The 72,089-nt window shown below is 37.0% G+C and overlaps 1 pseudogene; it reads left to right on the forward strand.

Annotated features, from left to right (window-relative positions):
- The first annotated feature begins 13,209 nt into the window (after nucleotides 1-13,209).
- On the forward strand, nucleotides 13,210-52,258 carry LOC122755039 (annotated as a pseudogene).
- The last annotated feature ends 19,831 nt before the right edge of the window (nucleotides 52,259-72,089 follow it).

Genomic DNA, 72,089 nt, shown 5'->3' on the forward strand with positions numbered 1-72,089 from the left:
ATCACCAAATATCAAGACTCTTATCACTTTCTTCAGGAGGTTTTTTTTTTCCTTCAAATTTTATCACTCCACTAGTCAAGAATTTCTTCTTTAATACCACCTCAAAGCTCTCCTGTTTTAAATCAAGATTATTCTTCCCTGAGAGTAGGAATTATTTCATTCTTTGTGTTTGTGTTCTCAGTGCCTAGAACAGTGTCTGGCATATACTAGGCTATTAATAAATGGTTGCTGATTAGTTTCTCTTTATCAGTATTCCATGAGTTGATAACACGGCCATTAAGAATATTCATGTCTTTAAAGATGGTAGTCAAACTCTGCTTCATCTCTTACTCCCTTTTCTGTACTTCAATACTTAAATGGATTCATTAACTCATTGATATAAATTTATACATTGTGACACATCTATCCCATCTCATCTGGTGGGATGCTTGTCCAAAAATCCTCCAAAGAGGTTCTTCCTATGACACTGAAGTTTTTTCCCTAGGTTTCCCAAATCAATTCAATTCAATAAACTTTATCAAGGGCCTACTATGTGAAAAAAAAAAGCAACACTGTGAAAAGTGTTGAAAATTCAAGAAATAGCCCTTCCTCTCAAAGAAATAGTCCCTGCCCATAAGAAGTCTATACTTTCTGGAGGTTTGCAGCATGTGTAGAAATAAATAAATACAAAGTTATAATTTATGGCAAGAAATAGCATTAATGGGGTGGGGGTTGGTGGGTGTCAGGGCTCAGGAATGACATCCCAGAGGATATAGCCATGAGTCTTAAAGGAAAACTTCTAAAGTTTATGAGAGACTCTAAAAGGGAGTATGTGACAACATCACACAAGTACTAGGAAAGCTCTTGTTCATCTATTGGTTATTCTTTAGTCTCACTACATGATCAACCCATCTTCTTTTCCAATCATATACTTTGTAGATGATATCTGTTATACGAAATTATTTTTTGCATTCAAGGCATTGTTGGGAATATACTCCAGATTACTTATATCCACTCACTATACATCTCTCCATTGGTCTTTGTCTCACCCACAATTTCAGTCCTTTGGGGAATGTAGTGTTTCATTACTCACAGACATATAGCATGATCTCTTGGGAAAAGGAAATTTAAAAGGCTTCAGAGAAAGAATAAGTTGTGTTTTGTGGTTTAAAACTACGTAAGATTCTCAAAGGATGGGGAGGGGACATGAGAAAGGGAGATAACTGAAAACTCAAAATCTTAAAAAATAAATGTTAAAAATGTTCAATATAATTGGGGGGGGGGTGCAGCTAGGTGGTGCAGTGGATAAAAGCACCGGCCCTGGATTCAGGGGGACCTGAGTTCAAATCCAGCCTCATATACTTGACACTTAGTAGCTGTGTGACCCTGGGCAAGTCACTTAACCCTCATTGCCGTGTCCCCCCAAATATATGTGTGTGTGTGTGTGTGTGTGTGCATGTGTGTGGGTACAATTAGGAAATATTTAATGAAATAAAATATATTAAAGATCAAAATATTATAGAGGGGAAGTCAGTGCTATGGGGATAGACGGTTTTCAGGAATGAGATACAAAGAGGAACAATTTTGAAGAGGAAGAAAAGGAGTTATCTGAAGCAATCAATGTTAATACATAAGGAACTTGTGAACCAACTTAGATTTTTAAAAGGTATGTAAAAAAAAATGGAAGCATGGATAGATAACAAAGTATGAACAGAAAAAGTATGGTCCTGTAAAAACTGGATGAGAAGCACTAAAGCTCAAAAGGAAAGTAGTTTTGTAAAAGATGGAAGAGAAGAGCATGAGAGAAGGAATAGGATCTCTGCTCAAGGTGGATGAAATGATAATAATGGATTATGATGAGAAGGCAGAAGTAATCAGCTTTTAATTGCTGCCATTTTGAACTAGAAAGGACAGAACAAAATGACCAATAGGGAATTGAAATGAAAGGTTAAGTAGAGGCATAGTAAGAGAACCCCTACTTTTCAGTGCCATACCAATCAGACTACCTAAAAATTATTTTATAGAGCTAGAAAAAATAATAACAAAATTCATCTGGGAAAACAAAAGGTCAAGAATATCAAGGGAACTAATGGGAAAAAAAAGCACAGGAAGGTGGTCTAGCTGTACTAAATCTGAAGCTTTACTATAAAGCATCAGTCATCAAAACTATTTGGTACTGGCTTAAGACATAGAGTGGAGGATCAGCGGAATAGGTTAGGCACAGGAGACACAGTAGTAAATGACATTAATAATGTACTGTTTGATAAACCCAAAGACTCCAGATTTTGGGATAGTTATTCAGTATTTGACAAAACCTGCTGGGAAAACTGGAAGATAGTTTGGCAGAAATTAGGCATAGACCAACATCTTACACCTTATACTAAAATAAGGTCAAAATGGGTACATGGTTTAGACATAAGAGATGATGCCATAGGTAAATTAGGAGAGGAAAGAATAGTCTACCTTTCAGATTTTTGGAAAGGAGAACAGCTTATGACCAACCAAGAGATAAAGAATATTATGAAATACAAAATGGATGATTTTGATTATGTTAAATTAAAAAGGTTTTGTACAAACAGAAGCAATGCGTCCAAAATTAGAAGGGATGCAGGAAGATGGGAAACAATTTTTATAACCAGTACTTCTGATAAAGGCCTTATTTCTAAAATATATCAAGAACTAAATAAAATTTATAAGAATCCAAGTCATTCCCCAATTGAGAAATGATCAAAGGATGTGAACAGGCAGTTTTCTGATGAAGAAATCAAAGCTATCTATTGCCATATGAAAAAATGCTCTAGGGGCGGCTAGGTGGTACAGTGGATAAAGCACCAGCCCTGGATTCAGGAGTACTTCAATTCAAATCCAGCCTCAGACACTTGACACTTACTTGCTGTGTGACCCTGGGCAAGTCACTTAACCCCCCATTGCCCTGTCCAAAACAAAAAAAATGCTCCAAATCACTATTCATTAGAGAGATGCAAATTAAAACAACTCTGGGGTACTACCTGACACCTATCAGATTGGCTAATATGACAAAAAAGGAAAATAATAAATTTTGGGGAAGCTGTGGGAAAATTGGAACACTAATGCATTGTTGGTGAAGCTGTGAACTGATCCAACCATTCTGGAGAGCAATCTGGAACTATTCCCAAAGGGCTATAAAGCTGTGCATACCCTTTGACCCAGCAATACCACTTTTGGGTCTTTTTCCCAAAGAGATCATAAAAAAGGGAAAAGGACCCATATGTACAAAAATATTTATAGCTGCTCTTTTTGTGGTGGCAAGGAATTGGAAATTGAGGGGTTGCCCATCAATTGGGGAATGGCTGAACAAGTTGTGGTATATGAATGTAATGGAATTTTATTGTTCTGTAAGAAATGATGAGCAGGCAGATTTCAGAGAAACCTGGAAGGACTTGCATGAACTGATGATGAGAGAGATGAGCAGAAAAAGAAAGACATTGTACATAGTATCCTAAACATTATGTGTTGATCAACTGTGATAGACTTGATTCTTCTCAGCAACACAATGGTACAAGACAGTTACAAAGGACTCATCATGGAAAATGCTCTCCAAATCCAGGAAAAAAACAAGAAAAAAACAAAGGAACTGTGGAATATGGATGCATATTGAGCCATACTATTTCTTTTGTTTTTGGTGCTGTTGTTTTTCTTTTTTGAGGTTTTTCCTTTTTACTCTGGTTTTTTCACAGCAAGACTAATGTAGGACTATGTTTAATGTGATTGTGCATATATAACCTATATCAGATTGCTTCCTGTCTTGAAGAGTGGGGAGGGAGGGGAAGGAGGGAGTAAAATTTTAAGCTAGAAATCTTATAAAAACAAATATTGAAAACTATCTCTACATGTAACTGGAAAATAATAAAATACTTTAATAATTTAAAAAAAAAGAGAACCCCTACCTGCCCTTTATAAGTGCACATCACAAGGTCCAAATGCATTTCATCCTTAATGGGTTCTTATTAGTCCTAATGTTATTTTTTTGTTTGTTTGTTTGTTTTACCTATGTGCTGTAGTTAATCCTGTTTACTACTTCCCCTGAAGACTCTCTTCTTTCTGGGTATTCATGCTACTACTCTCTTGAGGTTCTCCTCCTACTATTTAACCTCTCCTTTTCAGTCTTCTTTACTGGGTCTTCAACCATATCATACCACACCCTTCCCTTCTCCCCCTAAACTCTCTCTGTACTCTCTCAGTAACCTCATCTGCTCCCATGGGTTTAACTATAATTTCTGTGCAAATGTCTCAGATGTATACACACATATATATGTATATACATGCATATTATAGATATATAGGGATATATATGTATACATGTATACACGCACACGCACACACACACACACACACACACACACACACATTCTGCCCCAACCTCTCCCCTCAGTTTCAGTTCTACATTACCAGATGTCCCAGAGATAGTTCAAATGTTCAAAACTGAACTCAATATCTTTACCTCAAAATAGTTCCCTTTCCCAAACTTCTCTATTTCTTTAGAAACAGCATTCTTCCATACTCTCAACTTCTTAACCTTGGTATTATCCTAACTTTCCTTCACCCCAAATATCCAATAAGTTGCCAAATCATGCCATTTGCAATTTTTTAATATCTTTTGCATCCAACCTCTTTTATTCACTCATAGTTAACACACCCACAGTTTGGGTCCTCATTACCTCTTAGTTTCCTAGCCTCGTTTCTTACCATTCCAATTCATCCTACACACTACTGCCAAAGTAATTTTCCTTATTCAAATATTTTACTGTGTCACTTCCCTACTCAATCACTTCTAATGACTCCCTATTGCCATTAGAATAAAAGCTACATTTTTGTTTAGTTTTTTTTTTCTTTTTTTTTTTGGTGAGGCAATTGGGGTTGTGACTTGACCAGAGTCACACAGCTAGTAAGTGTCAAGTGTCTGAGGTTGGATTTCAACTCAGGTCCTCCTGAATCCAGGTCCAGTGCTTTTATCCACTGCACCACCTAGCTGCCCCCACTGTTTAGTTTTTAACACCTTATATAACCTAGCTCCAAACTACCTTTACATCTTAAATGGGCTTTGCTCTCCAGTCTTGTTGCTGTTCTTCACAGAGGACACTGGTTTCTGTGCCTTTGCATTGGCCATTCCCCATACCTAGAATGCTCTCCTTCCTTATCTATGTTTCCTGGAATTTCTCTCTTCCTTTAAGATGTAGTTTAAGCACTATCTTGAATGAAACCTTTCCTGATGACCTCAAGTGCTAGTGTCTTTACCCCAAAACTGTCTTATAATTAACTACTTTGTGTATGTATATATTTGCATTCACTGACCTCATATTTATCATATTTCTACTCTCTATATATACTTGTTGCCTCCTTCATTAGGATATAAGCTACTTGTAAATAGGTATTGTTTCAATCCTTATAATCATATCCCAGCACTTAGTACAATGCTACAGATCTAGCAGGTGCTTAATAAATACTTGTCGATTTATCAATTCCAAAGCACTGAATTAGCTGGTGAATGTGATTGCTCAGTTACTCTCAGTGATCTTTGAAAGATCATGAAAAATAAGAGAGGTGCCAAAGAAAAGGTCAAGAGCTGTCCTCATTTTCAATAAAGGGAAGAGAGTGAAGCCTGAAAACTATTGGTTGGTGTGCTTTACTTTTTTTCTGAGCAAATTTCTGGGACATATTGTTCAAGGATCTTTGGTGAACATATAGAAAAGGAAGTGGGGGGGGGGGCGGAGCCAAGATGGCGGAGAGGAAGCAGCAAACTGCCTGAGCTCTCCTTCTGTTCCCTCAAAACGAACATTAAATCAAGCCTCTGGACGGATTCTGAAACTACAGAACCTGCAAAGAGACAGAGAGACACAGTCCTCCAACCAGAGATAATTTATTGAATTTAGCTTTTCTCTTTCGTTGAATGAGGAATTTTCTGGACTGATTCTATATGCAGAGTTCTGCCAAAGCATAGACCAGCGAAAGATTCTCATTCTGCTACCTCTTCTCTGTTCCCTTCCCCCACTCCAGATTTTCTTGAGACATTAGTAAATACACGTTCTTCTAGAGAATGGAAGAGTCATGTGTCAGAAGTTGGTTTCTATCTCTGCTTTTTCTCATTCCTTTGCCCTATTTCCTTTCCTCTTCTCCTCCTCCACCCCAACTTCAGTCTTGAAAAGTCCATTGGTCTTAGGAATGGTATTAATTGTAATTTTCTCTACAGGAATAATTATATGCTTTGTACATTTAAGATTATTGCTAAAGGTTCCATTTTTATTCTATTGGAGGTTATTTTTTTATATAGATAGGTATATCTGATGAGCTAAAATTCCTCCTATAGCTCCTGTTCTTATCATACTCATTAAACTTCTCTGCCTCAAGCAAAACTGGGGAATTATTTTGTGGAGGTTCAGAATTGTAGTTATACTATGATTAACAACTAAGGTTATCATTGGAGTCCTGGCATCCCAACAGATTCTGGGATACAACTGGCATAAATTAGACTTTTCCCTTCTTCCAGAAGGCATGATAACAATGGAGAATATGAAAAGAGTAATAGCCATTGGATTTAGCAATTAAGAGATGGAGAAGACAATGGCAAACCATTCCAGTATCTTTGCCAAGAAAAATCCAAATGAGGTCACAAAGAGTCAGTCACAACAGAAAAATGACAGGACACCAAAATATAAGAAAGAACTAAAAACTAGGGGAGGGATCTAAATCCATGAGAACTGATTAGGTCCCAGAGTGAAGGGGGCTGGCCAGAGGAGAGAATAATTTTCCAACAACTCCACATACTTTCTGCTTGCAGGGTAGTACTATAAGTCTGAATCACTCTGTAAGTCTTCCAGGAGGTAGGGTTTACCAGCAAGGAAAGGAGAGTTAACTAGGCTATTTATTGGACTCAAGTATGTGTTGAGAGAATAGATTCAGAACTGCAGTACACTCAGAAATCTGAATGGTAGAGATCAAAAAGTGAGTGGATGGTAAAGCAATGGGTTCAATGAGAGTAGAGTTATTTCTAGGATCTTGAAAATAAAAGGGATAAGTGATACAGGATGAAACTTTGAGGGCATGGCAAGGCCAAATAAAGTTTCTATTTTTCCCACTCAAAGAATGAGGAGATGGAAGGGTGTACAGGAAGAAAGAAAAAGATTTACTTGAAGAATTCTTAATCTAGGGTCAATGGACCTTAAGAACTCTGCACTAGAAAGATAAAAGGTGAAAGAGAGGGAGGGGATATTTCATGGAGAAAACTTTCAGAGGAGGAAAGCAAACATAGAGAGGTTTACCTTAATAGAGACAAGTTGTACCTCTTCAAAGGCCCCTTCTAGATCTAAATCTGTACTCATGCCTCTTCAATCAGATGATGTCCTTCTCCCAGGCAATTAGTTCTTCTAGAATTCCATTATTTTGGCTTTGTGATATGAAAATAATGCAAAACATGAAGTGATAAAACAGACAATTGTCATAAACAGTAAGAAATGTGTAATTTCCCCACAAGCTGAAACACTCTCACATGTGAAACGATGAAATTCTCACCTGGTCTGAAACATTCTGATTTGCATTTTCTGCTCATCAGCTATACCTGTGAGGCTTCTAGGCATATGTTTAAAAAGTGGTTTTGCTTTTAAAAATAATTTTGAAGAAGAACAGACATTTTGTTCAGTGTGTGAGGACTGTTCAGTCTCAAAAAGGAAGCTCTGGTAGAAAGTGAAATATAAATTAGGAAGTCTATTTGTAGATGAGAAAGAAATTTTACAGCAACAACACTGTTTTGTCAGTGTGGTGATCGCTCTGATGTCAGTGGTCCATGATGAAGCTAGCTATATCTCTCCTTCAGGATTTTATGACACTACCAAAGAGTTTGCTAATGCTATATTATATATTAGCTTGAGCCTCCATTGTGATGTTGCCTCTGCTGTTAAGCACCAAGTGATTAACTATCTGGTTCCATTTAACCAATTAACATTGATTAGCTTTTGCAAATAGAAATCACCATCTTCTCATTCTTCTGCTGCTTCTCCTCCTGCTTCTTCTTTTCCTTCTGATTATCTAGCATTTATACAGAGCTTACAATCTTTCAGGTATTGTGCTAAGCACTTTACAATTACAGGGTGGATCAAAAGTCATGAATAACTTCTTTATTTTTTGTTTTTAATTTACAATACCATAGCATCATATATATTATATATAGGAAATGGATTTATATTACATGTGAAAAATCAAATCTCATAAATGGCAAAAAAATAATGAAAAATAATTTTCAAAAAGTTATTAAAACATCAGATCCCTTTGTGACATTTGGCCCAACCTGTATTATCTCATTTAATCTACAGAACAACCCTGGGATGTAGCTGCTTTTGTACTCCCCAACTAAACCTTCATTTATAAAGAAAACCAGTGAAATAAAACCCAACTAATGGAGCAATTGTGTCTGACAGTGTACACACTATTATAGACCCCTATGTCACCTCCTTTCTGCTAAGAGGTAGAAGGTATGTTTCATCATTGGTGCTTTGGAACAAGAATGTGTCAAATATTTCATCTGAATTCTGATAAAACCTAATTTTTAAGAGAGAAAATTGCTTTGGTACTTTTGTTATTGTCATTGGAGGTGGGGCCATGGGGAAGAATAGGAAGGATGGAAATGGGAATGTGTGATTTTTCTAACTTTTCAGAAAGAAATACAAGTTCCCGGTTCTCTTATTAGTTGCTAACAATAGGCTGTGGGTTTGTTCCTATATGGTGGTACTAGAAACTTAAGGCAGAAAATCAGGACAGAAATGCTCGTAGAAAGGACTGAAAACTCTTGATAGAAGATGGTGATACAGAGCACAGGTCCCTGTAATTATCCAGAGGAATCATCTATTGCAATTCATCATAAATACTCCTTTTGGAGGTGAACCTTAGTAGATCATGCAAAGTTATATCTCTCCTAAGATTCTCTCCCATAGCGAACAAAAAGTGAAGGTTTGTCTTCATTCACAAACACATACCACTCAGAGGGCATTATAATAATATCTCCCTAAGGAAGATATTTCCATGTTGAGTTATAAACGAACCAGTCCCTCTTTTTGGTCTATATGCATACACCTATACAATAAATATATGTGAACATATATGCAAATATATAACATATACGTGAAGAGAGAATAAAACAGAAATGCTGACACAATAGAATTCATGGCTGTTGACCCAAGTGTTCTGAACATAGTTGATGTAACTGGTGCTGACGGAAACATCCTCCTTGAGCATGGTTGTTAGAAATGTTTTTCCTCTTCCAACAGAGTGACTTTTGAGCTTTAATGAATGTTGAGTAAATTTTCACTGAAGTCTTGTGTAGGGTGAGTTTACCAAGGCTTTGTCCCAATATGCTGACACATGGATTGCTTCTTCCTCACAATAACCAAGAGACCACACCACCCTCTGGCCCTGCCCAGGGTTCTGTTGCTGTGGCATCCCTCCCCTGGGGTCTACTTTCCTTCCCAACCCCTGAGATGGAGTCTAGAAGAATGAGTCATCCTTCTCTGGGAGGGGTTGAACTATCTTTATCACTGTCATCCTCCACCCTTCCCCAAATATTTTCATCCCAAGTGAAATAATTTCTAGGTATGTCTATGTTTATTAATCTTAGCCTTTAAATACAATGCATTAATGCAACTTTTCTGGATCCTCTTTCCAACTGTCCTCATGTTCAAAATTCTAAATGAATTTCTGTTTGTTTAGATGAAAAGTATATTGCTTTTTTCTAGAAGTTATTTTTATATATTTCATTTCCCCCAATTACAAGTTAAAAACTATTTTAAACTTTAAAAAAGTTTTGAATTCCAAGTTCTATCCCTCCTTCCCTTTCTCCCCTCCCAACTCTTTGAGATGGCAAGCAACCTGATATATTTTATAGATGTGTAATCATGTAAAACATCTCCATATTATTCATTTTGTACAAGAAGACCTGAATAAAAAAAGAATGAAAGAAAGTGAAAAATAGCATGCTTCAGTCTGTATTCAGATAGTATTAGTTCTTACTCTGGAGGTGGATAGTATGCTTCATCATTAATCCTTTGGAAATATCTTGGATCATTGTATTGCTGAGAATAGCTAAGTCATTCACAGTTCTTCATTATATAATATTAGCATTACTATGTACAAAGTTCCCCTGGTTCTGCTCACTTCACTTTGCTCAGTTCATGTAAGTCTTTCCAGGTTTTTTTAAAAAAATCATCCTTCATAACATTTCTTATAATCCAATAATATTCCACCACAATTATATATCATAGCTTGTTTAGCCATTCCACAATTCATGGGTACCCTCTTGATTTCCAGTTCTTAGCCACCGCAAAGAGAGCTATAAATATGATTGTAGAAATAGGTAATTTTACTTTCTTTGATGTGTTTGGGATATAGAGCTAGCAGTAGTATTGCTAGATCAAAAGGTATCCACAGTCTAGAGGATCATTGTGCAGAACTAAGAATTAAGGTTGTAGTAACCACCATAGGACCATAGAATTTAGAAAGAGGAATGTTCTGGAGCCAGTTTGAACCAACTCTTGGGAGCCAATTGTTAAATTTTCAGTGTAAGCATTTACACTTTGGATATTTGCAAACAAACTAGGGTTTAATTTATTATTTTCTTGATTGTCTAGTCTTAAGAAAGTGATGAAGAAAATGATAAACAAATTACATTTAAATGTGTGTTGTGCATACATTTTTTTTTCTTGGGAGAACTGGTTATACATTTACCAGCACATCTTTGAATGTGAAGATCATCTAGTCCAACCCCCACATTGTATGGATGAGAAAACTGAGGCACCATGCTGTGAAGTGGTTTGTTGAAGGTCACTCAGGTAGGTAAGTATCAACGTCAAATATCAAATATCAGTATTAAAGCCACTTGAAATCCAATGAGCTCACAAAACATGGACTTACTACAAATTGATGTTATCTTATTTTACTTAGGTCTTCATTGCTGCATATTAATTAGAATGTGCGACATCTTTTACTTTATCCTGATCAATGCTTTATCACATTTTTCAAAGTGATTTTTCTAAACCTCCTTTTCTCTTGATATCTATGCTACCATTTCCCCCTCCCTCTCAACAGAGAATCTTGCCTCACTGCCTCAGGCTTCAATAAAAAATATCTAAACCATCCACATTGAACTTCTTCCCTTCACCATCTTTTCACTACTATACCTCAGCATCAGCCCCCATCTTCTATTCTTTTTCTCCAGTCTTAGAGGATGGGTTGGTCCTTTTTGCCAATGGTAATACTTTTATTTGTATCTTTCATATCACCTCATCCCTTCTCTTCTAGGAGCCTTTGAACATTTCCTCTCTTGTCCTAGTTTTCAACCTCTCCTAACAGTCATTTTTTATTCTCCGATGTTTACAAACATGACCAAGTCTCACCCATTATTTAAAAAAAAACACCAAACCCTTCCTCTGACAATATCATCACTGTCTATATTTGTTTCTTCCATTTTTAATCTCCCCCTCAATCTGACTTCATTTCCTGAAATTCTTTTCAATCTACCTTCACTACTGACTGAAATTCATCATCAATAATTTCTTTATCACAAAATCCAATGACCTTTTCTCAGTTCTCAACTATTTTGACTTCTCTATAGCATTTGACACTGTTGGATACTGCCTCCTCCTGAATATCTTCTCTTCCCTGGGTTTTTATGACACTGATCTTTCATTGGTTACTTTCTACTTATTGGATGTACATGTAGGTTATAATCCAGGGTTTTGTCCTGGCTCTTCACATTTTCTCTCTTTGTACTTTCTCTCCTGATGGGCTCATTAGATCCTATTAAATCAACTCTCTTTGCAGAAATCTTCCACATCTATAACACTAACCTTCATCTCTATCCTGAGCTATAGTTCTGAATCTTCAACTACCTGACTGTTATTTCTACCTGGATGTCCAATAATCAGCCCAAATTCAATATCCAAAACAGAACTCATTAAATGCTTGTTGCTTGATTACCCCCTAAACTAACTTATCTTCCAAATTTCCCTATTTTTATCATGAACACTGCCATTCTTTTAGTCACCTAGATTTGCAACCTAGGAGTTCTTCTTGAGTTTTTACTCTATCTTACTCTCCCCCTGACCCCCATCCCAATATCTAATCAGTGACACATCTTGTTGATTCCATTTCCTACACATCTCTTGTGTCCAACTCCTTTTTTCTATTTACATATAGTAAGTAGAAGGGTAGGGATTTGAACCCAAGTCCTCTGGCTATAAATTCATAGTTTCTTGGTATCAGGGTGTTAACAAGTTCAGAAATTCAAGGGGGCTTAGGCAATCCAAAGAAAACTAGTTGCAGAGCTATTAAATTCACATGAGATAATAAGGAAAGATACCAGGAATTCTGGGGAAGCTGACTGTTTCTAACATTTTACTTGAGCTCAGGATGTTGTTGTTTTTTAGTTGTGTTTTCAGTTTTGTCCAACTCTTGGTGACCCCATTTGCAGTTTTCTTGCCAAAGATACTGGAGTGATTTGTTCTTTTCTTCTCCAGCTCATTTTACAGATGAGCAAACTAAGGCAAAAGGGTTAAATGACTTACCCATAGTCACACAAGTAATAAGTATAAGAACTCAGGATGACTGGGATCAAATCTTGCCATATGGATCTGCCTTCAAATGGTGATGTTGGGGATGAAGATAATAATGGAATTGCCAGGGAGTATTTCATGGCAAGCTTTGACTTGACATCCAGGAAGCACTATCATGTTCCATTGTCTCTGTTAGAAGGGTGACATATACTTGTTAGTCATTTAGTTTCAAAGGACAGATATCAAGTCTTTCTGGATGAAGCAAGTCCTCCTCACTGTCTAGAAGAAGACTGTTTTCAAATCTTTGTTATAAGGGGTGACCTTCTGGGAGGGGAGGAGGAATACATGGGGAAATCTAGATGATTTAAAAACAAAAGATAACAATCTTTTTTTTTTAAAGAGTCTATATTCAGTAAGGTAATGGGTTAAATTAGCAGGTAGGCTATCCAACTAAGCAAAACCATGAAGGCTACCTTGTCCTGACCAATAAGGAGAATGTAATAGTAAATGTCCATAAATTATTTTCAGTGGACTGGGAACCCACCAAATGAAAACATCTCGAGGACTCTCTTTTCTCTCTGGATCCAAAGAAAATGACTCCACTGGTTAGTGAAGCCAAGAGTTTGCTGCCTTCCATTTCATAAATACATCTAGTATCATGGCCAAGTCCTCAGGGGGCTGGGATAATTTGTCAGCACAATTTACCAGTCTCTGGAGCCCCCTTCTGGAGGTCCTTCAGTATGATAAGTATTTTGTTCATCAGCTGGAGGTCATTAATTTAAAGAGTCAGATAACTTTGTTTCTTGCACCAACACTACCTCATAGGGGTCAGATGTGCTTGTGGTTAGGAAAGCCTTGGAATAGAAGAAAGACAATTTTTACCAGAGTATAGAGGAAATGAGTTGAAAATAGGGAGTCCTGGTCTTGTTAACTATTCTTCTGATTCAACCTAATGCCCCAAAGTTTTGTTAATTTTATGTCAGTTACTTCTGTTCCCTAATCCTGCCTTGCACTCATGAGTGAACTCCATTTAGACAGAGAATGTTTCCTGAACACTCCACTTCAAGTCAGTCTATGTATTTATATATTGAATATCCCCATAACTCGCTCCGTCTAAGTCATTTTGCAGCAGAGATGTGCTGGGGCCATCTCATCCAGACTCCTGAGAGATGACTGCTGAATTTTCAGTGTAAGCATTTCCACCTCAGAAATCAGCAAATGCTATAACTCAGAGCTTGACTTATTGTTTAATTCATTTCCTAGACTTAAGAAAGTCATGGAGAAAATAATGCAGATTAAAATTGAAAGTGTGTCATACTTATTTTTTAAATAAAAGTATTTTATTTTTCAGTTGCATGTAGAGATAGCTTTCAGCATTTGTTTATATAAGATTTCCAATTTCAAATTTTTCTCCCTCCCTCCCTTCCCTCCCCCCTCCCCTAGACAGCAGGCAATCCGATATAGGTTATATATATATTCTGGGGAAGCTGACTGTATATATATATATATATACACCTACATATACATAACAACATTAAACATATTTCTGCATCAGTCATGCAATAAGAGAAGAATCAGAGCAATAAGGAAAAACCTCAAAATAGAAAAACAACAGCACCAAAAACAAAAGAAATAGTATGGTTCCATCAGCATCCATATTCCAGAGTTGTTTTTTTGTTCTGGATTCAGAGAGCCTTTTCCATCATGAGTCCCCTGGAATTGTCTTGTTCCATGGTATTGGTGAGAAGAATCCAGTCTATCACAGTAAATCAACACAACATGTTGATGATACTGTGTACAATGTTCTTCTGGTTCTGCTCATCTCACTCATCATCAGTTCATGCAAGTCCATCCAGGTTTCTCTGAACTCCTCCTGCTCGTCGTTTCTTACAGCACAATAAAATTCCATTACATTCATATACCACATCTTGTTCAGCCATTCCCCAACTGATGGAAAACCCCTCAATTTTCAATTCCTTGCCACCACAAAAAGAGCAGCTATAAATATTTTTGAACATGTAGGTTCTTTTCCCTTTTCTATGATCTCCTTGGGAAAAAGACCCCAAAGTGGTATTGCTGGGTCAAAGGGTATGCACAGCTTTACAGCCCTTTGGGCATAATTCCAAATTGCTCTCCAGAACGGTTGGATCAGTTCACAGCTCCACCAACAATGCATTAGTGTTCCAATTTTTCCACAGCTTCTCCAACATTTATTATTTTCCTTTTTTGTCATATTAGCCAATCTGATAGGTGTCAGGTGGTACCTCAGAGTTGTTTTAATTTGCATCTCTCTAATCAATAGTGATTTAGACCATTTTTTCATATGGGAATAGATAGCTTTGATTTATTCATCAGAAAACTGCCTGTTCATATCCTTTGACCATTTCTCAATTGGGGAATGACTTGGATTCTTATAAATTTGATTTCATTCTCAATATATTTTAGAAATGAGGCCTTTATCAGAAGTACTGGCCTCAAAAATTGTTTCCCATCTTTCTGCATCCCTTCTAATTTTGGATGCATTGCTTCTGTTTATACAAAACCTTTTTAATTTAATATAATCAAAATCATCCATTTTGCATTTCATAATATTCTCTATCTCTTGGTTGGTCATAAACTGTTCTCCTTTCCAAAAATCTGAAAGGTAGACTATTCTTTCCTCTCCTAATTTACCTATGGCATCATCTCTTATGTCTAAATCATGTACCCATTTTGACCTTATTTTAGTATAAGGTGTAAGATGTTGGTCTATGCCTAATTTCTGCCAAACTATATTCCAGTTTTCCCAGCAGTTTTTGTCAAATACTGAATAACTATCCCAAAAGCTGGAGTCTTTGGGTTTATCAAACAGTACATTATTAATGTCATTTACTACTGTATCTCCTGTGCCTAGCCTATTCCACTGATCCTCCACTCTTTTCTTAGCAAGTACCAGATAGTTTTGATGACTGCCGCTTTATAGTAAAGCTCCAGATTTGGTACTGCTAGCCCACCTTCCTGTGCATTTTTTTTCATTATTTCCCTTGATATTCTTGACTTTTTGTTTTTCCAGATGAATTTTGTTATTTTTTTCTAGCTCTATAAAAGAATGTTTAGGTAGTCTAATTGGTATGGCACTGAATAAGTAAATTAATTTAGGTAGAATTGTCATTTTTACTATATTAGCTCTGCCTATTGGGCAAATGATATCTTTCCAGTTATTTAAATCTGATTTGATTTGTGTGAAAAGTGTTTTGTATTTGTGTTCATATAGTTCCTGGGTTTGTCTTGGAAAGTAGGCTCCCAAGTATTTTATATTGTCTACTGTTAATTTAAATGGAATTTCTCTATCTCTTGCTGCTGGACTTTGTTGGTCATGTATAGAAATGTTGATGATTTATGTGGATTTATTTGATATCCTGCTACTTTGCTAAAGTTGTTAATTGTTTCAAGTAATTTTGGGGTTGATTCTCTAGGATTCTCTAAGTATACCATCATATCATCTGCAAAGAGTGATAGTTTTGTTTCCTCCTTGCCTATTCTAATTCCTTTAATTCCTTTTTCTTCTCTGATTGCTAAAGCTAACATTTCTAGTACAATATTAAATAATAGAGGTGATAATGGACGTCCCTGTTTCACCCCTGATCTTATTGGGAAGGCCTCTAACTTATCTCCATTACATATAATGCTTGCTGATGGCTTTAGGTAGATACTGCTTATTATTTTAAGGAAAACTCCACCTATTCCTAAACTCTCTAGTGTTTTTATTAGGAATGGGTGCTGTATTTTGTCAAAAGCTTTCTCTGCATCTATTGAGATAATCATATGATTTTGGTTAATTTTCTTATTGATGTGGTTGATTATGTTAATAGTTTTCCTAACGTTGAACCAGCCCTGTATTCCTGGTATAAATCCCACCTAGTCATAGTGTATTATCCTGGTGATAACTTGCTGTAATCTCCTTGCTTAGCATCAATATTCATTAGGGAAATTGGTCTATCATTTTCTTTCTCTGTTTTTGTTCTGCCTATGACACCATATTTGTGTCATAAAACGAATTTGGTAGAACTCCATCTTCACCTATTTTTCCAAATAATTTGTATAACATTGTAATTAATTGTTCTTTAAATGTTTGGTAGAATTCACTTGTAAATCCATATGGCCCTGGAGACTTTTTCTTAGGGAGTTCATTAATGAATTGTTCAATTTCTTTTTCTAATATGGGGTTATTTAAGGATTTTACTTCCTCTTCAGTTAACCTGGGCAGTTTGTATTTTTGTAAATATTTATCCATTTCATTTAGATTGTCAAATTTATTGGCATAAAGTTGGGCAAAATAATTCCTAATTATTGATTTAATTTCCACTTCATTGGTGGTAACATCACCCCTTTCATTTTTGATACTGGTAATTTGGTTTTCTTCTTTCTTTTTTGAAATCAAATTAACCAATATTTTATCTATTTTATTGTTTTGTTCATAAAACCAGCTCTTAGTTTTATTGATTAATTCTGTAGTTTTCTTGCTTTCAATTTTATTAATTTCTCCTTTAATTTTCAGGATTTCTAGTTTAGTATCTAATTGGGGATTTCTAATTTGTTCTCTTTGTAGTTTTTTATGTTGCATGCCCAATTAATTGATCTCCTCTTTCTCTTTTTTATTCATATAAGCAGTTAGAGCTATAACTTTTCCCCTAAGCACTGCTTTGGCTGCATCCCATAGATTTTGGTATGTTGTCTCATTATTGTCATTCCCTTGGATAAAGTTATTGATTGTTTCTATGATTTGTTGTTTGACCCATTCATTCTTTAGAATGAAATTATTTCGTTTTCCCAGCTTTTTTGTTTTTTGGTGGGGCAATGAGGGTTAAGTGACTTTCCCAGGGTCACACAGCTAGTAAGTGTCAAGTGTCTGAGGCCAGATATGAACTCAGGTCCTCCTGAATCCAGGGCCAGTGCTCTATCCACTGCACCACCTAGCTGCCCCCTATTTAGTTTTCCAATTGATTTTCAGTCTACTTTTCCATGGCTCTTTCTTACATGTAACTTTTATTGCATCATGATCTGAGAAGGATGCATTTACTATTTTTGCCTTTCTACATTTGACTATGATGTTTTTGTGCCCTAATACATGGTCAATTTTTGAAAATGTGCCATGTACTGCTGAGAAAAAGGTATATTTCTTTCTATCCCTATTCAATTTTCTCCAGTCATCTATCATGTCTAACTTTTCTAGTATTCTATTCACCTCTTTCACTTATTTCTTATTTATTTTGCGGCCAGATTTGTCTAATTCTGAGAGGGGAAGATTCAGATCCCCCACTAGTATGGTATTACTCTCTAATTCCTCTTGTAACTCATTTAACTTCTCTAAGAATTTGGATGCTATGCCACTTGGTGCATACATATTTAATATTGATATTACTTCATTATCTATAGTACCTTTTAGCAAGATGTAGTTTCCCTCCTTATCTCTTTTAATGAAATTTATTTTTGCCTGTGCTTTGTCTGAGATAAGGATTGCTACGCCTGCTTTTTTTACTTAACTGAAGCATAATATGTTCTGCTTCAGCCTTTTACCTTTACGCTGTGTGTATCTCTCTGCTTCATATGTGTTTTTTGGAAACAGCATATTGTAGGATTCTTTTTTTTAATCCACTCTGCAATTTCCTTCCATTTTATAGCAGAGTTTATCCCATTCACATTCACAGTTATTATTACTGTCTATTCCCCTCCATTTTATTTACCCCCTTTTTACTTTTCCCCCTTCTTTCACCCTATTCCTCCTCACCAGCATTTTGCTTCTTACCCCTGCCTCCCCCAATCTGCCCTCCCTTTTTAATCACCCCCCTCCCTTTTCTTTATCCTTTTTCTCCCTTGCTTTTTCCCTCCTTTCTATCAGTCACCCCTTCCCCTTCCCCTTTTACTTCCCTAAAGAATAAGGTAAGTTCCTTTATCCAAATGAAGGTATATGTTATTCCCTCTTTGAATCAAATCTAATGAGAGTAGGGTTGAAACAATGTTCACCCCTCCCTTCTTTCCGTCTATTGTAATAGGTTTTTTTTCACCTCTTCATATCATGTAATTCATCCCATTCCATCTCCCCTTTCCTCTTCTCCGCATAGACTCCCTTTTTAACTCCTTAATTTTCCTTATATCATCACATCAAAGAAAATTTATATTTATACCCTCTGTGTATAATCCTTCTGTCTGCCCAAATACGTATACAGTTCTCAAGAGTTATAAGTATTATCTTCCCATGTAGAGATGTAAACAGTTTAACCTATTTGAGTAACATTTTTTTTCCATTTACCTTTTTATACTTCTCTTGAGTCCTGTGTGTTAAGATCACATTTTCTATTCAGTTCTGGTCTTTTCATCAGGAAACCTTGAAATTCCCCAATGTCATTGAATGTCCACCTTTTCCCCTGAAAGAGAATTCACATTTTTACTGGGTAATAGATTCTTGGCTGTAATCCAAGCTCCTTTGCCTTCTGGAATATCATATTCCAAGCTGTGCAATCCTTTAACATGGAAACTGCCAGGTCCTGAGCAATACTGACCATGGCTCCATGATATTTAAATTGCTTCTTTCTGGCTGCTTGGAGTATTTTCTCCTTCACCTGATAATTCTGGAATTTGGCTACAATATTCCTTGGAGTTTTCCTTTTGGGGTCTCTTTCAGGAGGTGATTGGTGGATTCTTTCAATGACAGTTTTATCCTCTGATTCTATAATATCAGGGCAGTTCTCCTTAATAATTTCCTGGAATATTGTATCTAAACTCTTTTTCTGATCATAGTTTTCAGGCAGTCCAGCAATTTTCAAATTATCTCTCCTGGGTCTGTTTTCTAGGTCAGTTGTCTTTCCAATGTGGTATTTCACATTTTCTTCTATTTTTTTCATTTTTTGATTCTGTTTGACTGATTCTTGGTGTCTCATGGAGACATTATCTTCCAACTATCCAATTTTAATTTTTAAGGCATTGTTTTCTTCAGTGAGATTATGCACCTTTTTTTCCATTTGGCCAGATGACTTTTTTTTTTTTTTTTGCTGGGGAATGAGAGTTAAGTGACTTGCTGAGGGTCACACAGCTAGTAAGTATCAAGTGTCTGAGGTCGGATTTGAACTCAGGTCCTCCTCAATCCAGGGCCAATGTTTTGTCCACTATGCCACCTAGCTGCCCTGACTTTTTTAAGGCATTGTTTTCTTCAGTCAATCTTTGTGCTTCCTTTTCCAAGCTGCTGTTTCTTTTTTTTCATAATTTTCTTGTTTTGCTTTCATTTCTCTCCCCATTTTTTCTTCTACCTCTCTCAATTGACTTTGGAAATCCTTTTTGAGTTCTCTTCCCATTTTTTCTTCTACCTCTCTCAATTGATTTTTAAAATCCTTTTTGAGCTCGTCCAAGAGGGCTTTTTGTTCTTGAGACCAATTCATCTTCCTTCTTGAGGCTTCACATGTAGGCAATTTGAAAGTATTGTTGTCATCTGAGTTTGTGTTTGCCTTTTCCCTGTTGACACAGAAGCTCTCAATGGTGAGAGCTCTTTTTTGTTTCTTACTCATACTGCAGCTCATTTATTTATTTTTTTAACATTGAGGTCTTCTCTGGGGGCACCAGTGTCCCTGTTTCAAGTTTCTTGTGCTGGGGTATAGGGACTGTATCACTGGCTTTCTATACTCAGGCCTCTATGGCTTGTGGGTTTTTCACTGACCTGGACTTCCTGTCAGAGCTCCCTGGGATCAGTAGGCCTGGTCACGCCTGACCTGTGCGTGGCCCTCCAGCTGGCAACCTGCCCTCTAGGCTGGTGCAGGTGAGTTTAACCATTGTTCTGCTGTGCCACCAGCTTGTTGTGCCAGGATCCAGGGGCCTCAGTTGTTCAGCTGTGACTCACAGCTTCCTGCTGACTTGCCCAACCATCTGTGCCTCCCTTTTGCCTGAGTCAGACTGACCTTTCCTGAAATCTTCTAAATTATCTCTGGTTGGAAGACTGTGTCTCTCTGTCTCTTTGCAGGTTCTGTAATTTCAGAATCTGCCCAGAGGCTTAATCAATTAATGTTCTTTTTGAGGGAACAGAGGGAGAGCTCAGGCACCTTGCTGACTCCTCTCCACCATCTTGTGTGTCAAACTTTTTGATGAGCTAGTTGTTAAAAATTTACCAGCACAGGCAGAGCCAAGATGGTGGCAAGAAGTTAGGAAGTTACCTGAGTTCTCCCAAATTTCCTTCAAAAAAAATTAGGGGGAAGCTAGGTGGCATAGTGGATAAAGCACTGGCCCTGGATTCAGGAGGACCTGAGTTCAAATCTGGCCTTAGACACTTGTCACTTACTAGCTGTGTGACACCGGGCAAGTCACTTAAGCCCCAATGCCCCCCCCCAAATAACAACAACATTAAATTAAGCCTCTAAATGGATTCTAGAGCTTCACAACCTATAAAAAGACAGAGTTAAACAATCTTCTGTCTTAAGATAACCTAGAAGGCCTTCTGGAAAGTTCTGTCTCACTTGGGTAAAAGGGGAGCACAGATCAGTACAGAGGGTATCTGTGTAAGCCAGCAGAAGGCTCTTAGCTACACCACAGATCTGTAGATGAGGACCCTTGGTCCTAGCTCAGCAAACTAGCAGCACAGCAGGCCAGTCATGAGGCCCCCAGCTTCAACACAGTAGGAAAGCTGCCAACTGGGTATCTGCTACCCAAGAGGTGCTACTAAGCTGGGCCATTCCAGTACAGTGAGGAAGCTGCAAGTTAATGATGCCTCAGAGCAGAAAGGCAGTGACTGGACTCCTGACCCCCCAGCAAAAGAAGCTTAGGACAGTGCTTGCTGTACCCCAGGAGCAGAACTCAACTTTAAAAGGCATGAAATAGGCTAAATATGAATAATAAACAAAAGAACTGTCACCATAGAAAATTACTATGGTGACAGGGAAGTACAAAACATAAACTAAGACAAGGACAATAATATCAATATGCCTGCATGTAAAGCCTTAAAGGGGAAGAGAATTAGTCTCAGGACCAAAAAACCCTCTTGGAAGAGCTCAGAAAGGATTTTTATAAACCAAATAAGAGTGATAAAAGAAAAAAATGAGAAAAGAAATGAGTTATGAAAGAGCCAATAGCTTGGGAAAAGAAAATAATGCCTTTAAAAATACAGTTCAACAAATGGAAAAGAAGGTGCAAAAGCTGACTGGGGAAAATAATTCCTTAATAATCAGAATTGGGCAGATGGAAGCTAATGACTCAATGAGACAACAGGAAGAAGTAAAGCAGAATTAACAAAATATAAAAGCAGAAGGAAACATAAAGTACCTCTTCAGAAAAACAACAGACCTGGACAATAGATCCAGGAGGAACAAATTAAGAATAATTGGAATACCTAAGGGCCATGATAAAAAAAAGGGCCTGGACAGCATAATCCATGATATTATCAAGGAGAACTGCCCCAATGTCTTAGGGCCAGAGGGAAAAATAGCTACTGAAAGAATTCATAGGTCACCTCCTGTAGGAGAACCCAAAAGGAAAACACCAAGGAATATTGTAGCCAAATTCTAGAATTAACAGGGAAACGAGAAAATATTGCAAGCAGCTAGAAACAATTTAAATATCAAGGAACAACTATCAGGATTACACAGGACCTTGGAAGCCTCAACATTAAAGGATCAGAGGGATTGGAATATGATATTCCAGAGGGCAAAGGAAGTTGGATTACAACTGAGAATGTTGTACTACCCCACAAAAATTGAGCATACTCTTTCAGGGGAAATGATGGAAATTCAACAAAATAAGGGACTTTAAAACTTTCTTAATGAAAAGCCCAGAACTGAACAGAAAATTCAATCTACAAACACAAAACTCAAGAGAAGCATAAAAAGGTAAAATGGGGAAAAAACAAAAACATAATTCAATAGGATTAAAATTTTTACATCCCTACATGGGAAGAAGATACTTATAACTCTTGAGAACTATATCTCTATTAAGACAGATAGGAGGGGACAGCTAGGTGATGCAGTGGATAGAGCACTGGCCCTGGAGTCAGGAGGACCTGAGTCCAAATCCGGCCTCAGACACTTAACACTTACTAGCTGTGTGACCCTGGGCAAGTCACTTAACCCCAACTGCCTCACCAAAAAATAAAATAAAATTAAGACAAATAGGAGGAGTACACATAGACAGAGGAGTTATGAGTTGATTTCAATTTGATGATATGAAAAAAAATATTACCAGCATGTCCCTAACAATCAGTTACCAACTCCAGGCTGATCCTAGTCTAGGGTTTCCCAGAAACTATAAGCACCACATATTGGAGAAAGTAATGAAGTTTGTGTGACTAGCTTAGCCAACTCTATGAGTAGGAAAAAAAATAGAGTTGTCTTTTATAGGTATTGTAGTGGATATAACCTTGATGAGGTGGGGAATGGGGGAGAAGGAAAGATATATATCTTCTCTGAAGGAGATCCCTGGAAGCTCCTCTGATGTAGTTTTGTCTGTCTCTTTCCTCTACAATGCTGACAGAAAAGCAGAGGGAAGTTTATTAGGTCCATATGCCTCTTTATCACTTAGGTAGGAAGCTACCCATAGATCACCAAAGGAAGCAATCTGTGAGGTCACCACCTCCCCACCTAAACCATTTATTTCTGACACTCAAGATTGAACTGCTATGGGGTTCTGGGTACTGAAGCTTACTGCAGTGAAGGTCTTTGCAAACTTTCCCAAGGAGATGAAGTATCCTGGAAATCCTATGTTGACATAGGATAGGCTCTCCTCTAGATTCAATTTGTGGCCATCTAAATTCATGGAATTTACCAGACTTGATCTGATAGCAATAAGCAGGGGTTGCTTAGACACCAGACTAGAGTGGCATGTTGCCTACACACTAAATAGGATTTATTTTAAGTAAGTTCTTACATTTCCACTCCTGCTTATATCTCCCTCCCAGTGGGATTCAATGGAAAGTGTTCTGCCTCTCTTATGATAGTGGGCCATGAGGGCATGTTCAGCTTCTCACATATACATGGAGGGTCAGGACTTTTGGTGGCAATGACAATGACATGATATCAGCTGGTATATCCAGTTTCAGGAAGTTTCTGTTACGGGCTAAGGATGCCATAGGTGTCCAACTAACTGACCACAACTTTGCTTACCATTCTATATCTTTGAGTGGTGGCAATAATGGATTTTATCCCACATCCGTCTCATCTTGGGGTTAGGATGCCATGTGAGTGAATATAGATGCTTTGTCAAAGACAGCTCACTTCATCCTGTATGCCCCTGTTACCTAAGTCTCCCTAAAGTATATTTTCTGACTCCCTCTTATGTAATATTCAATCAGGGCACCCAGTTTATCTCATATTTAGGTACCTTTTCAGTTTGTACAGTGGGCAAAACACACTAATTGGACTACTATCTCTGCTACTGCAGGGCTTACTATCAGGCTGACCAGGCCACCCTACACCCACCATCACATTTTGTTATAATAACGCAGTCTGCTCAAATACCCAGAACATGTTTTTAATCTATGGAATATGGTTTCTAGTCTTCATTTGTCCTAGTACTCACTTCATGAACCATAGTCAATTACTACCTTGGGGAATATAGGCTGTCTAGGATGATCTTGACATGAACCCCACAAGTAGTTATAATGATTTCACAAACAATCTTACTATACTACTGTAACACTTATAGAGAACTGCAAGATATAGGAGACTGAGTCTGATTCTCTGCCTTTAACCTCTATAGCCAAAGACCCTACCAGAAACAGAGTTTTATAGGCTCATTCACCATCACATAGGTGGTGAATCCCATGCCTTATAGGTTAGAGTTCCCTGTTTCACTAAGGAGCTGCCATGTGTTCCCTAGCACTGGTAATAGACATTGAAGAGGTGGTATGTGTGTGCTTGAGTTGAAGAATGATAGTAATTGCTCAGAGATGTTATTTACAACCTGGTATATAAAAGAATGGTTAGAGCATTCATTCTCCTATCACTGGTAATAAGGCAATTGGCATGTTAGGCACTTAATGTCTGGATGTCTTTAATGGAATGTAGAGCAGTAATTGAGTATGGGGGCAGAGGAGAAAGAAGGAAAGAGGAAGGATTGTAGGAATAGAACAATAGTATGAGAAGGACAGGGACAGAGTCAGAAAGGAATTCTGTGCTTGTTTGAAATGCAAAGAATATGAGTACAAGCATACAAGGAAGAGTGTGAGATACTCTTATACAATGCTGTGTGCATGGATAGGTTATGTTCAGCAATGGAAACTTGCAAGGTTTGATAGTGTAGGCATTAAAATTAGCCTCAGGCTCCCTGAGCAGAGCTGCCCCCCCCCACCCCATTTCAGCTGCAGGGTGGCCTCTGAGCCGGGCTAAGCGCACTGAAAAACTGGAGAAACACCAGGGTTTGCTTCGCCTAGCCCCCAGCTCTTGGTGTGGGCAGCATGGGCTCGGCCAGCCCCGGGTGGGGGCGGGGGGGGGTGGTGGTGGCCAGCCTGAGTTTCACCTGAGAGAGAAGGTTAATAAAAAGAGATGCTGGGGGGTTTGAAAAGGAGACTGAGGTTGGCGCAACAGTAAGGAGTAAGGGGCTTTTCAGGGGTTCGTCACTACGCTAAAGAGGGGGGGTTGACAAAAGAGATGGAGAAAGAGCTAGTGAGAAGGTAGAGAGATGCCAGAAGAAGGAGGACACTAAGGTTTTTCAGGGGGGTCGACAAAGCGAAAGGGGCTTGGAGTTAGAAGAAAGGAGACTGAGCAATGGTACGGAGAAAGGGCTTTTCAGTTAGAAGGTAGAGAGAAGTTAAAGAGTGAAAGGGAGAAGACTGAGAAAGTTGGAGAGAACTGAAGGCGAACCTGTCCCAGCGAGGTGCGGCTCCAGCCCACAGCGGCAGAGGCCAGCACACCCATAAGCAAGAAGTGGCACAAAGTTTAAAAAGCTGACAGGTCATAGTTTACTTTTGTTTTCTTTGTTTCTACATTTAACTCTAAGTTTATTCACCTAAATAAACCCCATATTTGCTTTAATTAAAAGAGGCATTTTAATCCATCCCTTTTTTCTTATCAGTCTGAGAGGCAGTGGGGGAAAGAACAGGCCCTTGCAGACTGGCTTAGGCAGCTAATAGCCAGCTATAGCTTTACCAGCTAAATGCAGTCAGATAGCCAGCCAAAAGTCCACAGATTAGGCCTAGTTAGTTAAAATATTTCTTACGTTTGAATGATGACCCAGATGGGACTTACTACCCAATTATAATTTTTCTTATAGTTATAATTTTTCATATAAGTACAGTTATAAAATTTTCAGATTTCATATAGTTCATTTTTTCTTTCTTTCTTTTTTTTTTTTACAATAGGGTTGTTTTGGTGTGGATCTTCAACACTTTCTACGTACACTTTGGGCTAAGAACCCGGGCTGTTTATGGCAGCTAGGTGGCACTGTAGATAGAATGCTGGACTTGGAGTCAAATCTACTCCAGACACTTAACGTCTTTCTACCTCAGTTTCCTCAACTATCAGATAGAGATAATAATAGCATCTACTTCATAGGCTGCTGTAAAGATCAAATGAGGCAATATTAATAATGCAATTAGCAGAGTGCCTGTCCATAGTAGGTACTTAATAGATGCTTGTTCCTTTTCCCTTCCCTGTTTATGAGTATCTTTGGATATGACCCTCAGAGGATTTGGGTCTGTAGCTCATGAACCCCTTTGGCAGTCTGATAAAACTTATGGATGCTTCCCAAGGAAAATGTTTTTAAATGCATAACATAAAATACATAGGATCACAGAAGAAACCAATTATATTCATATATAGTTATCAAAACATAAAAAGTATACTCACCATAGGTTAAGAAACTCTGTCCTGGAGTAAACCAAGATTAAGGAAGAATATTATTGTAACCAGAGAATCTTGGCTCCTTCCAGTAAATACTTATTCATCCTTTCTTACCCTCTTAACGCACTGGGTCAGAAAGAAAACCACATATGTTCTTTGTTCTGTAGTGCCACTTTAACACCTTCCTTCAGATGCCATCATTAAACACTCCATCCTGTTTTGAGGTCCTTACTCACAAGGTAGACATTTATTAAGGTAGTTTACCCATCAAATAGTCATTCTCTCACCTTTTTCAAGGAGTTTAGTACCTGATTTACAGTCTTCTCTCCTCCACAATCCCTGCTGTCATACTTATGGACAATAATATACCTGTTAAACACCCTGGGGTTCCCAGCTTTTCAAACTCAGCTCTCATTAGCTAAATCTTCACTCCATCTCATATATCAACAATGACGGGCATAACTTTGAGCTTACCATTATTCAAAACTGTTTCCTCAGTGATCTTAAACTCTTCAATTCCTCTTTCAGATCATAACCCCCAATGTTTCAATTCCTCCTGTCTCACATCTGTTTATTTATCTATCTATCTTTTTATTTGTTTGTTTGTTTGTTTATTTATTTATTTGACTTATTTATTCTCACCATTCCCTTCTCTTTTCTCCCAGACCATCACCTTTATTCTTGCTTCATTTTCCTTCACTGACTAGACATTATAATCAACCAGTGTACTGTATACATTCTCCTCCCATTCAGTTTCTTGTTCCTTTGTCCTCTCAATGTCTTGCCAAGCCCCAACCCTAAATTTTCATGTCCTCTGTCTTGTTTGTTTCTATTTATATGTTGCTTTATCCCATAGTCATACAAAATGGGTCTAGTACAATAACAACCACCACCACATTAGCATTTATATGTACTTTCCAGTTTGGAAAGTGCTTTATAAATACTATTTCATTTTATCCTTACAACAACAGTGGGAGGAAGGTGCAAGTTATCCCTATTTTACAGTTGAGGAAAATCGAAGTCAACAAGTAAAATGACTTGCCCAGGATGCCACAACTAGAGAGTGTCTGAGACCAGATTTTAATTCAGGTCTTTTCTGACTAGCTCCAGCACTCTATCGACTGTCACCTTGCTGTCTACTACTACTAATAGCTAGCATTTGCATAGCACCTTAAAGTTTGCAAAGACCTTTTTTTGTGTGTGTGTGTGAGGCAATTGGGATTAAGTGACTTGCTCAGGGTCACACAGCTAGTAAGTGTCAAGTGTCTGAGATTGGATTGGAACTCAGGTCCTCCTGAATCCAGGGCCAGTGCTCTATCCACTGTGCCACCTAGCTGCCCCACAAAGAACTTTATAAACATCTCATTTTGCCCTTACTACAATCCCGAAATTTATGTCATCTAAATCTTGACTGGTGGTCATTGCCAAATGGCAAACCTTTTACATTTCCTTGATTATCATTTTTTATAACACTCTCCACAGAAGTCATTTCTCTCTTTTCTTTCAGTCCTCTTCATTTTCTCATTCCCTCCCAACTGAGCAGAGAACAGCACTTATTAATTTGCTAAGAAAATTTAGATCATCCAGATGAAATTGCTATTGTTTTCTATAAATGAAAGCCCATCTACATTGTTCCTCTTTTTCTCTTCTTTTGCTCCAATCTCTGAAAAAGGTGTCCTTTTTACTAAGGTCCCACCCCCTACTTAGCCCTTGAATCCATTCCCTCCTATCTTCTCTGGGAGCTTGTCCCTTCATTCCTTCCCTCCAACTTTTTCTCACTTTGAATCAATTTTTAATCTACTGGCTCCTTCCCTGTTACCTACAAATGTGCCCAGGTCTTCCTTATTCTTAAACAACTTTAAACAAACAATTCTTTTCTTTTTTTTTTTTGGTGAGGCAATTGGGGTTAAGTGACTTTCCCAGGGTCACACAGCTAGTAAGTGTCAAGTGTCTGATGCCAGATTTGAACTCAGGTACTCCTGACTCCAGGGCCGGTGCTCTATCCACTGCACCACCTAGCTGCCCCTAAACAAACAATTCTTAAACTCTTCATTTAACCCTGCCATCTCCTTAAGCTAGATTCCTATAAAATATGTCTCTTTATAGTCAGGCTAGTGGAAAGCATTCTATGATCATTGCCTCTACTTCCTCACCTTCCACTCTTTTCTCCAATACTTGCTATCTAGCTTCCCATCTCATCACTTAACTGAAAAATGCTCTTTCCATGGTTACCAATAATCTCTTTGTTTTGTTTTTGCAGGGCAATGAGGGTTAAGTGACTTGCCTAAGGTCACACAGCTAGTAAGGGTCAAGTGTCTGATGACAGATTTGAACTCAGGTTCTCCTGACTCCAGGGCTGGTGCTCTATCCACTGCACCACCTAGCTGCCCCTAAACAAACAATTCTTAAACTCTTCATTTAACCCTGCCATCTCCTTAAGCTAGATTCCTATAAAATATGTCTCTTTATAGTCAGGCTACTGGAAAGCCTTCTATGATCATTGCCTCTACTTCCTCACCTCCCACTCTTTTCTCCAATACTTGATATCTAGCTTCCCATCTCATCACTTAACTGAAAAATGCTCTTTCCATGGTTACCAATAATCTCTTTGTTTTGTTTTTGCAGGGCAATGAGGGTTAAGTGACTTGCCTAAGGTCACACAGCTAGTAAGGGTCAAGTGTCTGATGACAGATTTGAACTCAGGTACTCCTGAGTCCAGGGCTGGTGCTTTATCCACTGCACCACCTAGCTGCCCCAAAATTATAGTCTTAAATAATTGCCTAGATCACTAAGAGGTTAAGTGACTTGCCTGGTTTCATATAGCCAGTATATGCCAAAAGTAGAACTTGAACTCAGGCTCTCTTGGACTTTTGAGTCCAGCTCTCTTTCCATTGTTTCACAATGCCTCTCTATTTCAAGGCAAGTTATTGAAAATATTTTTGAAAACAATATAAAATCTTTTCAGAATATCCCAAACTAAATTTTATATGGGAGTAAAAATAGCATTGCATTTATTTAATGCAATTTCTTTTAGAAATTAATTCATTTTCTATAAATGTTAGCTTTAGCAATCAGAGAAGAGAAAGGAATTGAAGGAATTAGAATAGGCAAGGAGGAAACAAAACTATCACTCTTTGCAGACGATATGATGGTATACTTAAGGAATCCTCGAGAATCAAGTCAAAAATTACTTGAAACAATTAACAACTTTAGCAAAGTAGCAGGATATAAAATAAATCCACATAAATCATCAGCATTTCTATACATGACCAACAAGAGATAGAAAGAGAAATTCCATTTAAAGTAACGGTAGATAATATAAAATACTTGGGCGTCTACTTGCCAAGACAAACCCAGGAACTCTATGAACACAATTACCAAACACTCTTCACACAAATCAAATCAGATCTAAATAATTGGAAAGATATCAATTGCTCATGGATAGGCAGAGCTAATATAGTAAAAATGACAATACTGCCTAAATTAATTTACTTATTCAGTGCCATACCAATCAGACTACCTAAAAATTATTTTATTGAGCTAGAAAGAATAATAACAAAATTCATCTGGAAAAACAAAACATCAAGAATATCCGGGGAAATAATGAAAAAAAAACTCACAGGAAGGTGGGTTAGCGATACCAAACCTGGAGCTTTACTATAAAGCGGCAGTCATCAAAACTATCTGGTACTGGCTAAAAAATAGAGTGGTAGATCAATGGAATTGGCTAGGCTCAGGAAATGCAGTAGTAAGTGACACTAGTAATGTAGTGTTTGATAAACCCAAAGACTTCAGCTTCTGGGATAGGAACTCAGTATTTGACAAAAACTGCTGGGAAAACTGGAAGATAGTATGGCAGAAATTAGGCATAGACCAACATCTTACACCTTATACTAAAATAAGTTCAAAATGGATACATGATTTAGACATAAGAGGTGATACCATAGGTAAATTAGGAGAGAAAGGAATAGTGTACCTATCAGATCTTTGGAAAGGAAAACAGTTTTTGACCAAACAAGAGATAGAGTATATTATAAAATGCAAAATGGATAATTTTGATTATATTAAATTAAAAAATTTTTGTACAAACAGAAGCAATGCATCCAAAATTATAAGGGAGGCAGAAAGCTGGGAAACAATTTTTGAGACCAGTACTTCTGATAAAGGCCTCATCTCTAAAATATATAGGGAATTAAATCAAATTTATAGGAATCCAAGTCATTCCCTAATTGAGAAATGGTCAAAGGATATGAACAGGCAGTTTTCTGATGAAGAAACCAAAGCTATCTATTCCCATATGAAAAAATGCTCTAAATCTCTAATGATTAGAGAGATGCAAATTAAAACAACTCTGAAGTACCACCTGACACCTATCAGATTGGCTAAAATGACAAAAAAGGAAGATAATAAATGTTGGAGAAGCTGTGGAAAAATTGGAAGACTAATGCATTGTTGGTGGAGCTGTGAACTGATCCAACCATTCTGGAGAGCAATTTGGAATTATGCCCAAAGGGTGATAAAGCTGTGCATACCCTTTGACCCAGCAATTCCACTTTTAGGTCTTTTTCCCAAAGAAATCATGGAAGGGGGAAAGGGACCCACATGTACAAAAATATTTATAGCTGCTCTTTACGTGGTAGCAAGGAATTGGAAGTTGAGGGGGTGCCCATCAATTGGCAAATGGCTGGACAAGTTGTGGTATATGAATACAATGGAATACTATTGTGCTGTAAGAAATGATGAGCAGGAGGAGTTCAGAGAAACCTGGAGGGTCTTACGTGAGCTGATGATGAGTGAGATGAGCAGAACCAGAAGAACATTGTATCATCAACATTGAGTGTTGACCTACTGTGATGGATTATATTCTTCTCACCAATGCAATGGTACAGAAGTGTTCCAGGGAACTCATGATAGAAGAGGATCTCCAAATCCAAGAAAAAAAAAAAAGAACTGTGGAGTATAGATGCTGATTGAACCATACTATTTCTTTTGTTTTGGGTGCTGGTTTTTTTTTTTTTCCATTTTGAGGTTTTGCATCACTGCTCTGATTTTTTCTCTTGTAACAGGATTAATGCAGAAATAGGATTAATGTTATTATGTATATATATATGTGTGTGTGTGTATATCTATCTATCTATCTATATGGATATGGATATGATATATAGATATAACCTATATCAGATTACCTGCTGTCTAGGGGAGTGGGGAGGGAGGGGAGGGAGGGAGGGAGAAAAATCTGAAATTGTAAAGCTTGTATAAACAAAAGTTGAGAACTATCTTTACATGTAATGGAAAAAATAAAATACCTTATATGTAAAAAGAAAAAAAGAAAAAGAAATTAATTCATTTTAATAAATAAAGCTCAATTAGCTTTTTTATTTGTAAGGATGTACTTCCCTTGAAACACATAGCAAATATTTTATCTCGTCTACAATTACTTTACCATGTTTTTTTGTTTTTTTGTTTGTTTTTGGTGAGGCATTTGGGGTTAAGTGACTTGCCCAGGGTCACACAGCTAGCAAGTGTCAAGTGTCTGAGGCTGGATTTGAACTCAGGTCCTCCTGACTCCAGGGCCAGTGCTCTATCCACTGCACCACCTTGCTGCCCCTACAGTTACTTTAAATGGAATTTCTCTTTCTATCTTTTGGCTATGCAATAATTTGGAAGGGAAGCAAAGTGGCACCATAGTGGATAGAGTGCTGGGCCTATTGTCAGAAAGACTCATTCTCCTGGGTTCAAACCTGGCCTTACTGTGTGACCCTGGGCAAGTCATTTAACCCTGTTTGCCTCAGTTTCCTCATATGTAAAAAATGAACTGGAGAAGGCAATGGCAAACCACTCTAGTATCTTTGCCAAGAAAATCCCAAATGGAGTCACAGAGAGTCGGACATGACTGAAACAAGTGAACAACAAAAACAGTAATTTGGAGCTTCAAAACTTGATCATAGATTCAAAACTGAAAGAGATTTTAGTAGTCACCTTTAGTAAGTCCAACTCTTTCCTTTTGCAGATGAAGAAACTGAGGTGTAGAGAGGTTGACTTGAAGGATCATGGATTTAGAGTTAGAAGGGATCTTGGAGGTCACTCTCACTTTAACAAATGAGAAATGGCAGCTTAAGCAAGGTAAAACAACTAGCATGTTAGAGGAGGACTTGAACCCAGGTCTTCCCCTTTGTAGTCCAGTTCTCTTTACACAACACTATGGGCAAATAGCTAGTAACGGAGAGAGCCAGAATCTGAATTCTGTTTCACCCTCTAATCCACCCTCCTTTCCACTGCACTCACACACCTGCTTTTCCATTGAGTAATGAAGTTGCAAACATCAGCTGGGACCATTTGAAAATATAAGTGGCCTGAATCATATTAAAATACATGGGTCCTCAATTCTAAATTCAATAGAACAAATATACTGATCTGGGTGTGGTAGCAGGCAAGGAGAGCTAGGATTCTCACTGATTATAATCTACAGCCAGCACATCTCCTAAATGAATAGGAGATGAAACAATAAAGAGTGCTCAACTGAGATGAAGGCAGACATTTCAATTTTCCCTTTGCTACATTAAACAATAGAGTTGGCAATTTAGAGTGACAAGATGAGAAAGCCAAGTAAGAAATAATGACTTGAAGTATGTGGCGTCAATAATTAAATCCTGACCCTATGTCAGGGCTCAATCCTCAAGCCTTTGGGCACATGTAACTCACTGAATTTAATGGCAGATTTTTCTATGAAAGGACTATACAACTTGGTTTTCTATGTTCATTTAAACACACTCACTCACAAAAACACACACAATTGATTTATATTTAGAAAGAAATGGCACCTTTCAAAGGGAAAGCATAAATGAATCATCAGACTCTCAAAAATGTATATGGTTTAAGTATCTTTTAAAAAATCTTGAAAGTTAAGTTGTTCCAGTATTGCATGTTAATGAAATGTGAATCTAATGAGTGGAGAGCAACTAATTAAAAGACAATGTAGATAATTTCCAGGTGTGCTTCATGTAACCTCATACTCCTTCTCTCTTCTGCCCTGGTCAAATGACATCTGGAATATTGTGCTCAATTCTGAGGACCTCAGATTTTTTATTGTATTTTTAAAAATAAATTTTATTATTCTCTACCTTTTTTTCTCTCATAAGCCACTTATAGATATGCATTTATTCTCCACCCCCTTTAACTGAACATTCCTTGGTAACAAAGAAAAACAGCTAGGTAAAGTAGTTAAGAGAAAGAATTCTAGTTGATACATCTGATAATATTCATAGCATTCTGTCTTCCTATTTTCTTCTCTACCAAGAGAAGACTGCTGTTTCATTCCTTGTTCTTTGGAACAATTATTATTTTATTTTTCTATTTTAAAAGTTTTTGGGGTGCCTTTTGTTTTAACAACAGCTGTTTCTGGATACTCACTTTCATGAGCCATTCCTAGTAGCAAAGAAATACAGTTAAGCAGCTAAGCAAAATAAGCACAAGAACCAAAATGGACAGTTTATGCACCATTCTATACCCATAGTCTAGTCCTCTCCAAGTAAAGGTTGGGAGATACATTTCTTTATCTCTTATGTAGGGGCAAGATTGGTCATTCAAATTATATATAGCATTCTACTTTATTATTGTGTTCATTGTGCATATTGTTTTCCTGGTTCTGCTGACTTCACTTTGCCTTATTTCATAAAAGTCTTCTGGTTTTCTGAATCTCACATATGTGTCATTTTTATGGTACAGTAAAATCACATTGCATTCACATTCCACAACTTGCTTAGCTATTTCCCAATCAATAGAAACCCACTTTGTTCCCAGTTTCTTGAATATTTAAATATACATAGGATTTTCTTTCAGTCTTTGACCTCCTTGTGGTATACACCAAGCAGTAGACATCTTTTGTCAAAGGGTATAAAAAAGTTTAGTCACTTTTCTTACATTGTTTTATTTTTTATGTTGAAAAATCTTTTTCAGGAGGGTTGGTCCAATTTACAGCTCTACAAATGGGTTATTGGTATTCCTGCCTTCCTGCACCCCTCCAATATTGAGCATTCTGTTGTTTGTAATCATTGTCAGTTTTCTGGGTTTGAGGTGAAATCTCAGAATGGTTTTAATTTGTATTTCTCTTAATATTAGTGATTTTGAGAAATCTTTAATATGGTTGTTGATAATATATGATTCTTTTGGTAACTTGATACCCTTTGACCACTTGTTTATTTAGGAAATGCTTTTGGTTTATGTGTTTGTGTTAATTCCCTATATCAAATCCTTATCGGAAACATTTGATGTGAAAATAGTTCTAATCTAAAGTTTCTAATGGTTGCAACGATTGTGTTTTGCAAAAGTTTTAAAATTTTCATGTTGAATTTGCTTGTGTTCTCTTTTATGATTAGTTTTATCCTTTTTTCAGTTAAGAATTCTCTCCTATTTAGCGTTGTAAAAGCAATCTCCTTCCATTTGAAATTTAGTGCAGTGTTTAATGTAAGATGCTGATTTTACTCTTTTCTGCAGACCTATTTTTCAGCTTTTTCAAATATTTGTAAAATGTATTTTATTATTTTTTATCTGTTTAATCGCTATATTTAGCATTTTAGAAATATGTGAAATAACATTAGGAAGAAAAAGAACATATATAGGGTTGTTGAAAATTAAATACAGTTTTTATCTGCCTATCTCCTATAAAATAATAAACAGATCAGATAAATTAATTTTATAATATCTCCTACAAAAATTAATAATAATAAACAGAGACATATCTTTCACAGAACAAAATCAGATCAGAGAACATAATGTTTTCTACAGGATAAACCAGATTAGAGACAGACAGAAAAAAACCATAATACCAATTTATTTTTTGTCCCAAGAAGAAATATAACATGATCATGCTGGAGATCCCCTCCTAAGAAGGGAGCTCAGAGACTTCCTCTTTCTGAGGGTATATAAGGGTTTTTTTGTCCATTGGTTACAGAGTGTTATTAGTTTCAATAGTATGCTACAAATTCAACCTAGAAGCAAAAGCAGTTTTAACAATTTCAGTTATAACAAGTTTGGAGGAAATACAGAAGCATCATGATAAGATTACAGGATTCCAAAAAAGGGTTTGGCAAGGATGAGGATACCCAGATGTCCTCAAAAGACAGATACTTAATATCCTGAGGAAAGAAGTCACCAGGTAGGGACTTTTATCAGCTAGCTTCCTGGGTTCAGTTTGGAGTTCAGTTGAAGGACATTTTGCTCCTATTAACCTAGAGTTTCATAAAAAATACTTTTGGATAATAAGGCATCTCCATCAAATTCAGGTGATCCATACATTCATATTAAGAGGGTCTAGTATGGGTTGTGTAGTGTGTTAAGTGCTCTTTACAAATATTATCTAATCTGAACCTCGCATCAACTGGCAAGGAAGGTGCTATTATTATTATTTTCATTTTACATATGAGGAAACCGAAGCACAGAAGTCAAATGACTTGTGTAGGGTCATATAACTAGTAAATGTCTAAGGCTGGATTTGAATTCAGGTCTTCTTGACTCTAAACCCAGTACTGTATCCACTGTGCCACCAGCTGGCTGTGCTGGGAAATTTGTATATTATTTAATGTTTCCACTTAGAAGACATGATAAGTCTATCAAACATTACTTTTTTTTTTAAACAGCCTTTTCAGTGCCAAAGCTTCCTTTTTGCTTCTGCTTTATTAGATTTATTTAGTTTTGGAATGAGGACATTAAAGTCTCTTAAATTATTGTTTTATTTATGCCTTTTCTCTCTTCTTTTGCAATTCTGGCTTTCCCCTTATGAATTTAGCTGTCATTTTACATATAGTTTAATAATGATATTGTTTCATTATCCGTGGTGCTTTTAAGGATAATGTAGTTTCCCTCTTTCTCTCTGAAAATTAAAAATTATTATTTTTGTCTTATCTGATAGGATAGTTGTGACTCTTGCCTTTTTGCAATAACCTACAATATAGTAAATTTTATTGTTTTTCTTTGTTTTCATTCTGTCATTATTTTTATATGTATTTCTTGTATGTACCAAATTATTATGCTTTATTTTCTTCTCCATTCTGTAATTACCTTTCATTTTATTGAGCTTTTTAATAAATTCATATTTAAGATTGAAATTGTAAGTTTGTATTTTCTTCCATTTGTTCCTTTTGTACTTAGTTTTATCCTCTTCCCACCAGGCCATAGAGGCAATAGTCAAATGCTCCTTTTTTGCACACATAGCAGACTCTACCAGTAACTCTCTATGGTGATTGAAAAGGGACAGTTCCATATGTCTCTAGCCCTCATGAGAAGGAGGGGCTACTATAGGACTATGGAAGAAAAGTTGTCCCCCAGAATAAATTTCTTCACTACACAGTCTAAACCATGCACTACCTTCTATAGAGTAGTGATCTAGGAAAAGAGATAACTGAAAAGTGTGAGAAAATTATTAACAATGGATTTCTAGGAAAGATCCAGACATTAGTTTAGTGGCTCTCTCTCCTTCACCCCCAGAAAATTTAGTTCCTGCCTGGGATGATTCCAGGTGAATGAAGGAAATGCAGATTGATTCTTTTGTTTAGCTATGGGAATAAACACACCTAGATCTTTTGTATACTCTTTAGACCACCCTCAAGTCATGTCAATCAATGGAACTGAATGATGCCATACCAATTAGCTTGGATCAATGTATGGTCACCAACCTCTATCTAAGGAGGATGAAACCCCTGGTCACACAAGAGTAAGCCTCTTTTGTTCTCTTCTTGCTTTCTCTTGCCTCTCTCTCTTGGCTTCCTGAACCCACTCCCTTGGCTCAGAATGATCTGTTAGGGGTTTGTAGGTATGTATGCCTGACAGCCTAAGGCTATGAGGAAATTAGGGAGATGCATGGTCAATTCTTTACTGTTATTAATTAATAATAATGCTTACTTCCAAATCGGTTGCAACCACCATTAATATATAAGCAGCAATAATTTTAGAAAATAGTTTAGTAACAATAATTTAAAAAACACAAAAGATACTAATGACAAATGACTAAATTTATATTCTTGGGTCAGAAGACGAAAAGCAGTTTTGTCTCTTGCATCCAAACTATTCTTCAAGAATCCCAACAAAAACTAATCTTCTTGTAGCAAGTTGTTTGACTGATATTTTCTGAATCTATTATCCTAAATTGTCATATACTCATTACAAACCCAAGGGCATTCTTTTATTGATGACAAGGTAGCTAAAGGTTTTGGAAGATACCAAATTCTCTACGATAAATGGGTATATTTTACTTATTAGAGAATTTAGCTTGGAATATCTTCTACCATCTGATTTGAATTAGAATTTTGCAATGAAATTTTTATTCAACTTTTTAGAAATGTCTTCTCAGTGATCAACAGCAGCCACAGTAGGGATGTCCAAATACACATGCTAGAATTGATGAATTCTAGCATTGTGGAAGTTGATAGAGTAACACGAGAATTGTTGGATTGGATTCTGTTCTTATGAACTGACTTTTGTGCACATAAAGACTTAAATATTTGATGTTGTAAGAGTACTATTTTTTTTTGGAAGAGTACTATTTTTTTTTAAGTCCAGACTGTTGAGGCATGTATTTGTCAATTTTTAAAAACAAGTTTTGGTATTGGGAAAGTCTTCAATAAGTGATTTATCCAAACATACATTTGGTTTGATAAACATTTTTGTCATAAATTCTCATTTACTGCTCTCTGTCATGATACAGCTTGAATTCAAACTAAAGAGCAATGATAGAGAAGGGCACTTTGCCATGGTTCGTTTGCTAGCTAAATTGCTTCTGAAGAGTCTGATTTGGCAACACAGATTTGGCCTCTTTGGCAGTGTTTTCTTGGAAGATGTAATGATATTCATGTTTCTTGTCAGGTTAGAAAGTGTGAGATGTGCCAATCACTGTTTATTGAATCACCAATACTTAACAAAGGGCCTTGTGGAATACTTGAAGCTTGGATTTCATTATCCAAAAGAAGCTAATTGTCATGATGTCATTGTTATAATAATAGCTGGCAAAAGAGACCTTTCATTATTCAATGAACTGTTACTTGGCTTTGGAAGGGAAAAAAACATTGGGAAAATAGTAGAGAATCCAAATAAGAAGCTATGATAGGTTTTGTCAACTTTATAAGGAATATTCTCTTCATGTAGAAGATGGATAAAGGATAAATATGTGCATCCATATCATCAAAATAGCGTGGATGAACAATTTTTGGTAGAGAACATTTTGCTCATTACTGTGTCTCTCACAATCTTGAAACTGTTGAATAAAATGTTTTATATAACTTCTAGCTTATATCTGTTATGGGGAAAGCACATGGGTCCTTAGGATTCCTCTGTAAAGAATTATACTCTCGCACAAGTCCTAGTTAGGAATAAAAGAACAGGTTTATTGGATATCAGAGAAACTGGCCAGGAGGAAGGTTTAAAACTCTTTCCTCCCCAACTAGACTGGGGAGGGCCCTTTTATAGGGCCAAGATGGTGTTGGTGAAATGTCCCTTATTGGGTGGTGGGTTGGAGGTAGTCTGGTGGTAGGTTGGGGGTAGTCTGGTGATGGGAGGTTGCTCTGTCCTGGTGGGTTGCAAGCAGTCTCATGGGGGGCAGTTACTCTATCCCCTCCTGGTGCAGCCATGCCTAACAGGATTACCTCATCTAGGGGGTGAGGAGGACTGGAATGAAGGGTGGTGGTCCTGGAGCTAGCTCAGTCTGATTTCCGGTGCTGTTTATCTTTCTCGGTGTGTCTGTCCTTTGGTTTAATTTCAAGGAAAAGGTTCTTTGATCTCTACTGAAAACTCCTGAGGTTTCAAGGAAAATGTTCCTTGACTTCACCAGACAATTTCTGGTGTAACCGGGGCCCATAATCCTCCCATAACAGATCCAAATACTGAAAAGATGCTCAAATAAATGTGCAAATGTAAAAAGTCTTTTGTTACATCTTTATTGTATAGCCCTCACATGAAAGGTAAAGTTTCTGAAATATAAATGTTGAGGCCACCTACCTATTCTAATTCTACTCCTATGTTAATATATTTCTGATCTTAAACAACCATCCATAGAAAATATTGAGTTACTTAAAGTGGAGCGTAGATTTTGAGTCCCTAACTATTCATTCAATTCCCCTCCTTCCTCTTCCCTGACTTTTTGTTCTTTTTAAACATCAAGTTGTATACTTCCTTTTGCAGCCCAAATCTCTTTTTACAGATGAGGGAATGAATATCCTGGAGAGTTAAGTGACTTGTGCCAGGTTACAGCCAGGTGTTGAAAGAATTGGGAATATAAACCAGGTCTCTTGACTTCTAGGTCAGAGCTCTATCCACAGATCGATGCATTTCTGCTTGTCTCCAGCACCCTTTCTAATTTGAAGTTTTTAATTGGCTGTGGGCTGGGAAACCAAATCGCCAAACTTGTTTGTTTGTACAAAGTGGGAATAAATAGGGAATGAGTGTTTCTCCTTCTGGAATAAAGTAAATGGATTTTGTAATAGTAATTTTTGGAATGGCTCAGTGCAGTGGAAGCCACTATATTCCTTAGGCTTCAGGTTGACAGAAAGCTAACTCTTACATAAGTAGGACATTATTGAAATGACCAGAAGTGATAATCCCCATCAACCCGTATAAGTGGCACAGAGGACTTGGAATTGGAGCCTCTAGGTTTCAATCTTGGCTGTGTTATTTAGTACCTTTATGTCTTTGAGCAAATTGGTTCATTTTTCTGGGTGTCAATTTTCTCCTATGTAAAATAAGAAGATTGGATGATCTCTAAGGTTTCTCCTTCCAGCTCCAGATTTTCTGAATGAATATTTACTGAGTGACTTACTGTGTGGATCAAGTCTGGTTATTTAAAGATGAAATCTAATTCTTGTGGGATTCCCTCTGTCTTTGCCTCTGTATGGCTCGCTCTCTGTCTCTGTCTCTGTCTCCGTCTCTGTCTGTGTGTCTTTCTGTCTGTCTGATTAGCATGGGAGCTTTGATTTACTCAGTTTTCAAGAGATCCTTCAGTATCAGCCTCTCAGATAGCAAGGACTGCAGTCAGGTTCTATCACCCTCTGCTGGGTTGTTTTTTGTTTGTTTGTTTTTTTAAAGTGAATTAAATGGAGACACAACGGGAAGAAAATGATATTAATTAGTTATTTATGCCATCTCTTCTTGTGTGACATTTATATTCTTCTTCAAATCCTCCATAGCAGTTGCAACCAATATGCTAGAGGTCTTCCTATAGCTCTTTTGATATCATGCAGATACCAATGGGTCAAGAACACAGAACAAGGAGCAATTCATGGAAGCTGAAAAGAGGCAGATTTAAGGTTATTGTAAAGGGAAAAAAGAACACCTTCCTAACAATTGTGAACTTTGCAAAAATATGAAGAACTGCTTTGGGAGGGTGTGGATTCCTTCTCATTGGAGGTCTTCAAGCAAGAGTGGATGACCACTTGTTAGGTAAATTGTAGCAGGGATTTCTTTTCTTTTCTTTTCTTTTTAAAAAATTTTAGTGAGGCAATTGGGGTTAAGTGACTTGCCCAGGGTCACACAGCTAGTAAATGTTAAGTGTCTGAGGCCTGATTTGAACTCAGGTACTACTGACTCCAGGGCCAGTGCTCTATTCACTGCACCACCTAGCTGCCCCAGCAGGGATTTCTTTGTCAAGTCTACTGAGGTCCTTTATAACTCTGAAACTCCATGATTCTGAGCACATGGGCTATTTATCATTAACATCATGTGACTGTCCCACTTCCTTTTCTAATCAGACAGTTCTCTGAAGAGATACTTTGCAGTGTATCTCCTACATAGTTCTTCAATAGTAATATGTCTCAATCTACTAACATACTCCTTGTTCCTTTCCAATGACATCTAGGGAATGAAGAACTTTAATTCTTCAGGGGTCATGGAAGAGTGTTGATGTTAAAAATTCAGTAGCAAGCATTTACTAAGCACCTGGATACTAGGAAGATATACATCAATACATATGCATATATATAAATATATATATATACACATATATACATATATATATATATACACATATACATACATATACACATCCAAATATTCAAACACATATACACACACATACAAAGAATGAAATAATCCCCACTCTGAGTGGGAGACTTTTTGTTTCTGGGGTAAGTTTGAAGTTCTTAAAAATACTACACTTCCCTAAAAGTTATATGACTTGCTTCCACCTTTGTGAGGAAAACAACTTCTGCTCAATAATTCTCTGGAACTCAATAGCAGTGATGTGTCCAAGGCTCATTGTCATTCTCGCGAGAATGGGCAGCCCAGTGTGCAGCTGATGGATGCAAAGAATGGGGACTCACAGGCCCCATTTTGACCCCTAGTCCCTAACTCGAATGGACCTTCCCCTTTTTTCATTACTGGTCTGCATTACTCAAGGATTACAATCTATGTGCAAAAACTAGCTAATCAGAATGCAGTATTCCTAACCCTAATTTCCATAATTATTCTTTGGGTTCTTAGCCAATGGGGGAGGTGACACAGGGACATTTCTTCAATCTTCTATTATATGGACACAGCCCAGGGGAGGACCTAATTGAGACCATCTTAGGGCTCCTTGAACCATGTGATCTTGTATGCTGGAAGGGAAGGAAGGGGACTGAAACCTTTTTCCTCAAACAGGTCCAGAGGAATGTAATTTGAATGGTGACTATTATATTCTTATTGAGAGACCACCACTCCCCATTTCCTCACACCCTTCCTGTTTATTTCTGGTTCCAGTTCACCATCCATCCACAATGTCTGTCTAAGATTTACATTCTGATGGGCCATTTCCATTTGTCATCCATCCAGCACTGATGAGGTCACAGTTTATTTGGTTTAAAAGTATGTGAACCTCCCTGAACACATACTCTATTCTAGTTCTAGACATCTCACTATCACAGGAATACACTATGCTTATTTTTGTCTGTCTGCATTTATTATAGCCCCTCCCCCCACTTAGAATGCCCTTCCTTCTCATTCCCATTTATCTTCATTCTTTCCATCCTTTACCATCTCCATTCATTTCCCCTGATTACTGGCATCCTCATTTCTCTCCCTCTCTTCTGAATTGGTAGTACCTATAGTCACAGAATGAAAGAATTGAAAAGGACTTCAGAAACAATCAATCTAGTCTAACCTGTATCTCAAGAAGGACCTCTTCTATATCCTTGATAAGTGCTCATTTAGCCTCTATCTAAAAGCTCTAATGAAGATGAACTTACTTCCCAGAGCAGCCTATCCCACTTTTAGACAACTTTAATGCTTAAGGAATATTTTCCTACATCATGTTGAAATTTGCTTCTTTAATTTACTTTCCCGGACAAAATAAAACACATCTTATCCATTTTCTACATAATAACTCTTCAACAACTTGAAGGTGGCTTTACTTTCCCCATTCAGTCTTCTTTAGAATAAATACCAACTTCCTCTTTACCACCCAATTCCTTCAAACAAATTTTGTATGTCATGGTCTCTAGTTTCCTTATAATCCCTGATTTCTTCCTTTGGATATTCTCTAGGTTGCCTGTACTCCTTAAAACCGAACCATTCAAAGGGCAGCTAGGTGGCGCAGTGGATAAAGCACCAGCCCTGGATTCAGGAGGACCTGAGTTCAAATCTGACATCAGACACTTGACACTTACAAGCTGTGTGGCTCTGGGCAAGTCACTTAGCCCTTATTGCCCTGCAAAAAAACAAACAAACAAAAAACCAATGAACCATTCTGAACTGAAAACAGTACTCCAATTACTGTTTGACTATGGTAGAGTATATACTGTTGGCTCCTTCATTTTGGATACCATGTCTTTCAATGCAGTCTAGGATAAAATTAGCCCTTTTGATTACTGTTTACTCTTTTTTACTCATTACAACTTTGAGGTCTTTTTCAATGGAACTGTTATCCAGCCATGCTTCCCCCATCCATTGTCTAGAAAACTGAATATTTTAACACTGGGCCTGAATTATACATTTAACCTTATTAAATTTCATTATATAAGATTTGAATTAAGGGATGAAAAACCATTTAAGTGTTCACTATTTCTTTTATTATTACCATATGCAAAACATGGTGTTAAATGAGGGGAGGAGGGAAGGATACAAATTGAAAAGCAAGATAGTCCCTATCCTCAAGGAGCTTGCATTACAATAGGGTGAGACAATACCTTTTGGAGGCTTTAGGATTCCCAACTCTCCCTGTCTTTTCTTTTCTCTTTAGCTTCATTGCATATGAATGACATTATTATGGGAAACCACCAGTCTCCCAACTTGGTCTAGAGGTTGGCTTTGAAAAAGTATCACTTGAACTGCAATCTACAGGATCTCTAATTCATCTCAAATTCATACCATGTGAAGATTAGTTGAAGGAACCAAAGATGCTTAGGTCAGAGAAGACTTGATAATTTTCAAGTGTTTGAAGGGTTGTCAGAGAGAAGAGGAAACAGACTTTTCTATTTGACCCTCAAAGGGCAAAACTGGGAGTAATGGATGGAATTTGGATAAAGGCAAATTTAGGCTTTGTCAGTCAAGGAGCATTTAAGTACTTAATACATGTCACACAATGGGCTAAATCCTTGGGACACACAAAACAAGGGGCTTTCAGTAAGGCTGAACTTCACAACTAGAATACTCCAAAAGTGGAATGGAATACATCAGGAAAGCATGGGTTTGCCCTCATTGGAAGTCTTCAAGCAGAGGTTGGAAAACCACCTGATACATATATTGTAGTGGGGATTCTGCTCTGGTATAGATTAATCTAAATGGCTGCCAAGGTACCTTCCAACTTTGAAATTCCGTGATTCTGTGAAATGTTGTTACCTCTTCCACTGAGCTCCTTCATTTTGGATACCATGTCTTTCAATGCAGTCTAGGATAAAATTAGCCCTTTTGATTACTGTTTACTCTTTTTTACTCATTACAACTTTGAGGTCTTTTTCAATGGAACTGTTATCCAGCCATGCTTCCCCCATCCATTGTCTAGAAAACTGAATATTTTAACACTGGGCCTGAATTATACATTTAACCTTATTAAATTTCATTATATAAGATTTGAATTAAGGGATGAAAAACCATTTAAGTGTTCACTATTTCTTTTATTATTACCATATGCAAAACATGGTGTTAAATGAGGGGAGGAGGGAAGGATACAAATTGAAAAGCAAGATAGTCCCTATCCTCAAGGAGCTTGCATTACAATAGGGTGAGACAATACCTTTTGGAGGCTTTAGGATTCCCAACTCTCCCTGTCTTTTCTTTTCTCTTTAGCTTCATTGCATATGAATGACATTATTATGGGAAACCACCAGTCTCCCAACTTGGTCTAGAGGTTGGCTTTGAAAAAGTATCACTTGAACTGCAATCTACAGGATCTCTAATTCATCTCAAATTCATACCATGTGAAGATTAGTTGAAGGAACCAAAGATGCTTAGGTCAGAGAAGACTTGATAATTTTCAAGTGTTTGAAGGGTTGTCAGAGAGAAGAGGAAACAGACTTTTCTATTTGACCCTCAAAGGGCAAAACTGGGAGTAATGGATGGAATTTGGATAAAGGCAAATTTAGGCTTTGTCAGTCAAGGAGCATTTAAGTACTTAATACATGTCACACAATGGGCTAAATCCTTGGGACACACAAAACAAGGGGCTTTCAGTAAGGCTGAACTTCACAACTAGAATACTCCAAAAGTGGAATGGAATACATCAGGAAAGCATGGGTTTGCCCTCATTGGAAGTCTTCAAGCAGAGGTTGGAAAACCACCTGATACATATATTGTAGTGGGGATTCTGCTCTGGTATAGATTAATCTAAATGGCTGCCAAGGTACCTTCCAACTTTGAAATTCCGTGATTCTGTGAAATGTTGTTACCTCTTCCACTGAGCTCTCCAATTCCCCAACTCATTGTGAGGAAAAAAAAAAGCCTTTCTTCTACCTCAACACCATAAACCACCATCTTTACATCTTTCTAATATAAATCATTGTTGCTTACTTTGTTTTATTGTTATCTCTAAGTCTATTAACTCCCATTAGTAGATTGTAAAATCCTCCATGAGGGTAGGGATTATCTTTTACAAACTTGGTGTTTTCCCTAATGTCTAGGCATAGTGCCTTGTACACAGTAAAACTTAATAAACATTACATAATGTTAATATAAATATATGGATCACCTGGATTTGATGGAGGTGCATTCTTATCCAAAAATATTTTTTATGAAACCCTGGATTAATAGGAACAAAATGTCCTTCAACTGAACCCAGATAGCTAGCAGATAAAAGACCTTACCTAGTGACTTCTTTTCCCTCAGGATATTAAGTCCCTATCCTATGGGGACATCTCAGTATCCTTGTCCTTTCCAAACCCTTTTTTTTGGAATCCTGTAATTTTATCATGATGCTTTGGTATTTCCTCCATACTTGTTATAAGTGAAATTGTTAAACTTCCTTTGCTTCTGTATCATACTATTGAAACTGATAACACTCTGTAACCATGGACAAAAAACCTTATATACCCTCAGGAAGGGGGAGTCCCTGATCTCCCTTCTTAGGAGGGGAATCTCCACATGATCATGGTTTCTTTCTTCTTGGGACAAAATTGTGTTTTTCCTATCCATTCTCTGATCTGGTTTCTGTGAGGTACCTACTTCTGGTAGGAGAGGCAGAAATAGCTTTCTCTGATCTGGGTGAACAAATTGTAGAAGATATTATTGATGTCTCTGACCTGTTTATTATCTTGTAGGAGGATGGGTATGAAAACTATATTTAATATTCAACAATTAAAATTATATTAAATTTTGTATTACACTTGAGTAATATGAAAAATGCTATAAGAATACAATGCGGGACCATGGATAAAGCACCAGCCTTGGATTCAGGAGAACCTGAGTTCAAATCCAGCCTCAGACACTTAACACTTACTACCTGTGTGACCCTGGGCAAGTCACTTAACTCCAATTGCCTCACCAAAAACAAAACAAAAGAATACAATGCAAACTTTGATCCTCAATTACCTCAAAGAAACTCTCACTGTCTCCTAAATTGAAGATTTAAAATTCAAAATTCCTAATTAAGTGCTTTTAAAAATACTAATCTCATTTAGAATGAACATTTCACTTGTGTTGGTAACCCTAACTTAAAAGTTTTCCCAGTTTGTTTTTAGTTTCATGGCTTTTCCCACACATACACACTATTTATTCTTTATTAGCATTTTATTTACATATCAATGAACACTATGTTAGACACAAAATTTATAACTGTTTTGGTAAGAGCCAGTAACACTATTCTTCAGAAGGAGATCAAAGCTGCTTATTCTGGTTTAAGTACTCAAAACTGTTAGAAGTTGTAAACATACTTGGCTTTAAATTATATACATAGTGTGAGAATTGGATTTGCACCCCCTACTGGAGAAATACTGTAGGGAAGCTCCGCCATGAGGAGAAGCCATGTGATTTACAAGCTATGGGGCTTTAGTGTCCGGAAGTTGGCTGATGTCCCAAAACTTGCATTATGTAGAGCTGCCTGTTAGTTCTGTCAATCAGGTCTGCCAACCAATTAGCTTGGAGCCATGTGTGTGTGGACAGTCTCATTTCCTGTTGGAAAGGAGGCTTCTGGGAGTAAGAAGGAGCGAGGGGGCTCTCTTTTGCCTGGGGCCTTGGCTTGGCTGGAGCAGAGATGCTGGCTCTCTTAGACAGATAGATGAAGGAATCTTGGCCTCTTTCTCTCTGATCACTAGATTGTTTTTTTTTTTTGGGGGGGGGGGTGAGGCAATTGGGGTTAAGTGACTTGCCCAGGGTCACACAGCTAGTAAGTATTAAGTGTCTGAGGCTGGATTTGAACTCAGGTCCTCCTGAATCCAGGGCCAGTGCTCTATCCACTGTGCCACCTAGCTGCCCCTGATCACTAGATTCTAATGCACCTTGATAAAATGCTTAAAAGTCTAAACTCTTGCTAAAGCTTCTAATTGATGGTGACCACTCATTAGATTTTTAGACAGTCTAGTTAGAATTTTAGCCCCTTACAGACAGCTATATTACAATAGAAATGTTTTGGAAATGATATATCCAAAAGGAGTGGGCAATATAATTTAACATTTAATTATGTACTGCCTTGAGCTATTTGATATACATTATCCTTGGGCTCCCTCAACTAAATTGGAAATTTCTATTGTCTAGTACAATGTTGCATTATAGTATAGTCTTCAATAAATATTTCTAAATGAACTATTCTATCAAATTTTGAACTAATCTCAGCAAACAGCATGATTTAAAATGCTGTTTTTAAAGTGATACATTAAAAGTAATACCAATTATCCTTACTTGCTAATGAAATTATAGTTTACTTAGAAAACCCTAGAGAATCAGCAAAGAAACTTATTAAAGAGTCAAACTCACTTTAAGAGTAGCTCACTGTCACTATCTACTCTAAACAGGAAAGTAAATGCTAAATTACACATTTTAAACTTAAAATATTGAGCAAGTGGTAGTTGTGGTCTTTATTGTTTCTTTACATAAGGGATAATTGGTACATGTTTGTAAAATGCATAGAATATTTTAGAAGTGGGGGTAAAATGGTTCAGAGTTTGTGGTTTGGTTGTCATTAGGTAGCCTAGAACATTAAGATTGAGTTTCGGGGGCAGCTAGGTGGCACAGTGGATAGAGCACTGGCCCTGGATTCAGGAGGACCTGAGTTCAAATCCAGCCTCAGACACTTAAACACTTACTAGCTGTGTGACCCTGGGCAAGTCACTTAACCCCAATTGCCTCACCAAAAAAAAAAAAAAGATTGAATTTCAGTTGAAAGTCTTGTTTCTACTATCAATAAACCAACTAAATTCCTTAGACTGCTTCAGACTAATCTCCTAACTTTATTTTCTTATTATTAGGGAGTTCAAACTGATTAACAGATGTGTTAGATCCTATGAGACAGAGCTGAATGTGGTTGTGTTAATGAATTTATAGGATGATAAGATTATTGAAAGTTCTAGAAGATAAATTAAAGCCCTGTTCCTCCAATTAAATAAGTTTCCAAGGTTAAACAGATAGTAAATTGAAGAAGCATCATCTAATTCATGTCCTCTGATTCCAAAACTAGCTCTTTTTCTACTACACTGTTATCCCCCCAAAACGAAGATAAATTTTGTATAATCACAAATAAGGGTCAGATCTACATATTCACAGTTTAACATAAATTAGGGATAAATAGAATTGTCATGTATAATTATATAAAATTATAAAATTTAAAAATTATACATTTTAATTTGTTATTGTTGTTGTTCAGCCATGTCTGACTCTGCATGATCTCATTTGGGGTTTTCTTGGCAAAGATCTGGGGATGGTTTGCCATTTCCTTCTCTAGCTCATTTTACAGATTATGAAGCTGAGGCAAGCAGGGTTATTTGCCCAGGGCCATACAGCTAATATGTATCTAAGGCCAGATTTGAACTCATGAAGATGTAACTCTATTCAAGCACTCTATCCACTGCACTATTTAGTTATATAAATTTAAATTTTAAAATTTTCATTTAATCATGCCCTGTACATTTGAATTATTAAGTTATAAATATAAAAAATTAGAATTACATACAATTATGAAAAAGACATGGTATGAACTGATGCAGAATGAAATGAGAAGAACCAGAGTGACATACACAGAGGGATAGGAGCTGTTCCTTTTTTGTCTTTTTATCCACAGTGACCAGTACATTGAAGTCATTTAATAAATGCTGTTTGAAATCTAAATAATGGATTAAAAAATGTAAAAGTTAAGAAGCTCAAAAACTGATCAGAAGTAGTTTCATATCCATATATTTTCTTTTAATATGAGTTTTCTAATATATTAAATGGTCTTATACCTGTAAGAATAGAGAATAACCAATATTAATGAGCAATTTAGGTGAATATGAAATAGTAAAGAAATCATTTGTCATTGTCCTACAGAGAAATGGCTCAATGATGGGGGAATACTTTCCCCTGCAGGTATGATCCTCACCTACTGTTCTAGTGGGTGCTGCCATCCTTCCTCCTCCTACAAGGATGGGTAGATTACATAGCTCAGGTAAATTAGCAATAATCATTGTTTATTATATACTTTGCATTTTTTGAGTTTCTCATCAAAATAATTCTATTTAATCATCATCACTGTCATCAAAGACTGTTTTGATCCTTAAGTGTGTGTGTTGTGGTACAAAGAGAATTACAGAGAATTGTTCTCTCACTAATTATCGTAGCCTACTGAAGAATCAATGAGAAAAAAAATGTTTATTTTAACAGGTCCTGAAGCTGAGACAGAGAAAGATGAATGAGTCTAAGGTCATGTAGGAGAATGGAAGAATCAGATCATAAATCCAATTAAGATAGAGCATTAGAAGAGATGGTAGGTAGAGAAAATGAATGTTAACTAATTGAAAAAAATAAAAGTTTGTTCATTCCAGAGATGGTGATGGTATGCAATGGAACTTCTAAAATTGAAATTGCAATCCGGTGTAACACCTCTCTCTCTCTCTCTCTCTCTCTCTCTCTCTCTCTCTCTCTCTCTCTCACAACAAAATTCCAGGTTATTTCATGAATCTTCATTTATAAATATGATCCTGAAACACTGCAAGTCCTGGTCCTGACCTTTAGAAACCAGAAAGATGAAATAATGTTCAGAAAAATTCTGGTGTTGCTGTTGCATGCTCTTCTAAAATTGGTAACTGATGTATAGTAGTTAAGCAAGCTGAGAATCTGTGAGGCAAGGTAGTACAAGTTAAGTAGATGGGAGTCAGGACGACCTGGATTGAAATCCCTCTGCACTTACTAGCTGTGTGACTCTGGACATGTCATTTAACTCTTCTCTGCCTCAGTTTCCTCATATGCAAAACAGGGAAAGTAACTGTACCAACCTCACAGAATTATTGTGAGGATTAAATGAGAATATATGTGAAACTCTTCATAAAGCTTAAAGTGCTATATAAATGCGAGTTATAAGTGCTATTTATTGTTATCAATCATGTGTACAATCGGAGAATTGAGCCTATTATTGTAACTAATAACCCATTCCTCTAATGTTTGTGGATTAATGTTTTTCCCCCTGTATTTGATATAAGTATATTCAACAAAATCAGGCCATTTCTGCATTATTTAGATTTGTTTTTCATTAACTATGAAAATGTCTGATTCATTTGAAGAATAGTGAACAGTATTTTATGCCCTTGTTTGGCACCTAATCATGTAAGCAATAAAAGGAATATGTTTTTGTTTTGTTTTGTTTTTTTGGGGGGGAGGTTCTTAAGCTGTCTGGTAGAAACAATGCAGTTTTATATTAAATTTTGTTTTATTCTTTAACAAAGCATCCAGATCCTCTGACTGTCCAATCCTCTGGATATTTACTGCAAGGTTGAAATGGCTATCATTGCTCTGTAGAATTTGAATCAGCTAGAGAACTAGAGTGCCCTCTGTTGTAATTTTTCCTTCACTACAGTCAAATATCTTGTTTAAAGACTGGGGAATCATAAACCAGACATTGACTCTCGATATAATTCAATTAAATTGATGAATTCCTCTCATAAGTAAAAGTGTTAGTACCTCAATTTGGGAAATTACTCCAATTTAAAAAATGTATATGTATGTGTGTTTGTGTGTGTATGTCTATAATTTAGTTAAGGCACTTTATAAATATATCATAATTAAATAATAGTATGAAATATTCAAGTTTAATTTGCAAAATAAAACTGTATGAAAACATTTGACATTGGTTGAAACATAAGGCCAAGGAATATTATCCAAATTTTTTATGAGAGTATGTTTCTTTAAAACTCCTGAATTATTCTGAGATGTAACTAATTTAAATATTTAGTCAAATAAGATCAGAGGATCATAATAGGATTACAGATTTTTGAGAGTTCAAAGAGACCTTTGAGTTTATCTAGTTTAACTCTCATACATTTATACATGAAAAATTTGAGGCCTGGAGAGGTTATGAAACAACCCATCTTTGCTACCATTGCCCTCCATTAACATGTCACATTTTCCATGTTGCTAGTAATTGTATATGTATATAAGTATTATCACCACCATTTTGAAAATGATGCTGAATCTCAGAACATAGGATTAGAGATGGAAGAAAGCTTCAAAGTCATCTGTTAGCATCAAACTCAAATGCAAATGGATCCCAGAAGCACAACTGATTTAGGAAACCACCAGTTGTTTATTCTTCAGTCATTTCAGTTGTGTTTGCCTCTTCTTGGCAAAGATACTGGAGTGGTTTGCCATTTCCTTCTCCAGCTCATTTTTTTTTTTTAGTGAGGCAGTTGGGGTTAAATGACTTGCCCAGGGTCACACAGCTAGTAAGTGTTAAGTGTCTAAGGCCGGATTTGAACTCAGGTACTCCTGACCCCAGGGTCGGTGCTCTATCCACCGCATCACCTAGCTGCCCCTCTCCAGCTCATTTTACAGATAAAGAATTTGAGGCAAGCAGGGTTAAGTGACTTGCCCAGAGTCACACAGCTAATAAATGTCTGCTGTCAGAATTGAACTCAGGAAGATGAATCTTCCTGACTCCAGGCCTGGCACTCCATTCATGTGACACTAATTAGATGGCAAGGCATTTGATTACATTAGGAGCCATATTACTCCTGCACTTTACCTGTGCTTCATTGGATTTCTTCACTTTGACATTCAGAGCACTAGTCAGAAATCACATTGTGTCAATACCCTCCTTGGGCCCTTGAGAATCATGTTTGAACGTTATCTATTTCATGTTGTATTTTAATTCATTTTGATAAACATTTCCCAATTACATTTAAACCTGGTTTTAATAATACACTCAGGAGTTTTACTGGCCACTTGCAACCTGGGGCAACAAGTTTGACATCTTTGAAATCCTCTAATTTTCAGATGAAGAAGTTAAGGCTCAGGGAATCTGAGCAACTTCTTCGAGACCAAAGTTATATAGTCAAACCCAAGTTCTCCAATTGAAGCATTCATATGCATGTACACACAGACATGCACACAAATATATACATATGATTTCTATATACACATAAAGAAATGTTTATATAACATGTAGGGAGGGGAAAATTGGGGTGGAAATACTTGTGATTTTATGCATCTTTCTGTTATGGAAAATCCTCCAGAAAATGTAAATAAGCAACTCTTCAGCTATTTATTTTATAATCATTCAGTTTATTATCTTTGAAAATTGCCTGGGACACAGAGAGGTTAAGTGATTCACCTATAGTCACACATCGAGGAAGAGTCAAGGGTAGGATTTGAAACCAGCTCTTCCTGACTCCAAGGCCAGCCCTCCATCTACTTCATTAAGCCTGTAATCTGTATCTTGAAAACTGACAGAATGAGTAATCATTATGCATGCTATTGTCCTCAATGAGAAGGCCCCAGATTAGCTCCCATTTGTTTAGACTGACTATAGAAACAAATAGGCATTAAGATTCTTTTTCGTTCATCTTCATGCTTTAATATTATATTCGTTCACCTAGAGGGGCTGGTTGAGCTTCAATGTGGGCATTCTTTTATACATTTCTAAATCTGGTAGCTTCAATGTATTTTCTCCCCCTTTTGCAGGACTATTCTTTTCCTGCCAAGGTTTTTGAATTTCTGAGCTGCTGGTAGCGATTCAGTTCTTGTACAAAGACGCAATTCTTGGCTGCTCTCCCTTTGGCATTCTCTAATATTTTCATAGACCTCAATTGAACTTTCAGTCTACTCAGAGAACTTCAGAGACCGACAATGGAAACAACTCCTATTTGTCTTTTACACTCCTTACTTTTAATCCTTTCCATAAGCCACTTCAAAGTACTAGGCAGGTTAAAGAGAGAAAAGAAGAAAAAAAAACACCAAAAAATATATACAAATCTTTCCGTTCCCATCCCCATCCTCTACAGTGTTAAATTCCACCATTCCTTTTACATCTAAACAGAGATAAACACATTTAAAAAAAAAATTCCAGAGACAGTAAGGATGGTTCTTGTAGCGTTGACTATATCCAAGGTCCTCTAAACTGCAAAAGCAGATATTCAAGTACCACTCTCCCAGAGTAAAATGGTACAATAGCTGCAAAAGGGATATGCAAATTAGGCTGCCTTCATAGATGCACTGTGTGATGTTAGAGCAAGATGATGCACTCGCAGGGGGCAGTAGTGAGGCCTCTGATGTTCTCTTGACAGAGGTAGGACAAACTAGGTAACTCCTAGTGTATTAAACAGCCAGTGCTTAATCAAGAGAGAAACCTAACAATCTCCCCTCCACACAAAGACCACATCTCAACTTAGTGTTCTATTTTTAATACAATTAAGATGCCCTGATGCCTTGTATTTTTACCTCACCGTCTTTTTTGGGGGGGGGGCAATGAGGGCTAAGTGACTTACGTAAGGTCACACAGCTAGTAAATGTCAAGTGTCTGAGGCCAGATTTGAACTCAGGTCCTCCTGAATCTAGGGCTGGTGCTTTATCCACCGTGCTACCTAGCTGCCCCCCGATATATCAGGATTACTGGATAAGGCAATTAAGGTTAAGTGATTTGCCCAGGGTCACACAGCTAATAAGTGTCTGAGGTGAGATTTGAACTCAAGTCCTCTTGACTCCAGGAACAGGACTCTATCCAGTGCCCCACCTGGCTGCCCCGCCCCCAGTCATTTTTTTAAAATCATAAAAATATTTTATTGTTTTCCATTTACATGCAAAGATAGTTTTCAACATTTGTTCCTCACTCATTTTTGAACAAACCATTCCTCAAATCCTGTTCCTAACGTTAAATTCTCCCTTGTAACCAAACCAAACCAATGAAGTAAAAAATTGGTCATGCAATGACCTTGCCTTGTAGTGTAGTATATGTAAATCTCTTCATGCCTACTTCTCTACATACCACCCATCCCCTTCCCTCACATAAATTCTCACCTTTCTTCCAAGAGGAAGGAGGTGTTTTCCAGGATCTCTTCTCCAAGATAAAGACTAGTCATTGTAATCACTCAGAATCTGGTTTCCCTTTTTGTGTTCTTTTCTTTTATATTTTTGTAGTCACTGTTTTTTGTTCTGATTCTGCTTGTTTTATTCTACATCAGCTGATACAAATTGTCCCATGACTTTTTTTGCACATACTCCTTTTCTTTCTATTTTTAGTAATTTGTCTTTAACCAGGGCCCCCCGCTGTCAAATATAGTTGACCTACAGAACACTGAGGGATTGTTCGTGCCTGTGTACATTATATCTCATGTGTGGAAACTGGCTCATTTCATGCATTTATTCATTCATAGTGTCCTTATCTGAAAAGAGGCTCAGTGGGGACTTGCAGGGATATATACAGGGTGATTCAAAACCACTATGATAGTTATCTAACTTCAGATAACTGAGCTTAAAAAAAAATGCTGAGTGGGAACTAATTTTACAGCCGCCCTGCATTTCTAACTTAAAAGCAAGTTCTCAAGAACTGTTTCACTAGATTTCAATGTTTCATAGATTTCAATGTTTTCTTTATTCTATTTATACAATGCAGGTAACTTCACATTTGCAGCATTACTATATTTTTGAAGCTATTAGCATTTGAATTACTGGAGTGGCTCATGGAATTTTCTCTCTTTTTGGTCAAAATTAATGGCCTACATAATACACACAGGCATGCATGCATACATGCATATATACACACATTCCCCTTCAGTTATTTCAGTCCCACCCAACTCTTTGTGACACTATTTGGGGGTCTCTTGGCAGAGATATTGGAGTGGTTTGCCATTTCCTTCTCCAGTTCATTTAACAGATGAGGAATTGAGACAAATAGGTTAAGTGACTTATCCAGGGTCACACAGTTAGTGTCTGAGGTTAGATTTGAACTCAGGAAGATGAGTCTTCCTGACTCCAGGCCTTGCACTCTACTGAATCACCTAGCTGACCTTATATATATCATATACATACATACATATCTTGAATATTCTCACATATGGGCAGAAACATAAACACATTTTATTATGTTGATTCATGGAAAGTATGTGTTATAATCCATGTTCAAGAAAGGAAGGAATATTTCAAATTAAAATAGTAAAGACTTTTCCTTTTCTCTCTTTAGGCTTTGCTTAGATTTAAATATCTGTTCAGAAAGAATCTGTAAAATGGGATGAATAAAACTAGTTCCCAGGACTGCCCTCATAGAACTACTCAGGTAGAAGCTATATAAATCTTACAATGTTTTATAAATGTGTTATTTCTATTATCATTATGATTATAAGAATAAAATGTCCATAGAAATTCATGTAGTGTTTGATATGATTGTCACAAAAGGAAGTTCAAGAGCTTATGATCAAGGCCATTATAACTTTATTCAAATCAACTTTCTCACACCTAAAGAAAAATAAACAAAGACTTACTGTATTGAAATAGGTCTTGGATCAAACCCAAAGTCTATTGGAAGAACCATACTTCACATGGCAGTATTAAGTTTCATCCGCTTTTTCTTTTATTTGTTAACAGAAGGTAGAAATCTTAAACACATGCAAAAACAACAAAATAGTTGTATCACCATGGTGAAAAATTGATTCTATTCAAACCACTGAGAAATCCTTTTTTTTTTTGCATTGAAACATGAGAAATCTTAATTTGCATTTGTGTAGTTTACAGAAAAATGAATCTACTCGTTTGCATTTCATGGATGTATTGTTCATAAATATCTATTCTTTAATATACATGATGGTCCTTAGATATTAGTGGGATTTTGGTGAAAATTTTAAGAGCATTAGCTTAGGGCAGTAGCAGCTAGATGGCATAGGGGATAGACTGTTGGACTTGGAGTGAGGAAGACTCATCTTCCTGAGTTCAAACCTAGCTTCAGACACTTACTAGCTGTGTGACCTTGGACAAGTCACTTACCCCATTTGGCTCAATTCCTCATCTGTAAAATGAGCTGGAGAAGGTATAAATATCAAACCATTCTGGTATCTTTGCCGAGAAAATGCCAGCTGGGGCCATCAAGAGTCAGATATAACTGAAAAACGACTCAACAACAACAAAGAGCAGTACACTAAGAAAACTCTTCTTTTGAAAGTACTTTTATTAGTTTCCCTGGTGACATTTTATTAAGCTTCATTGCATAATTTATTAAGCATCTTTCCAAAAATAAATGCATATGCATGTATATAGACGTGCATATATATACATATTATATATAAAATTTTTGCATTTCAGATTTGATTACTTGTAAACTAAGGATAATAATAGTTTTGGATAGGCTCATAAATTTTGTGATAATGTACAAAATGATTAAGACCTATCTTAAAATTTTCCATGTGTGATGATATAAATGTCATAAGTGGAAACTTCTCAAATAAAAAACAAAACAAAACAAAAAAACCAAAAACAACAAACCCAAGCTCATGATTCTGACACTAGAAGTATCAAGTGAAACAGTTTACTCAAATGAAATCTTCTTTGAGTCAAGAGCTATGTCTTTTCCTAATTATGCTAATGGTCACAGAGTCAACCACCCAAAAGGCACTCAGGAAATGTGGTAATAGAGATCAGTGGCATATCCCCAATGGCAGAGTTCCAAGGCTTTTCAATACTTTAGTCCTCACTAGTGCTAGTCCCTGGATAAAGGTTCACAAGCTCAGAGTCATGTTGGAGCTCTGTTGTTCAGAGATATCACTGCCTGTTCTCCCATATCCACAAGCCAGAATAGTGGTAGTTTGGCATATCCCCAGTATGAATTTCAGCCATACACAATTACAGATTCACACATGACAACACAGATCATCTAATGATTATGTGTAGAACAAATGGTATAGATATGATTGTGGGCTATTTGAAGAGTTAGTATGATACAGAAGTAAAATTAAGTCTAACCAGGAATAAAACCACATACTAATAATCCACATGAGAAACACAGTATTACAGGTAACTAGACATTTTATGAACACACAATGTTTTAATCAGATAATTCATCTAATAGTATATTGTTGAGAGTTGTCTAAGTAGAGCTTAAAAATAAAAAAAAAAAAAGCCAGTCCAACAACCAAGAACAAAACATGCACACAGAGAACTGCCAGCATCTATTATGGCATCAAGTCCCAGCCCAAACTAGATGACCAAGGATGGCCATGTTGTACTTTCTGTATGCACTAGCACTTGGACCTGTCAGATGTCAGACGTAATTATTTAAGTCATTTCACTGGTGCCATACATAACATTGGAAAGTAACACCAGCCACTGGCAGTAAGGTCCTGGAAAAAAGTCAATCTACTGGGATGGAAGCCATTCTTGATCTGATTGAATGGACAAGAATAAAGGATGAGTGACAGCTGGATGGCTACCTAACCAGTTATCACCTGATATGAAGTGGAGTGACTAGAAGCTCTGCATATTTATTGAAGTGCAACTTTAGTGAAAAGGGAAGGGAGGAGCAGAAGACAAAATATTCTGCCATACTGCAATTAGGAATTAGATGACTGTGAATAAGTGGCCATGTAGCTTCAGGGGTGATTAGGCAAAGTCAAAGAATATGTTTGGTACCCCAACTAGTAATCAGTCAAGAAGCCTTTATTAAACACTCACTACATGCCAGGTATGTGGGCATCTCCACAGGTATGTGGGCATCTCCTGCACTCTGCCTTGATGAGACCTCACTGAGAATGATGTATTCAGTGTCTCAGCGCCACATTTTAGAAATTATGTCTGGACAGATAAGCTGGACAGTGACCAGAGGAGAGCAGCCATGCTGATGAAAGGCCTTGTAGTCACGCTGTATAAAGATCAGCTAAAGTAACTGGGAATGTTTAGCTTAGAGAAGAGACCTTGCCCTAAGTAGTACAGCGGATAGAGTGCTGGACCTGGAATCAGGAAGACTTGAGTTCAAATCTGGACTCAGACACTTACTAGCTGTGTGAGCCTGAGCAAATCACTTAATCCTGTTTGCCTCAGTTTCCTCATCTGTAAACTGAACTGGAGGACACTCTTGTGTTTTTACCAAGAAAACGCTAAATGGGGTCATAAAGATTCAGACATGACTGAAAGAACTGAACAATAACAATGTGCCAGGTATGCTCTGAGGTCCTAGAGATGCAAGGAAAGAAGTGAGTCAGTTTCTGCTCCTAAGCACCTTACTTTGTATCTATGATGGCTAATCAAACACAAATTATTACACAGGCTTAATGGGAAAGAACTAATTATGACTGGCAATATCTCATAGACCTACACTCTCAGAATAGTAACAGCATCAGGAGTCCCATACTGTCTTTAAAATTAAAGGCTGTGGAGAAGAAATGTTTATAGGAAAGATGTTAAACTTCTTAATATTGCCTAGCCATCTGTAGCTACTTTGGGATTATGCAATGGAGAGTTGTAACTAGGGGAGAAGTGAACCAGGTCCTTGCCTCAGGACACGGAAATCTTGACTGCAAATGTAGAAGATAATATAGTAACATTAAACATCTCTAGTTCCCCAAATTTTCTCATATGGCATTTTTCTACAGGCCTTTTACCATTCTGTATGCTCTCCTTTGGATCCTATCCTTTCCACTCAACTGAATTTATCTTAATTGCATGTATTATCTTCAAGTCACAAATTACAAATGAATTGCAAGCACACTGCCTGGCACACAGGCACTGAAATATTTGTTGATTGATTACAAAGTTGATTTGAAGGCCCTTTTCATGTTCTTTTCCCTGAGTGCCAAAAATTCTTGTGTGTGACTCTAGCACAATGACAGGAAGTCCCATAGTACTGTCAGATTCTCAAACGATTCACATCCCCAAACTGTAAGGATATGTGGCTGGCCTACGAGACTCTTTGAAGTCATAAAAAGAAATACTCTCTCTCTAAGCCAAGAGGAAAAAGCGATGGGGGCCATACCCAGCTTTCCAGTGGCATTTGGTAGACTCAACATCATGGAATGTTAGGCAGCCACTCAGGGTTTACAGTGCAATTTTCCAGGCAGTTTGTTGGCAATTTAAATTATACAATTGTCATTTCTTTTAAAGATAAACCAGATTCTGAGTTAACTCTTTCAGACTCTGTGGGTAACAGTCAAGGCACTCAAATACTCCAGATAAGAAAATGGATCTACCATCTCACTGATATGGTGTTTCCTCCAGGGAGGAAGATCATAACCCATCCATGCCTCACCATACTTTATCTGTTGTCCATGTTCACTCATAATTTCACCCAAATGGTCCACCCAAAATGCAAGTTGTCCTCAATTTTTTTTTACAACATGACATGGATACCACTGGAGCATATCAGTGATAGTGTTCTTAGGGCTGTGCAACAATTTAGTAATGGTACCAGAGAGGTCTCAATGTATTAATTAATTAAAGGTACCAAACTTTTATAAATATAATTAACAGAAAAGAAGAGCATATCCCTTGATAGTCAGCATTTAAAATAGTCCGTTAGCCTTCAAAGAACAATATAGAACTGTTGAGCTGGTGCTTAACTTACAAAGACCATATAAAAATTGTCATAACTTCAAAGTTAGAAGAGGAAAAAAAGCCTTGAGAAAAATTTTCCCTCCACAGACAAAAAATAAAATAGTAATAAGCATTTAAAAAGTTAAAAACTTGACCATCTAAATGAAAGTTCTTTTGGCATCTTTCATTCTAAGGAGTGAGATATTTTAAAACCTTATCAAACTGGGTGTTAGAATAGCTGTGTGTTTTTCCTACAAATTCTTGGCAATGGATATATATATATATATATACACACACATATATACATATATCTCTAGAAAACAGCCCTAGAGAGGAGGTTAGAAACTTGTAGAGTTTATTTTATAGAATTTGAGAGTTGGAAGGGACCTCAGCATCAATCTGGTCCAACCCATGGGTAGAAGGAATTCCTACTATAAGACACTTGACAAAGTCTCATTTAATCTTTACCTAAAGACCTCCAAGGGAAAAAACAAAACAAAATAAAACATGACCTCTTAAGACAGTCGATTCTGCTTTTTCACAGCTCTAAGTATTAGGAAGTTTTTCCTGATGTCAAGCCTAAATTTGCCTCCTTGAAGTTTACACTCATTGTTCTGGATAATCCCTATAGGGTAAAATCTCTCTTTCACGGAACAGTCATGAAAACACTTAAACATAAGTAGGATGTTCCCTGGATCTTTTCTACACCTCCACTATACATACACACATATATTATATACACACACACACACACACACACATACATATATACATATATACACACACGTATACATATACATATATACATATGTATATGTATATTTATGTAGGTGTGTGTGTGTGTGTGTATATATATATATATATATATATACACACACATACCTACATAAATACGTATCATATGGGACAGCTAGGTAGTGCAGTGGTACAATGAATAAGAGTGCCAGGCCTGGAGTCAGGAAGACCTTGAGTTCAAATCTTGACTCAGACACTTACTAGCTATAATCCTAAGCAAGTCATTTAGCCTGTTTGCCTCAGTTTGCCATCTGTAAAATGAATATAATAATAGCACACCTCCCAAAGGTTGTTGTGTGAGAAATATTTTTTTTTTTTTTTGCAGGGTAATGGGGGTTAAGTGACTTGCCCAGGGTCACACAGCTAGTAAGTGTCAAGTGTCTGAGGCTGGATTTGAACTCAGTTACTCCTGAATCCAGGGCCGGTGCTTTATCCACTGCACCACCTAGCTGCCCCAGAGAAATAATTATTAATAATTGATATCCTGGGAAGGTTCAGTGTTCCCCTCTTCTTCTTAAGTCCTTCAGGTTTGTTTGTTTGTTTGTTTTCTGAAGGACTTTACTGATAAGATTTAGACTAATTTTCTTGCATTGGACCACACCTAGGTGGTACTCTGATCAGATTGAATGAGGTCTACATTCTTTCTCTAATGTCTTTTGGACTAAGATTTGAGTGACCCAAGTCACATATCCCAAGACCTTATTTTAACATAACCCATCTTCAGTCATGTCAACCAATCCGATTTGATGGTTGTTAACCAATTTGATTTGCTATTTGATGGACTGCCTACAGTTAAGAAAGTATATAAACTGTGAGTCCACTGTCATTTTGGTCTTTGGTCTGAGAAAGATGGCCACTGACCATCCCTTTTTAAATAATTTGTTGGCCTAATAAAAATGATTAAATTACGTGGAAACTATCTCTCCTATTTTTAATCATCACAGTTGTGAGGAGCAAATGAAATAATAATTGTAAAGTGCTTAGTTAGCACAGTGCCTGTGGCACATAGTAAGCATTATATAAAGATTAACTATTCTTATTTTATATAATAGCCAGGCAAATACATGGCTATCATATTTCTTGGGTCTTTATGGCTCCAGCCTTACCATCTCCACTTACTTCAACTAAACTTCTCATGACATAAGCTCAAGTCCCTTTACCACCTTTGTGGTTCTCCTCCAGACTCTTTCAGGCTCATCCAACCCTTCTTAAACTGTCATCCTCAGATCTGATCATATTACTCTGGATTTAGTCTCAGCATAGCTACTAATGGCCCAGATGACCTTAGAAAAGTGAATCAAATTGAAGGCAAGCCAATTAAATTGTTTACATTTTGATCCCTTCTATGTTATGTATAACTGGAAGTGGGAATTGCAGTAGCAACATGAGAAAAAGATGAAGGGCTCCTGACATCAATATTTTGTGCCTTGTTCCCTTCCCTGTCATTTTTTTTTTAAAAAGAATTTAGAGACAGAAGAGGAAATGAATGGGCCACTGAGCTTCTCTAGGGAGCTAGGCTCCTGTGGAGGTGGTAGGATGTTCTGAAGGAAGGGCAAAGTTTTTCTGAATATAGCCTTTGAGGGTTTATGGTGTCCTAAGAGATTACTGAAGGTGTCTTTGTACATGCTGAATTGGAGATTTCCTAGGGTATTGTTTTATTAAAGGAGGCAGGAAATATTGAAAGGAAGCAGAGCAGAATGTTGCTTGGCTTCCTTCTAGTCACTGTTTAGACAGGATTTGCAACTGAATTTCCAGCTGTGCAGATTTTTAATGACTGAGCTCGTAAATGGTCACATGCCCCAAAGGAAAAACAAGTATTGTATTTAGAAGACCTAGCTTTGATATTTGTAAAATATGGAGCAGAGGGGAGCTTTCAAATAAAACCATAGAACAGACATATAACTGGGAATGTTTAGAAAATGGAGGTATTGATTCCTAGAATCCAGAATGGGTTCACTAAGAACAAGTCAGTGGGGCAGCTAGGTGGTGCAGTGGATAAAGCACTGACCCTGGATTCAGGAGGACCTGAGTTCAAATGTGGCTTGAGACACTTGACACTTAACTGTGTGACCCTGAGCAAGTCACTTAACCCTGTTTACCTCAGTTTCCTTATCTATAAAATGAGCTGGAGATGGAAATGGCAAACCACTCCAGTATCTTTGCCAAGAAAACCCCAAATGATATCATAAAGAGTCAAACACAACTGAACAACAAATGGCTATTAGTAATACTATACTATTATGAATGACTACTTTTATCACTGCCATCACCACCCTCTAGTTCACAGCTTTTTCTTCTTATCTATCCATTATCTGCACTGATCTTTGTACATAAGAAAATCAAGAGGTTTCAGCAGATATCTTGCTGAAGTTCAGATATATCATGTGTATAGTATTCCTTGGTCTACAAAGTCTGGTGTCAGAAAGCAAATATCCTTTTTTTAGGCAGCTTGGTGGATAAAGCTCTGGACCTGGAATCAGGAAGACCTGAGATAAAATTCTGCCTCAGATATTTACTTAGCTAAGTAACCCAGGGCAAGTCCCTTAACTTTTGTTTGCCTCAGTTTCATCAACTCTAAAATGGAGAATTAGAACATTACTTACCTCACAGGGCTGTTGTGAGAATAAGATGAGATAATATTTGTAAAGTGCTTAGCACAGTGCCTGGAACATAGTAGGTACTGTGTACATGCTTTTCCCCTTACCTTCCCCTATGGGGGAAAAATCAAATAAAATTAGTTTAACCTGACTTGTTCTTAGTGAACCCATTCTGGCTTCTAAAAATCAATGCTTACATTTTCTAAAGGCTAAATTAGTTTTTCAAAGGCCTGATTATTCATTTCCCAGATCTAAAACTTCAGGGACTTCCCATTGCCTCTAAAATGAAATACAAACTCTTAAACTTGGTATTTAAAACCACCTACAATACCTTCTCCAGCCAGTTTCTCCAAGGTTAAGATAATTCCCCTTCAAACTCTCCATATTCCAACCAAACTGTCCTACCAGATGTTCCCTGAACTTGTCATTCAATCTCTGTGCCTTTGAACTAACTGCCCTCCATGCCTGGAATCCACTCTTACTCTCACCACTGACCCTTAGACTCCTTATATTCCTTGTATTATTAACCTGGGACACCTAGCCAGGTGTATGCTGGAGCCAGCTTACGTCTTAGTCTGGTCAACTGTTACATTTTCATTGTGAGCATTTATATCTTAGAAATGGCAAATGCTACAAATCAGGACTTGATTCCTTGTTGTGTTGATTGTCTAGAGACTTAAGAAGATGGAGAAATGTTAAGAATGAAGATTAAATTATAAAGTATGTCATGCCAATATTTCTTTTTTAAAAGAGCCAGTTGTTAAACATTTACCAGCATATCCTTGTACCCACCCCCAACTCTTACAGAACAAAAGTCCCTTGGGGACAAGGGTAGTGTTTTTTTTCCTTCTTTTTCATTTTAAAGTCAATTTAATCAATCAATTCACAGTTATGAAATACCTGTTATATGCCATGTACTGTGCTAAGTGCTGAGGATTCAAAAAGAGGCAAAAGATAGCCCCTGTCTCCAAGGAGTTCACAATCTAATGGGGGAGACAATACATAAATATATACAAACCAACTATATTCAGGATAAATAGGAAATCATTAATGGAGAGAAAGCACTAGAATTAAGAGGAGTTGGGGAAGATTCCTATAGAAGACAGAATTTTAGTTGGAATTTAAAGGAAAGCCAGTGAAGTCAGTAGGCGAGGCAAGGACAGAGATCATTCCAGGCATGAGGGACAGTCGGAGAAAATGCCTAGAGACGAGAGACGGTGTTTCTTGCTTGTGGAACAGATAGGAAGCCAGTGTCACTGAATCAGAGAATACATGTAGGAGAGTAAGGTGTAAGACAACTGGATAAGTGGGAAGGGGCTAGATTAGGAAGGGCTTTCAATGCCAAGCAGAGGATTTTGTAGTTAATCCTGGAGGCAGGCTGACTCACCAGCAAACTCTTGCTATAGTCCAGGCTTGAGGTGGTGAAGGCTTGCATTTGAATGGTGGCAGTTTAAGAGTTCTGTTATTATGTGATATATGCATTCCTAAAAACCACCAAGCTATGTAAAACCACATAAGAATCATGAGACCTATGGGGAAAATGGGATTAGGGAGCCAACATTAAAAATCATAAGTGACACATTAAAAACAAGATGTCTGTTGTTGTTAATTTGCTTTTAGAGTCACATCTAACTCTTTGTTACTCCATTTGGGGTTTTCTTGGCAGAAATACTGGATTGGGGGCAGCTAGGTGGCACAGTGGATAGAGCACCGACTCTGGATTCAGAAGGACCTGAGTTCAAATCTGGCCTCAGACACTTGATACTTACTAGCTGTGTGACCCTGGGCAAGTCACTTAACCCCAATTGCCTCACCAAAAAGAAAAGAAAAGAAATACTGGAATGGTTTCCCAATTCCTTCTCCAGCTTATTTTAGAGATGAGAAAACCGAGGCAAAAAGGGTTGTTACTTGCCAAGGGTCACACAGCTAGTAATGATCTGAGGCCAGATTTGAACTCAGGAAGATGAATCTTCCTAACTCTGTTCACTTAGCCACCTAGCTGTCCCAAAAGAGACAGGAACTTGATTTTTAAAGGGCAACATAATTTTAAATAGTTAAGAAATACATAAATATTACAACAAACAGTGGCAAGGTCAGCAGCCTCGGACTGTTGTTTACCCTACTGTCTGTCAAAGAAAACCCATACAGATAAGAAAGTGGCCTCTAGGACACTGAAGCCCTACCAGACCACAGCAGAAGGTAGGATGAGGGGCAGGCTGCCTAGGTGGGTGCTAACCAGCACTCCTCCTCAGCCCATAGTTCCTATTCCAAGTAGATATACAATCAATATAGCACTTTACCTTGAAGTATGTTTGTGGAAGAGGGCATCAGAAGGTTGCAGATTTTGAGTTATTGTAAACTAGACTGAAAATTGTAACATCACATATGATAGGTGTGGTTCTTGTCTTCTTGTCTCTTCTGTATACCTGTATGCATTGTGTATTCCCATGCAGCTCACTTCATGTGAAAGAAATGAAATAGTGTTATACCAGAAACATGCTGTTACCTCAGAAAAATGAGACAGGAAGGGAGTCTGGGTAAGAAAGAATTGTAGAAAGGGACCTCAAGGTTAAAAGAGAGTCTTGCAGGCAACTAAAAGTAGACATAAAAGAGAACTTCAAGGCTAGTAGTCTAGCTAGTCCAAGTATGCTGAAGGTTAAAGCTATGGGCAGCTAGGTGGCACAGTAGATAAAGCACTGGTCCTGGATTCAGGAGGACCTGAATTCAAATCTGGCCTCAGACACTTGACACTTACTAGCTGTGTAACCCTGGGAAAGTCACTTAACCCTTACTGCCCTGCAAAAAAAAGAAAAAAGAAAAAATGTTAAATCTAGTTTGTACTGCACTTGCTTAATTAGCTTATGCATATTAACTGCCAACACCCCAAAGGTGGAGACTGCCACCATTTTCAGACATGTGATGTATGCAAGGGGAAATATGTAGAGATATTTCAAGAATATTGCATACCTTGAACCCTCAATCAATGAGGTGAAGAGGGGAGGGAACTTTGCATTAGGTTTAGAGATAAAAAGAGAACTTTGCTGTGGCACAGCAAGCCACTTTTCTTTATAGGGTTTGCCCATTCTTGCAAAAATGTAATAAAGCCTTCATATATTCACCAAAAGGGAAAGTCCAATATTTTTATTTCTAACAAATGGATGTAATTTTCTGAATTCTTGTTGTTTCCCATAGATGAAATTTCACATAAGCAAATACATAAGCCTTATTCTCAGATTATTCTGTAATAAAATATATCAGTCAACTTGCAACAAATTTGTGTTTTCAAAACAAGCATTACAGTGGAACTTAACTGTATCTCCAGGGTCTAGCACAATGCTTTGCTCATAATAGATACTTAAATGTTTATTGACTTGAATTTGACTTTAGAAGGCAGATCTAGAGGTGTTAGATGGTAATTACCAGGAAACAGATTTGGACTAAATACTAAGAACTTCCTAGCAACTAGGCTTGCCCAAATATGGAGTGGTAATTGAGTTTCTGTCACTGGAAGTGTTCAAGATTGCATGACCACTTGGTAGGCTTAATGCTTATGGAAATGCACATTTTAGGTTGGAGTTGGACTAGATGGTTCCTAAGCAATTTGCTTACTCTGAGATTCTACCATTCTTTAGGGAAATCCAGGCCAGATTTTGCTTCTAGTTTGGTGGAGATAGACAACTAAACACAAGAAAAATTAATATATTTTATGAAATAAAACCTGACCAATCTTGGCAAATGGAAAGAGAGTCATTTAAATTACAATTAGTTTAAAAAACAGAATCATAGAATTTTTAGTTGGATAAGTTATTTCTTTTTAAAAGAAATAGTTTTACTACTTTTAAATTTTATAACTCAAATTAGTTTAGCAAAATATTACTAAATAGTGCTACTAATGAGATTAAAAATGACATAACCAGTACATTATTTGTTTATATGAGATGTTGTAGAATTGAGAACAGTTTGTTCTCTTAAGTAAATATTACTCTCATTTTTCACTTTACAGAGTTTGCTTAGCAAAGTTTTTTTTTCTTTCTGTAAACATATAGTACATGGCAAATCATCCAAACCTCTATACAAGTAATTTAAAATAATTTAATGCATTTTTTTTGCTTATTACATACACAGGCATTGTCTTTCAACATAAATGGTACATTACATGTTGATATACAAAGCATAACAACAGATATGGGCATTTAAAACGTCATCTTATATCTACTGAGAATATATTCAAAAGCACATGTGTAGTCTCAGTAAATATGCACAAGGATCTCTTTAAAAGCCCTGTCAATAGGAAATCAACAGTCACAAAATTAATACTTGTCATAAAGCAATTTAGTAACAATTGTGAAACATCTGGAAGAATGTCATTCTGAAAGAATATCTGGCAATATTTTGAAAGCATTTAAATGTAATTTATTCTGAACCTAATAAATGCCCAATAAAATGAGCATTTCAATACACACAGTATAAAAGAAAAAAACAACCTGTACATGAAACTCTGAATTGCTTTAAGTACCACTTATTTTCCTTTTTAAATATGTAATAAATTCTACATGTAACTTTCAAAGCTGTCCTGCTTGTCTGTTATTCTTTCTGGACTTCCTTCTGTTAACCTCTGTACATTAAAAGAAAAAAAGTGCTTCAATCCTTCCTACTTTCCTTCCTTCTTTCTTCTACCCTATCTCTACCCCCTATACCTACACTCCCTTTCTGCTACCCTATTTCTACCCCATAGACCTACACCAATTGAAAAAGAAAAAAGAAAAAGAAAGTCCTTGTAAAATATAGCTCTGTTTTAAAGGTCATGCATAAACAAGGAGACACATGAACATTTTAGTATACATGGAGAATTAAAATTTTGTCCCTCCATAGTCCCAATTTTATCTAAAACTCAGTGTAGTGGTGTAGTGATATCCTGGAAAATCACTTTCAAGTGTATCCAAAAACACTGGAATTTTTCCTTTTCCATGAAGACAGGCCTTCTAAAATGTTAAACAAAAGCAGACCCATTCCATTTCCCTTTTTTCCACCCCTTGCTGTTTCCCCCCATTATCCATATAAGATCCCTTTGAACACCCTCCTATGCTTTCAACTCCTGGCAGAAGGCAAATTTAATGCCTACAATAGCTGCTTCTTTGAGACACAGCAGAGCATTGTCTCAGGGATCTAAAGAGGTTCATGACATTGTAAAGTTGCAGTTGCTAAGCAGGCCGATCAAGAGTTACTCCCAACCTCGGTAACTCTGGCCTTGTTCAAATACTTCCTCAAAATCACCTGCTACTGGCACCAAATGCACAATTTTTAAATACAGAAAGACGGCAGAGTACAAAGTAAAGAGCTCTACCTGCTTCTAGTTGGCGTTTTTTCAAGGGGAAGAAAGTAAAATGTCATTCTAATAGTTGAGAAAGCAGTAGGAAGCCCTGCATGCTAATAATATCCTAGAACAATATAGCCAGGGTAGGATAGCAGAGTATTTTCTTTTTTAATCTTTAAAAGAAGCATTTAGTTAATAATTTAATATTTTAAAAGCAATAATGGTTTATTATCCATCCAAATATATACATATACATACACACACATATACACATACATATATACATATACACAAACATAAATACACACACATATGGCCCAGCTGATTGTTCTTTAATCCTCCTTTATAGTGTGTGGCCTGAAGTCAGTAAGACCTAAGTTCAAGTCCAGCCTTAGACACTTACTAGCTGAGCAAATCACTTAACCTCTGTCTGTCTCAGTTTCCTCAACTGCAAAATAAGGATCATAATAGCACCTACCTCTCAGAGCCATTTTGACAGTGCCTGAAATAGAGTGGGTGCTTAATAAATATTTATTTCCTTCCTTTATGCACTCAGTCTTCTATGTTTCTGGCACCTAGGACCTTGCTTTGAAAAACATACTTTATGCTTACACCTACTGTACATAGGACCATAAAGCTATAACTGGAAAAGACCTCAGAAGCAAGCAGATACAGTACTTTCATTCTCGATTCAAGGAAACTGAGATTTGAGGAAATGAAATGACTTGCCCAAGGCAACACAGGTGTTATGGATTAGAGGTGAAATTATTGTCATTTTTAAAGCATGGGCTCTCTCTTAAAATTAATTTGCATTTGGGCAGCTAGGTGGTGCAGTAGATAAAGCACCAGCCTTAGATTCAGGAGGACCTGAGTTCAAATCCGGCCTCAGACACTTGACACTTACTAGCTGTGTGACCCTGGTGTTAAGGGTTAAAATTCTAGCTAAACTGTCTAAAATATCTAATGAGTGGTCGCCAATAAATTATAAGCTTTAGCAAGAGTTAAACTTTTAAGCATTTATTAAGGAGAATAAGAATTTGGTAAAGAGAGAGAAAAAGGCCTAGATTCCTATCTATTAAAGGGAGAGCACATTTCTAGCTCCGCTCTCCACCAGAGTCCAAAGGAAAAAGCCCGAGACTGAGCGCCAGTCTCTTCCTTCCTCCTCCCACTAGTCCGCGTCACTTCCTGACTCCTGAAGAAAAGACTCCTGGTCTTGCCCTCAAAGACCTTCGCTTCATGGGCAGAACTCTTCTACAGTTAGTATCCAGCAGGTGGCGTTATTCCAATCGTTACAGTCCCCCCTGTTGTTCCTCAAGAAACAAAATGTTTCCTTGACGGAACAGTAAAAAGAATATAATAACTATTGCTAGCTAATAATATGTGAACAACAATATAGAAAAGGAAGAGAGGAAAGTTTTGTCCAGAGGGGCGATTTTTTTTTTGTCCTCATGAACCGACGCTTTGACATTAGTCTTGCAAAGGGAGGGCCTCTGCAGAGAGTACATGTTACAGATGGTGTATATTATAACAGAAAGAGAAAAAAAACAACAAAAACAACAAATCAAAACTGTTCATTTAAAGTCTCTGAAAGTCTTTTCTTAGATGTCCTCTAGGTGTAGTCGTGGAATGGAAGTCTTTTCAGGGGTTGATGTGTGGATGCTGGTAATCAGCCAGAAAAATTTCCTACAAAATTGAGCTTAACACAACTTTAAAATAGCTTTGTCAATAATCAAATCAAACAATGAAAGTTCTCAAAAACATGTCTAAGGGAATTCAGAATCTTAGTTGTTACACATGAAACATATAATAAAACAAAAATTGAACCATTCTTTAAAATTATATTATTATTATAGTCCCCCTTTATGGAGAGTAATTGAAAAGACAATTGCTGCGATATTAATTTTTAAAAATAATTTTTATCTTTGTTTCATCACTTTTTGCATCATCTGCCTAATTATCCTCATGCCATTATGAGAAATTAGAAAATCTAATATAATTGGTAACAGGTGTCAAGGCCAAATTCAACACTGTTATTTATCATGGCACCTGAGATAATTATGGGGGTTACCATAAAAGAACAGAGAAATGATGGGATATGAGCATTCCCACACTTGAGCAATATGTACTGTCCATGCAGTATGCCAGGCTTAAAATAGGTGGATGGAATATATGTCCATGCCACCGAACATATTGGAGGAAACTGAGTCAGACTTAATCAGATGCATGGGATTGAGATGTCCATGGCATCAGGCATATAGGAGGGAGCATAGAAGCCAGGTGTAGAAGTGAGATGGGTGGGATCAATACTTCCAGCCATCTGTACAATATTGTGGGGAAAAATAAAATAAAATATTAAACCAAGAGAATCCAACCTCAACATTAGTCAAAAGCCGTTCCCTCGGCCATACCTTGACTTCATGCATGTCTCCCCTCATGTGACAATTCAGTGTCTGCTCTTGCATGTATTCCTCTTGTGATTGGATGGCACCTTGGCCAACTGGCATCTGATAACTCAGAATAAAGGTAATTAGTGTCTTAAATGATAAGTTCCCATAATCCAAGTCTCATATGGATTTAAAAATTGAGGATAATAAATGATTGCAAAAAATGTGAATACATCTTGACTCAGAACACAATATATAATTATGCAACAATTTCAAATAATACCCCTTTTTTTTAACTTAGTATACAATTACTTTTTTGAAAAATCTGAACATATTTAAATACAAGTTAAAGCACAACACAATCTCAAAGAAAACTTTTACAAATGTTCCCCTCTTTTTTTTTTTTTTTTGGAATATGCTTATCAAAAATAATACTTCTAGAATCAATTTATACTTGCCATGGCAACCAATTTGCCAGGGAAATGCTTTAAAGAGTTTGATCAAATAATCAGTTGAGAAAAAATAACAAAAACAAACAACTCAGAATATGGGAGCACAATACTCCTAGAATTAACATTGTATTATGAAATCAAAACCATGTTTCAAAATTAGATAGATGAATGAATAGAAGAAGATACACGTGGAACAATAAAAGACAATGAAATTCAAACTAAGGAAATCTAAATGAGCATGAACTTAATATTAATAAGAGTATTATAAAATATAAACTTGATTACATGACTAAAAAGCTTTTACAAATATTCTCCTTGTTTTAAAAACTAAGTATAAGACACAATCTCAAAAGCATGAAAATCTCTATGAAAATAAACCCATACCATTAATTTCAAAATGTATGTGTAATAGCATAGAAATCCTATGTAACCTCTGAACTGACATTATTACTCTGAGTGAATTCAGAACACTTTTGATTCCGATATCTAAAATCCCCAATACTCATATCAATACCTTGCTGCTTACTTCTACATTTCTCTAAAATATATACCCTTCCATGGCAAAAGAAGCAGAGTCTTGAACTATGTTGATGGTTGTCATTCTTATTCATCTTAAGTTTTTCTTCTTTAACCCCTTTATATTGTCTGTCAGTCTTTTCACCATACAAATGCTTTATAAGATTACTAATTAAAGACAAAAGCAGGTTAGCAAAATTATGAACAAAACAGGCATATGTGGAATTTAAAGGGTTTTCTAAAGTTGTCTCAGAAGCACAGCCAGGCTGGGGAAGGGCTGAGCCTGAAGCTGCAAATGTAGTTAGAGAAAGTTGCGCATGAGCATCAGATCTCTGGACTTCC

This window comes from Dromiciops gliroides, chromosome 4 (genome assembly GCF_019393635.1).
Source record: "Dromiciops gliroides isolate mDroGli1 chromosome 4, mDroGli1.pri, whole genome shotgun sequence".
Classification (NCBI taxonomy): Eukaryota; Metazoa; Chordata; class Mammalia; order Microbiotheria; family Microbiotheriidae; genus Dromiciops; species Dromiciops gliroides.